The following is a 72,089-nucleotide window of genomic DNA, read 5'->3' as shown; positions in this document are numbered from 1 at the left end:
TGCCAGAATATCCATGCCGACGGACAGATCCATGCCAGTCCCCACATACACATAGCTGGCCCACATGAATAGATCCCACCGCATGCATATAAGCCAGCAGTCTTAAATATTAGTAAAAAGCTATCATAAACATGCTTGTCGCATGAAAGTAATGACACCACATGCCTTCCAGCCAAACTGCTCAAAAGGAATTGTTTCCTCTATCTTTCCACCTCGTGACAAAGTGTATATAATATGGTGGGCATAGGTCATGGTGAACATTGGCACCAATGACAAAGTTAGAGATGGCTGGAAGGTCCTTGAAAACAATTTCATGGGCCTAGGATGTCAGCTTAGGGCAAGGCCCTCCAAGATACTGCTCTCTGAAATACTACCTGTACCACATACCTCACCAGAAAGGCAGAGGGAGATTAGCGGGATAAACAAGTGGCTCAAGAGTTGGAAGGAAGGATTTGTGTTCTGGAGAACTGGTCCGACTTTGCTGCTGGCTATAGGTTCTACCGTAGGGACACCTGTATCTCAATGGGGAGGGTACAGCTATGCTGGGGGAGAAGATGGCTAGAAGGTTGGAGGAGTGTTTAAACTAGGGATGTGTCGGGAGGGCAACCAGAGAGATGAAGGGAAAGACCATGTAGACAGTGACCTGGGACTAAGTAATGAAAATGGGGGTGGAGCGTGGGAGGGGTTTGTACAGTTATAACTGACAACTGTTAACAAAGATACATAACAAAAAAAATCATAAAAACTGTATGGTGACCAATGCTAAGTGTCTGACCAATACGAACTGGAAGTATTGAGAAAAACTATGAGATAGTGGAAATAATGGACCTGATTAGATGAAAGCTGTGACTGAGTGGTTGACTTATAGAGTTATAGTTTGTTTAGAAGGGATCGTAAAGGGGGAGGGGTTTGTCTTTACTTAAAGTCTTGTTTAAAGCCCATGCTAAGTGAAGATATAGGTGAGGGAAATGAACATGTAGCGTCTCTATCGGTACAAATACATAGACAGAAAAACTAATAAATTCCTCTTAGGGGTTTTCTATAGGCCACCAAATGCAACAGAGGCCACTGAGAATCTATTATTAAGGCAAATAGATGAAATGGCAAATCACTATGAGGTAATTTTTATAGGGGATTTTAATTTGGATATAAACGGGGAAACTTAAAGTTTCTGTCAACAACTAAAGATAATTACCTTCCCCAACTTGTGCAGGACCCAACTAGAGAGGCAGCCATTTTGGACCTTATTTTAACCTATAGATCTGACAGAATAACGGGTGCAAGTCAGGCAATAGTGATCCTAATATCCACTTGTCTGTCAATAGGGTATTTTGTTGGAGGAGGGATATTAAACTTCAGAAACGCAAATTTAATCATCTTAGAGATGCCCTTAACCCTACTGACTGGGACAATGTCCTCAGAAATAAGAGTACAGACAATAAATGGGGCATTTTTAAAACCATCTTAAATACTCTGTGTGCAGTTCATACAGGAAAAAAAGGGTTAGGATAAGGAGAAAACCAATGTGGCTCAAAGGTGTAAATAGGGCAATAAACAACCAAAAGAAAGCATTTAAACTACTACAACAAGAAACCCGTAAGGAAGCACTAAAAAGCTATATAAAAAAATAAATTATGTAAAAAAAAACCAAAAGGCAGCAAAGGTGGAGGCAGAGTACTCATTGTCAGAGAGTAAAGCTAAGTCTAAACAGTACTTTAACTAAATAAATAGTAAAAAGATTAAAACAAAGTGTTAGCCTTATAAAATGTAACAAGGGAAGAATTGTACAGGATAATGAGAAAAAAGCAAATCTGTTAAATAGTTTATTTGTCAGTGTATTCACTCAGGAAAATGAGATGTCAGGTGAAATGCAAAGTGATAAAGTAAACTCTCAATTAAATGTCACCAGTCTGACCCAGGAAGAAGTGTAGAGCTGCCTTAAAAAGATTAAAATAAACAAATTACCTGGTTTCAATGGCATACACCCCCGGGTTCTTAGGGAATTAAGTAATGTAATAGACCATTGCTTTTTTATATTTAAGGACTCTGTAGTGGCAGGGTCTGGCACTTAGCAAATGTGCTGATATTAAAGGGGTCAGAAAGTGAATCTGGAAACTACAGGCCAGTGAGTTTACCTTCTATTATAGGTAAAATGTAGGATGAAGGATTTCTAAGAGATGTGATCCTGGGGTACCTCAAAGAAAATAGCTGTATAACTCCTTATCAGCAGGGCTTATGAGAGATCGCTCCTGTCAAATCAACCTGATCAGCTTCTACGAGGAGGTAAGTTCTAGACTGGACCAGGGAGTCACTGGATCTTGTGTATCTTGATTTTTCCAAAGGATTTGTGCCGTATAAAAGGTTTGTATGTAAAATGAGAATGCTTGGTCTGGGCAAGAATGTGTGTAAGTGAGTAAGTAACTGGCTTAGTGATAGAAAGCAAAGGGGGACTGTAACAAGGGGGCGCCCTCTACGTCTAGAGGAAAGAAGGTTTCTTCACCAACACAGAAGGGGGTTCTTTACTGTAAGAGCAGTGAGACTATGGAACTCTCTGCCTGAAGACCTGGTGATGGAGATTTTGGTAAGAGTTTAACCCTTTGCAATCCAATTTTGGATTCAGAGTTTCCTAGGGAGCTTTTTCTTTATACCATTTTACAATGGTGCCATCTGCTGACTAGAGCTAGTACTGCAGTATGTGACATGCCGGAGAGGCCTTTGACAACAGAGCGGCCAGTAATATACAGTAAGAATACCCTGCTGGACGTCTTCCGACATCGGAGTTACACAGGCTTCAATCAGAATGTTGGAAGACGGCAGACAGTGGATTGGAAAGGGTTAAGAGGGGCATGGACACCTTTCTTGAGCAGTACTGTGTCCAGTTCTGGGCACCCCAATTTAAAAAAGACGTAGACAAACCAAAGCAAGTTCAGAAAAGAGTTACCAAAATGGTGAGCGGTCTGCAAATCATGTCCTATGAGGAACAGTTAAAGGATCTGGGAATGTTTAGCTTGCAAAAAAGAAGGCTGAGAGGAGACTTAATAGCTGTCTACAAATATCTGAAGGGCTGTCACAGTGCAGAAGGATCAGCCCTATTCTCGTTTGCACAAGGAAAGACTAGAAGCAAGGGGAGGAAACTGAAAGGGAGGAACACAGATTAGATATTAGAAAAAACTTTCTGACAGTGAGGGTGATCAATGAGTGGAACAGGTTACCACGGGAGGTTATGAGTTCTCCTTCAATGGAAGTGTTCTAACAAAGGTTGGACAAATATGTGGGATGATTTGGTGAATCCTGCACTGAGCAGGGGGTTGGACCCTATGACGCTGGAGGTCCCTTTCAACTCTATGATTCACACGCCCAAGAAAATTGCGCGGGATTTGTGCGTTGTGAGACGCACAAATATGAAGCCTATTCATTTGAATGGGCTCACGCACATGAGTGTTTTCAAAGGGGGCAACGTCGGCCCCATTAAAAGCAATGAGAGAACTCCGCAATCCTCTGCTGCGGCTGTGACATCCATGGCGGGATTCCCTTCATTCCCTCAGTGATGCAAGGGCTTTCACATGGATGGCGAGGGCTACATTGGCCTCGCCCGTGTGAAATAGCCTAAGGGCTTGTTCACATCCACCTAGAAGATACCAGAAAAAACTATTCAGTATACAGCACTATTTTTTCTGGGACGAACGCTGGAGACTGAATCTGAAATCTGACAGACCCCATTAAAGTCAATAGGATTTGTCTAGTGTAGTTGATGTCTGGCATATGCTAGATCTGGCACCATCATTAATTTCCTTGTTCTGCTCCTATTACTAGAAGAACAACGGAAAGTTCTATTGGTTACAAGCACCAATGTGAATGAACCCTACAAAGTGATGGAGCAAATTTAAACATTATTCTTTAATCAGTTCTTGTTTTTTAAATGCTTTTATATCAGTTAATAACAAGGGTACAAATATACAGTGTATAATTCTAACAGCTAAAAGTGTACAAACCAGAAAAAACAGCAAACGCAAAGCAACATAGGTGATTATGAGTTTAGAGGTAAAATAACTTTGATTCCTACTCCAAGTACTACGAGGGTTTAGTTTTGGCAGGGTTTTTGTTAACTGGGTTTCAATGCTCTATAAATCACCCCGGGCATCTGTATCGGTAAATGGTTCCTGCTTCCCATACTTCCAGCTACATAGGGGAACGAGGCAGGGCTGTCCTCTATTCCCCATCCTTTTTGCTTTGGCTGTGAAACTCCGGCCATAATGCTTTGGAGGAGTCCATTGTTTAAGGGTGGGGTCATAGGAGAGCGTGAGGATCGAGTGGCATTATTCGCCGACAACCTCATGTTATTCATGTCGAACCCAGAAACCTCTCTTAACCCCTTCCCCCCATGATGTAAGAGTGCGTCATGTGAGCGGGGTACTTCCCGCAAAATGACGTACCCTTACGTCATAGGGACAGCGCGAGATCGTGACAGATCTCGCGCTATCCGGTAGCGGGAGCCGGCTGTCACTGATGGCCGGCCTCCCGCTGCAACAGCGGGGGTGCATCGGAGATGCACCCCCCCCCTCTGTTAACCCCTTCCCTGCCTCAATCTAAGTAGATCCCGGCAGGAAAAGGGTTCACAGAGGGAGCGCGCTCTGTGACTTCAGCCGGCTCTCGTGATGTTATCGCAGAGAGCCCGGCTGGTTGCCATGGCAACAGGACGCCAGATACCGGTGTCCTGTATTACCATTGCCTAAGATCGCTGGAATAAGCGATCAGGCATTGCAGGAAGAGAAGTCCTGCAATGCCTTATCGTAGTGATCATCAGTGGTATGGTGTAAGTTCCTCAGAGGGACACAGATGGTGTAAAAAAAATCTATAGGTGCAAAAATTAAAAATGTTAAAAAAAACACCCTTTTTATGCTTTTTCTCATATTAGCATAAAAAATAAAAAAACAACTAAGAAACGCATATTTACTATCGTCGTGTCCGTTAAGACCCATACAATAAATCGAACACGCTTTTTATCCTGCACTGCAAAAAAATGCTAAAAAAACTGAAGCCAAATGCTAATTTTTAGCGTTTTGCCTCCCAAGAAACGCAATAAAAGTGATTTTTTAAAAAGTATGGTACCATTAAAAACCACAGCTCGTCTCGCAAAAAATAAGCCCTTACAGAGATCCGTCCATTGAAAAATAAAAAAGTTATAGGACTTTGAATGAATGCAGCGATTTAGAAAACAAAAACGTACCGTACCGACCCGCAGAAAAAAATGTAGTGTGTCATTTAAGCTGCATAATTAACGCTTAAAAAAAAATAACCTATGGTAGAATTGATGCGTTTTCTTTCCCTACGATCATAAAAAAAAAATTATAAAAGTTTTACAATATAGTCTATGTACCCAAAAATGGCACCATTCAAAACTACAGTTCGCCACGCAAAAAACAAACCCTTATACGGCCGCGTCGACAGAAAAATAAAAAAGTTATGGCTTTTGAAAAATGGATATGAAAATCTGCCAAAAATTGTTTGGTCCTCAACGCCAAAATAGGCCATGTCCTTAAGGGGTTAAGCATGCCATAAAACTTATATATCAATTTGGAGGCATTTTAGGTCTCTATATCAACTGGGCAAAATCTGCCTTGATGCCTCTCTCTAGAACCAGCCTGTTGTGTTACACTGACTCGCTATGTGGTCTCCAGATTACTGATGCCTTTAAATATCTGGGAGTACAGATCTCGAATAACTCAGGATGGTCTTTAGATTTAAATGTGTACCCTCTTGTTAGACTTATTTAAAACTAAGGTCAAAACCTGAGGATCCTTGACGATTTTGGAGGCTGGGTGTATCAACTTGATAAAGATGATAGTTTTACCAAAATGCCTCTATGCCCTGCAACACACCTCAAGAGTAATATCTTACCGATTTTTACAGGTCAATGGACTCGCTCATGACATCTTTCATATGGGGAAGTTCCCTTCCGAAACTAAGAATTTCCACTCTTCAGAGACCAAGGCAGGAGGCTAGGGCTGCTCTACCAGGCTTGCTCTTATATTACATTGCTAGCCAATTGGTCCACTTAAGATGCTGGGTGAGAGAGGACCCGCTCCCTAATTCGGAGTCACATTTAGCCCATTTTTTAAAAATCTTTTAATTTGTAACCGATGCTGTAATTTGCCTCCTCATTCACTTGTAAACCACTCCCAATACATAAAGTGGCTTCTAATGTATGGAGACAATCTAAATCAATCAATAAATTTACCAATATTGTGACTTGGCTGACACTCCCTTATGGCGTAACCCTGGTGTGACAGATCATGCCTCTTCAGATCCAATCCATTTAAGCCGGAAGAAGTACCCTGCGTTGGTACGAAAGCTCGCTATTATTACATCATGTATTTTTGTTAGCCATTAAAAGGTATCATATCTACAAGATTACGTCGTTTCTCTTGCTGAGAACAATCACATCCTGGTCTGACAGAGCTGTTTCCCTTACAGGACGTCTCTGGGTGGGAAATCTATGGAATACGAACTCTGAGTAATTTGTACACATCTAACACTTTCTCGTCCTAAACATGAACTTCCTCATTCCCATTTCTACAGATTCCTACAAATCAGACACACACTACAGACACAATCCCCATCCCCTGGGCCCTCTATATCACACTACCCCCTGATAGATATACCACACTCCCAAGGCCCACAGGGCCTAAAATATACATTGCACTCCCATCTAATCGCATCAAAGACCTCTCACAATACTCCCCCGGCCCTGCTGAAATGGAAAACTCTGATACCATCTTTGACAGACGACTCCTTCCAAGAACTACTGGCATCCCCTCTATTTGTTTCTCCTGCAGCTAATAACAAAATGATACAGTTATACATTGTACACCAGTGCTGCAGAAAATGGGTAGATCTTCATCATCTATGTGCTTGAGATGCCCACACGACTCTGCTGATTTTTGGCACATGATTTGAGAGTGTCCTGTTATTCGAGGCTTCTGGGGAGAGGTCACAGACTTCCTGTCTGAGGTTTTGGAAATCGTTCTCCCTACTAGCCCTGAAAAATACCTCTTCTGGATTCTCGATGAGGAGACTTGGCAGCACCATCTTAGAATATTCTTGAAAGAAGCACTTTTCTTAGCTAGGAAAGTGATAGCATTACTTTGGATGGATCATAGGAACCCCTCAGTGTCATTGTGGCAAAAATTGGTCAATTCTATTATTCCATGCAATTATACAGTTTATAAAGGGCGCAGATGCCCAGGAAAATTTGATAACCAGTGGGGTCTATGGTGCAGTTTCCCACTAACGTCCTACCCTCCACCCTTACTTTCATCTTCCATTTCAATGATTCAGAGACGCCCCATTAGCAAGCACATTTTGGGGCTGGAACTTGCAGCCCACTGACAATAGGTCTAAACTTCTTCTCTTTCCTTCCATGTAAAGACTAACGCTATTGGGGTGAATTGCCCCCTTTGTCACATGTTCTCAGCTGTACGTTAATCTGTATAGATATAGTCCACCAACAGCAAAATTAAACCCTTTCTGGGGTCAGGCTAATTCATGCAAAGCCAAGTCAGAACCAAAGAGAACCAAAAGGTTCAAAATTGCAAGTCCATACAAGATAATGACTGGCAGCACAGGCGGATATGCAAAGGTACAAAAAGACTTCTTTATTCCCCCATCACTCAAGTAGCGACGTTTCGGCCTATGTGGCCTTCCTCATGCTAATACAAATAACCACTAACACATCATATATAAAGACAGCCTTATTCACAATCAACAAATCACAGTGCAACACATATTACATACATGTGTAAGTTATCCATCATTGATTGCCTCGTCATCCGGTCATTCCGTGATCCTCTCATGTCTGTGTATATTCCAGACGCCGTACTGCATAGCTCCTGCGCGTGCGCGGGATTACCGCGCTCGCGAGATGATGTCGTCATAGAAGATTCATTAAAATCACAGAAGAGCCGCTTCTCAGTATTGCGCATGCGCGAAAGTTTGGAATCTCGCATGATCGGCATTCAGTGCCGCACCGCCATCATTCTTCTGGTATTAGCAGATCGCTTACATTAAAGCCTTGCCGCTCGCGCTGTAACAGCGCACAGAAGCAAGATTTTCAACAGATTTCTCAATTATATATTCCTATGGGAGGTGCTTTCGGCCACTTTCCTTCTCCATATTAAAGACATAATGCATTGACTGTTGTTTTGCCTTAATTCTACCACGGGATATTGTTAGTTTTAGAAAGAGGCACATCATATATCATGGGTTACATATATATGCAGCAACCATGTCATGTGTATATTTCCCCATTAATAAATTCATAATATAGTATATAGATTATTTAAAGAAACCTCCTCCCCCTGAAAACCCGGCCGATATACGGATGTGTGAATAAGCCCTTAAGGTACAAAACAGCTTGGTCCTTAAGGGGTTAATAAAGTAATATTTGTACTTCCCTAGCAGTATTCCCATGATGAATGGAGCAGTGCAGTCTACAGCTCTCTTCCAGTCTGTGCAGTTGTCACTTCATCGCCTCTGGCCTGCTTTAGTGTACTGTCAAATTGTTGGCTATTGGCCAAGATAGATCTGCAGCTTACAAGACACCGAAGTGGAACCCTAGGACAACTCAGCATCATGAAGGAGCTGTGTCTAGTCCTTGCTCTTTAAAAGAGTATTAAATTGTATCTGTCCTGAGCACGGAGATACAGTAGACAGTGGTGCTTGCCTGGATCACTGGGCCAGAAATCTGGGGTTTGTGCCACAGATGCCTGGTGCTATTGACACCCCTTGCTCAGGCGCCTCTTAGAATACATTTGGATCAGAGATCCTGTTTTTCCTCAGTTGTGGGAAGGCCGGGAAATCCCTATACATATTTATTTTCACATCTATCAGATGTCTGTGGACAGAACACTGGACGCAATTCTTCACTTTACTAGTTAATTAAAGGTTTTCTGCAGAATATAAAAAGTGTTAGATCAGATTTCCTGTAACAAATGATATCATTAACTAAAGTTTATACACAGAGCAAAATCTGCCACTCCTTACATAGCAGAGTCTTCCTTTCTTACGCTTTCACTTTTATTTTCTCTTTACATGAAATGAATAAATCTGTTCTTATGAGCCATCACTTGGATTGCAACATTTCCCTCTAATAGTATTTTTAGCTTGTGAAGCCACATAGCTGTACACATTAGATATAGATCAGCCAAACCCCCTGATTTCAGTGGAACCAGTCAGTCATCTAATGTGTATGATGTCCTCCTGCTTTCCGGTGGCAAATTTCCAAGTAGGTAAGAATTGGGCAGTTGGATTTCAACTACCCGTTCCCTTTGTTCTTGGCAGATAAAATTCAGCCAGAAGAGGACAGAGGTGTGGACAGTAGCTTCCTCCTCTGTGTACATTCAAAACACATGAACGCTCGGCAGAGCATGTTGCATGCCTCCCAACCAGTCCAGAATTTGAGATACTGTCCCGCAGTCCTGGGCGGCAGGAAGCATATTCCACCTCCCCCAACATGTAAAAAATATATTATACTCAACTTCGCTGTGGTATTAGTGTAGTATGTCTCCACCGGAAGTATGGGTTGGCCAGGCTCATCTACATGTAACACCCCAAGCTGGCAAAAGCTCCTGATTAGCGGAGACATACTCCACTAGTACTGCTCAGTACTAGTAGGCAGCCAGGAAACTCCCTCCAGACACTCCTCCCGACTGACGCCGGAATGGAGGGCTGACACTAAGGAGGAGGAGGGCTGGGAGCTGCCTACTAGTACTGAGCGGTACTATTATAGTATGTCTCCGCCAATCAGGAGCTTTTGCCAGCTTTAGGGTGTGACCTGAGCGTTACCTGTAGGTGAGCCCGGCCACCCCATACTTACGGTGGAGGCATACTACACTAAAACCCTCCGCTGCTGCCTCTCCGCTTGCCATCCCTTCTGATCCCGCTGATCTCCCTGCAGTCAGTCACATGCAGCTGCAATCCCTGGCCTAGGCATTAGCATGACTAAGGCCAATGATTGACTGCAGCTGGCATGTGCTGTCAAGCATGTGACTGTCAGCCAGAGGAGGTAAGCAGGATCTCTAGGGATTGCAAGCAGAGAATGAGAGGTGACTGGGGCACCTAATGGAGATCACCTTTACTACTGGGGCCGCTAACGGGGACACTGTTACTGCCGGTGACACAATTACTACTAGGACAACTTACTGCTGGGGCTGCTAACGGGGACACTATTACTATTGGGGCTGCTAATGGGGGCACTATTGCTATTGGAAGCCCTAATGGGAACAATATTACTACTCAAACCACTATGAGAGTCACTCTTACTACTGGAGCCACTAACAGGGCAATTTCACTACTGAGACCACCATCAATGTCACTATTAATACTGAGGCTGCTAACTGGGACTACTAACAGGTGCACTATTATTATTGGGGCCACTAGGGCCGTATCTACATGCCCGATAAGGAGTTTGAGCTCTGGAACGCTGTCCTGGATAATATCCTGTTGCCGGGTGATTATGATGTTCTAACTAACCTACAGGCAAGGAGACACTTCAGCGAGGCGAGCGAAGTTCCTTGGTGTCCCCTCCGACAGGACCAGGCGCAAGGAGTTGCAAAAAACTGGCCAGGACTTTCAAGATGGCTTCGGCACGCCAGTCACAAAGACAGTCACAAAGACCCACAGATAGTTTGTGGACTTGGGCAAGAATTTGGCAGCTAAGCTGGCAAAATATGCCAGAGCTGTCCCTGTGCCAGAACGGCAGTCCCTTGCTGGAGAGCATGCAGCAGTGATGAGAAGCAGCACAGTCACACAGGACAGTGCTGAGGTTAAAGATGGCGTAGTTCCTCAGGTGCAGGAAGCCAGGCACGAGGTAGGACCTACTTGGGCCGATATGTCCCCTCATAATAGCCCTGTTGGCATCCAAGCAATGGAACCCACGCTGCAGAACATTTTTGTTGCAGTAACTAAATGCACTATTGCACTATCCACCTTACATTTACAAGTGGGGTCAGTAAAAGAAGATATAGGCCTTATTAGGCATGACCTGCAAAAAATCTTAGAACAAACCATGGCAGCGGAGGGCAGAAGAAGTGAGATGAAGTATCAGCTGATGCCTCCGCAGGGGTATGAATGCAGACAAGAACAGCTTACCATTGATCTGTTAGCCAAGACTGATGACCTAGAAAATTGATAGTCGGGCTTCTGGAAAAAGTGGAAGGCTCTAACCCATCTGAGTACTTGGAAACATGGCTGCAGAAGCTGTTTGGGAAAGACTCTTTCACATCCTTATATGCTATGGAGAGAACCCCTCATGTAGCACTGAAGCCCCACCATGCTCTGTTTTAGTCACTCTCCTCCATTTTAAGGTATCTTCTTATACAAGGCAAGAGAAATGTGAGAGATAGCTGTAGATGGAGCAGAGGTATCCATTTTTCTAGATTTTTCAATGGAAATACAGAAGAAATGAGCAGTATTTCAAGATGTCAAGCGACAGCTGAGGAATCTATCCATTTCCTAAGCGATGACATATTCTTCTAAACTTCAGGTTGTTGTTGAATATGGGAAAATTCACTTTTTGGAAAATCCAAAGGAAGCAGTGAAATGGGTGGATCAAAATGAGTATTGGGGCTCCTTCAGACAAGCTTATTTGTGATGAAGAACCCCACCCGCAAAATGCAGACAATAGAACCTATTGATTTCGACGGGTCCATTTGCACTTCTTTTTTTTGCCATTGCGGTTTTCGTGGGCACAAAAAAGTAGTACTTGCTTTATTTTGTATGTATTTGCGCACCAAAGTGCCGCATAATGGTCTATGGGAGGTGTGTAAACACACACATCTGCATGCGCTGGTATGCGCATACCTGCAATCACTGACACCTTGTTATGCTAATAAGCCATTTAAATCAGGCCGCGGTGATTCCCCCGCCTGTATGAACGACAGATGCCTGTGCAAATGCGCATGTGCAGACACGCACTATTCACGTACGCAAAAAGTACAGTAAAACATGCACATGATTTCCAGACACGCCTTTACTTATTATGAGGAACCTAAACTCCGTTGTAGACCTCTTTTGGGACTGGGTTAGTGTGCAAGGGTTTGTGTCAGAGTTCACTGACCCCTTTGGGACGCCTTTTACAGGAGATGCTCCTTTTAGATTTTTGGCGTGTCAAAAATATAGCTACCCAACAATACTCCTGCCTGTCGAGTACTTACCTGTCACTGTTGCAGATTTATTAGGTAGTTGCAAATGCTTTACTGTATGAGCAGTTCTCTAAATTCAAGTTTATATCCCCATTCCATCTCAGACCACTCACCCATACTAACGGAATTACAGTTTGTATCGTCAGTTAATTTCAGACTCACACCATGGAAACTGAATGCATTCTGGCTGAATGTGATTGATTGTTCTGATGTTACTGGTGCCCTAGAGAAGTCCTTTGTGCTGAACTGTGGCTGCACTGATATTTGTACCAAATGGGATGCAAAGAAGGCTTTCCTCCGGGGAACACTCATTCAAAGTGTGGAACACACTAAATAAAGGCGCAGGTAACTGGGTAGGCAGCTCCAGCAATGGTAAGAGAAGACTGAGTCTATATTCGTGCATACTAGTACAACAGAAGCCATTCATAACTGGTGGAAAGTTCAAGAGGCTTTAAATCAGTACACAATGGAAGCAGTGGCCAGTAAAAGGGGTTTCCTAACACAGGACATCGATTGGGGCATTTAAAGTGTTAACAGCTCTGATCAGCAGTGCTGCTCATCGGAGCTGTTGGCTACAAGAAAAATCGCAATTGATTTCCGCTCGTGTGCAGGAAAAAGCTTTTTTCCATAGCTTGCTATGGACGGTATGTGCTTCTCGTTCATTGTTCAGTTTCTGCATGCAGAAAAGTGAACAATGTAGCGTCCGTGTAAACAGGCAGTTCAATTATTAGCGACTGCCTGCTTACTGTAAATGGAGGCCGACGGGCTGGAATCATCCCGCTCCACTTCCATTCAGGCAGCGATTCTCGCCCCTGTGTAAAAGTACTGGAACAATTATTGCTGGGACAACCTGTCGGATATCTGCGCCTGACAGATTGTCCCATGTAAAAGCACCCTTATTCCGGTATGTTGTGTAAATGTTCAACTAGCATTTCCCATAAAACTTTCCATTCCTCACCAAGATCAATCAGCAGTGGTGTTTTATGTCAAAGGCTATAAAGATAAGTGCTGCTGCCCAGGTTTTCACACCGATATCACTGATTATAAAATGTATCATTAACTTTATATTATTATGCCCTAACTTGAACGGTTCCATCTGATGCACATTGAATCACTGAATGGTTTCTATTCAGAACAGGGAAAGAACAAGTGAAAGGATCCTTATAGAACTCGGATTCTGTAAGGATCCTTGCACAAGACCATATTGTGCCTGTGTTTGGTGCAGGCTCCCATAAAGGAGAATCTATTGTACCTTAGTATGGCCTCTGTGGAGGCCTACAGAGATTCGACATGACAAGCTCCATAGAATTTAATATATTGTGAGGTATTTTATAACTTCTGGGAAGAATACCTTTGTAGACACAAAGTCCAGTGAAGCCCGTATAACAGTGCATTAAGCTCTACACTAAAGGAGCCATGCAGTGTCTGAGCGTAAGGTTCTGCCATGTACACGAGTGCCAAAACTGTGTTATGCCTAGTATAGGTCTTGAGGGGGTAGTACATGACACAAGTCTTCTCTCTTTGAATGCCTGTGTCACACAGCAACTCCTCTGACCCTCTTCTAGGCATAACACAATGGGAGATTTAAGAAAATATGTAAAAGAAAAACTGCCTTTGTTGCCCATAGTAACCTATCACAGTGTAGCTTTCATTTTGTATACTGCTCTGGTAAAATAAAAACTTAGCTCTGATTGGTTGCTATGGGCAATTATATATCTCATATAATCACTATTGGAAAAATGACCAAATATGGGATCGACAAGGCAACTGTTAGGTGGATTCACAACCTGCTTAGTGATCGTATTCAAAAAGTGGTCATATATGGCTACACATCCAAGTAGAAGAATATCTAAAGTGGGGTACCACAAGGCACTGTCCTGGGCCCAGTGTTGTTCAATATTTTTAAAAATGATCGAGATGATTGAGCGGGAACTGATCAAATTTGCCGATGGCACAAAGCTAGGAAGGATAGCTAATACTAGAGAAGAGAGAGAGGATTCAAAAATATCTACACAATCTTGAACAGTGGGCTGTAATTAACAGAATGGTATATAACAGGAAGAAATGCAAAGTCCTACATCTGGACAAGAAAAATGAAAGAAGAACATACTGAATGAGAGGAACTGAGTTAAGCAACATCACATTTGAAGAAGACTTGCAAATACTAATAGAGCACAGACTGAACATGAGTCAACAGTATGATGCAGCAGCAAAATAGGCAAACAAAATTCTGGGAAGTATTAAGAGAAGCATAGAGTCTAGATAATGTGAGATAATTGTCACTCTCTACTCCTCCTTAGTCAGACCTCATCTAGAATACAAAGTCCAGACATCGATAAACTGGACCAACATCAGAAAAGAGCTACCAGGATGGTGAGCGGACTGCAAACCATGTCCTTTAACGGTTAAAAAATCTGGGAATGTTTAGTGTGCAAAAAACAAGGCTGGAAGGAGACTTAAGCCCAATTTACATGGGACGACTGTCGGGCAAATGATGCCCAACACTTGTCCCCGCATGTACTCGCTTCCTTGCTGTTGCACAGGAGCGAGTATCGTCAGCTTGTAATGGGGCGGCTGAAGGAGATTTCACTCTTCGGTCTCCCCGCCCCTCTCCATTCACTGAATGGCTGCTGTTTACACTGAACGATCATCATTCAGTATTTTATGCAGCCTAAAATTCCCAACTATGATCGTTCAGTGTAAACTTCAGCGGTTCAGTGCTGAATGGCCGCTGTTAAAGTGAATAGAGAGGGGCAGGGGAGAGCGAGGAGTGAAATCTCCTCCAGCCGCCCCGCTGCGAGCCAACGATACTCGCTCCTGTGCAACATCACGGGAATAAGTACATGCGGGGATGAGTGTCGGGCATTGTTTGCCCAACAGTCGTCCCGTGTAAAAGGGGCTTTAACAGCTGTCTACAAATATCTAAAGGGCTGTCACAGTCTAGAGGGATCAGCCCTATTCTCATTTGCACAAGAAAAGACTAGAAGCAATGGAATGAAACTGAAAGGTAGGTGACACAGATTAGATATTAGAAAAAACTTTCTGACAGTGATGGTGGTCAATGAGTAGCACAGGTTGCCAGGAGAGGTGGTGAATTCTTCAAAAGAAGTCTTCAAACAAAGGCTGGACAGACATGTCTTGGATGATTTAGTGTTCCTGCATTGAGCAAGGGGTTTTACCTGATGATCCTGGAGGTCCCTTCCAACTCTACCATTCTATGATTCAGTATTATTAGACAAACCCATAAGTAGATTAAAAAAGAATAGGGAAATATAAAGGTAGGACTTATATTTTTCCTTTCCACTGGGTCCACTTCTGGCTATGTTGTAAATAACTGCCTTAAAAAACGTGGATTTAAGAAAAAAAAAAAACCTTTGTGTAACATTATCCAGAGCAAGGACAAGGATATAGTCACTTTCGTCCTGATCGTTAGACCCACCACTTCCAGGGCGAACATAAATAGGCTGGTCATTTTGTTATGTCCGTGCAGATCATGGGAACAACGACCTACAACACACAACCCAAACAAAGGCTGGAGAGAGAAAAGGGGAGAAGGAATGTGACATGCATACATGCAGGACACTAACAACAATATAAACTGAACGTGTATGTAGACAACCATTAACAACAGAACTGTAATGCTAAGACAGATAAACGGATGTGCGAGGGGACCTCCAACAATGACTGACAAATGCCAAAACACCAAGAACACCAACACACATCTGCAGATGGTATAACGAATGAATATGAGATATTAGCTAGTGCTTTGGCCAAAGTTTGGAAGCTCACGAGCCCACGTCAAGAGTCCTCATTGACTTAAACCCCAGGAGTGTTGCCTACAAGCAGGCAATCGTTCCAATAGGGACGTCCCCATGCTGGAACCTAGAGGCCAGGACACAGTTCACATGCCCCAACAGACAAGGGCCATCCATCCTGAACAGGGAACTGTTAACATCTACAATCAGACGAGGACAGTATGTACACACTGAACAGGACTGTTCACAGCTAATGTCTGGTCACCTACACAGATACTGAACACATTGCTGTTCACGCAAACAAACAGAATATGCATAGCACCAAGGTTCTAAGGGGGTATGAGACAAAAGACCAGCATCCTGTAGTAAGCCGGGCTGGTATTTATATGCAGCAGACCGGTGGTGATTGACTGGCTGGGAACTCCACACCATCAGCCAGCTAAACCCACCACACCTGCAACGGTGTGCTCTTGGAAACCCATAGTACTACAGGTCCCAGGAGCACAATGTGGCAGATAGCAGCTTTCAATATATTCCAATATTAGTTAAAGGGCATATTCCAATAGAATAATGAAAATGTAAGTGATCGTGTTCTTCTGAGCAAGCTGCCAGGAAAAGTAGGAAGGAGAACAATTGTTTCTCCATGGGAACAAATCCGGAGTCAGGAGAGTGAATGGGGGAGTGGGGATATACTAAAACATGTGACTTCTTCCAGGCAATATGTGATTCGGGTAAAGTGAAACTACATGGAAAGACTCCTTTCACTGTTGCACAAGAGCTTTCCCTATGAATGGAGCAGTTAACTGCACATGCATCTTAGATATACACCTTCATTAACAGCATTTCACTAAAGAATTGGCACCTTAATTAGATTCCTATATGTGAAAAATCACTATCCTGCTCCATACTGGGAAATTTTTCAATATAAGGTACTTTTTTTTAGAATAATGCCCAGTTTTTATGTTAAATTTTGTTTTTCAATCAATTGTATGTATTCTGTAATACCTTGTATTTATTAGCACTGCCACAGATTCAGCAAACAAATATAAGCTTATGTGCAGATATATTGATCGATTGACTCTTAACACAATTTTTAATGAAAATATGAAAATTAATCAAGAAGACATCTGTGGAATGACTGAAATGGCAACAACATGCGGCACATGGGATTGCGTAAGTCTGAAATTATTCTTTCTTGATTGTGTCAGATTCTAAAAGTTTACAATATGTATAAAATGTCCAGACTATTGTTGCTATTTCAATCATTGTAATGTTCTTATTGTCAATTTCTTGATTTCCGTCCCTGCTATTGTATTTCTATCATATGCTACAGTCATATAATTTAAAGGGGTTGTCTTCCCTTGATAACCTTTTTTGTAAATAGCAGCCAGCCCAGTGATCAGCTGGTATCGCCAAGAGGAGTTGTGTCTGCCCATGCATTTCCCTACAGTAACTGCTGCATTGAACATGAAGTATTACATGGTGGTTATTCATATGAATGGCTGCTAGATGAACTAGAGCAAAAGAAAGCCTTTGTGAGTCTCCAGGCTTTTCTCATGACCACCTTCTATGGCATTATGGGATAAACCCCTTTACAGCAGATCTGTTGGATCTCCTATATAGCCCAATCGGAGTACCAGTGTAAAATCAGTCCATAATAGGAGATTACGGTAGATTTACAATATACAATTATGGCCAAATTTAAGGTCACCTAGATAAAGAAATATCGAAAATTGATGGCAGTAAAAAGCCACATGGTCCATCTATTTTGTCCTTACAGTATTTTTGTATTTCTCTGTTAGAATAGTTCTATGCTTATCCCAGACACGCTTGAATTAATTTATTGTTGATTTTCCAACCACATACGTTTGTGCATGACGTGTGATGCGTGTCTGTGCAGGTGGCCAAACGTGTGTGAACAGTGTTGTGTTCATTGGGTCTGTACAGGTGCCAGACAAGGTGTATGAACAGACCTGTTCCATCTTGTGTACAAGTCCCTAGTGTGTTGGTATGAACAGTGACATGTTCAGTGTCTGTGGAGGTTTCCAGACATCAGGTGTGAACAGTCCTGTTTTGTGAGTTGGTGTGAGTTGCGTCCTGTCCTACTATAGATAGTTTGCCATCCAAGGATAGGTTGGTCCCTAGGTTACAGCGCAGGGTCGTCCTTATCGGGACGATCAACCTGCTTGCAGGCAGGTTTTCACATGGTGGTTGTCCCATTAGAGTAGGGATATGCTATGTCTGCCCGTAAGTTCAGTACGCAGTCCTACTTTTGGTGTTCAGTTTGAATTCTGTGTGTGCTTCTGACATTTGTATGAGCACTGCCCAGCGTCGGTGCTGAGGCTTGGTGCCCTGGTGGTGCGCAGACGTAACATAAAGGTTTCCATCATGTACCCCCTTTCCCTTCTTTCCTCCTGTAACATATATATAAACTTCTTCCCATCCATAGTACCTCAGATAGTAGTAGTGCCACTTGAAGTGACCCACACAGTAATAGTATCACACTTCTTGTACTCTCTATAGGCACCACATAGTAAGTGCCACTTTTTGTATCCCACACAAAGGAAAAGTGCTCCCACTCAATAATAATGTTCCTTTTATGCTCTGATTAGTAATAATGTTCTATATAGGCCCATACTCAGTAATAATATCCCTCACAGCCCTCACCAAATAATAATGCCCCATATAGGCTTCCACTCAGTAGTAATGCTCTATATAGGCTCCCACTCAGTAATAATTCCCCATATGCCCCCACCTAGTAATTATGGCCCATTTAGCCCCTAACTCAGACGCAATGCTCCATATAGATTCCCACTCAGTAATATTGCCCCATATAGTTCCCACTCAGTAATAATGCCCCATATAGGTCCTACTCAGTAATAATGCAGTTCACAGGCCTCCACTCAGTAGTAATACTCCATATAAGCCCCTACTCAGTAATAATACCCTATATAGGCCTCACAGGCCCCCACTCAGTAATAATGCCATATATAGGCCCACTCAATAATAATGCCCCTCATAGGCCCCCATGCAGTAATAATGCCCCAGATAGGTGCCACTCAATAATAATGCCCCTCATAGGCCCCCCTTCAGCAGCAATACGCCTCATAGGCCCCAGCCCTGCACTCAGCAATGATGCCCTTTAAATCTATTTTTAAAAACAGTTATACTCACCTGTGCCGACGTGTTGCTTCTCCTGCTCTCGGCCTCTGCAGTCTGTGCCTGCTGTTTTACACAATCATTCTATCCAAAACTCACCGGGTGAGCTATAAAGGTGCGGCTTACAGATGTTGGGAATGGGAGGAACGTCATGCCGACGCAGGTGAGCATAATATTTTTGTTTTTCACATTACACCAAAAAAACATTCTCCACTCCATCGGCTGCAGGGCTTGACCACCCAACCAGGAATTTTCCCGGTGGGTTGAGCGGCCAGTCCGCCCCTCATTGTGGTCACCAGTTGTAACTCGCCCCTGCTCAGAATTCACTCCATTAATAAATATATATTGTGATATCTATCTTTTACTCAACTGTGAATCCACTGGACTATCAAAGGATTAAGGCCTCATTTACATCTGCTGGAGGTTCTGTTAGGAGCTTGCGTCATGGACACCCAACAGACCCCATTATAGTCCATGGAGTCTGTTGGGCGCCATTAGTATCGAGCATCACAGAGCAAAACAATGGAAGCGTGAGGAGGCCGATGTGAACGAGGCAAGAACAACATTCACTTATTGCAGCCACATCACAATATCCATAAGATGACGTACTTATAGCTAACACACTTAAAGAAAGCCCAGCCTTTTCCACAAAAATTGGCAAGAAACAAGGTAAAATAGCTTTCTAAGCTCTATATAGGCACTTGTGGGAGCATCTATGGCAGGCACTTCTTGCAGCCTCTGAAGCAGGCACTTAGGAGGGCACTTGACATATTTAAGAGGGCACATACTTTAAGTGAACCTCGGTGGCTTACTCTCAAGAATGTTGAGACCAATACAAATTTTACTGCAAACTACCAGTACAGTGAAGCTCATTACATACCCTGCGAATATGTGGATTGCATGCAGCAAGCACTGTGTCTGCTCGGGATGGCAATGTAAATTGCTGACTTTTGGCTGGCACAGTATTTATCAATGTATAAGGTGCTGTGGATGCCACTTGGCACCCTATGTCTGGCATTGTTCAGGGGCAATAAAAGCAGAACAGATACATCTGCCCCAACACGCTCTACAGCCCCTCAGTCTGCTGTTATATTGTTCTCTCTAGCTTTCCCGCATCACTTCTTCCTGTCTCACATGAAAAGAATGTAATTAGTCAGTGCTAGGTGTTTGTTGACCCACCAATAAGAGCCAGTAATACAGTATAGTATGTAGAGTAATGTACATAAGAAGAAGCCATAGAGATGCAGTACCCGCTGATCAGGCCTGTCATGTACCGGGGAGGCTTCACAAACTAATGCCAGACAGTTTATTACAATGATTAAATATACATTTTGTGACTATTAACGTTGGTCTGTTTCATGCAAGCAGGGGGAGAAAATCAGCTTCAAAATCAACGTATGTTACATCTGGATTTTGATGCGGATTTCACCCGCTCATTTAGGCCGCTGGGCATACAGGGGCGGATTTGCATTGTGGAATCCACAGTCGGCGTTTGCACCGCAGATCCACAGCAAATACCGTTCACTGCATCCTATTGAGAACCGCTGCTTCCTGCAGACGAGCGAAAATCAGTTGCGATTTCCACTTGCAGAGGACAAATCGCAGCATGTTCTATTTATGTGCGGATTCCATGCGTCTGGCTTTCACTGAAGTCAATGGAAGCCGTCCGACCCGCGGCCCTTCCACAGTTGACATTGCGGAAAGGTAGCAGGACCCGCATCATCGCCATCCGCAGTACAGATGAAGACTATAGAAGACAGGTACGCAGGGTCGCCGGCCAGGGTCAGAACTGGATTCCACTGCGGGTTCTTGCAAGAAGAACCCATCTCTGCCGTGTGCAGGCGGCCTTAAAGAGGTCAAAGCCACAGTGCAAATCTGCAGCATAAATTAAATTGTGGCAGATTTAGGCTGGCTTCACGCGGACATATTTAGCATATATTTGCGTGTGCAATACGCAGTGAATACAACCCATTGATTTCAATGGGTTTGTTCACATGTGCGTATTTTGCATTTGCATTTCGGCTGTGCAAAAATAGATAGAGCACGCTCTACTTTTCTACATATTAGTGCAGCAAAGGTCCCCGAAGAAATCAATGGTAGGTGCGCAAATGCGCTCGCAGTACAGAAGGAGAAATCTGCAGCGAATCCATCATCCAATCCCACATAGATTTGTTGCGGTCAAATCCACGACGGAAATAATTAGCCATATGTTAACCTGCCCTCAGTATTCGTCTTCACTACTAGCTTACTTAGCTCAGGTTGCTGCATACTATATACTAGAACCAATCACCTGCATGAGATGTCGCCATAAGCCATGACTAAACGGACAAAGCAATACTGAAGCCAACGGGTATTCCAGTTCTACTAGATGATATTCTCTGCATAATGAAAAGTTATAAAAATGTCCCAAGATAGTTTCTGCATTACTTCCTTGGTTTTAACCCTTTCCAATCCACTGCCTGACATCTTCAGACATTCTGATTGAAGGCTGTACAGCTCCGATGTCAGAAGACGTCCCGCAGGGTATTCTTACTGTATATTATTGGCCAATTTGCTGTCAGGGGCCTCTCCAGCATGTCCTATACCGCAGTACTGGCTGTAGCCAGCAGATGGCACCATCATGTAATGGCAGAAAGAGAAAGCCCCTTAGGAAACCCTGAATCCAAAATTGGATTGCAAAGGGTTAAGATCTCTGTTAGCTGACACTGAGAAGGGATCTTCATTACTTACTTCTAGTGGATAGTAATATGTCCTGGCTGTGGGATATGACACACAGTTAGGGTATAGACTAAAATAATAGCATATTTTTCACTTTATAAGATGCACTTTTCTTCCCCCCAAAGTGGGAGGGGGGAAAGTCAGTGCATCTTATAAAGCCAACATGCCGAAATTCGTCGCAATCAGCATTTGTTCGCATAATTGTGAGTTTAATGCACGATTGCCCTAATTAAACCGCAGTCGCGCAAACAAACTTGCGATCATGCGAACAAGTGTGCAATCAGTTAGCAGTTCCTTCTCCTCCCCACTACTGCCCATACGTACCGCTGATTGGTGGTGAGCGCCGGAGGGAACTGCTACTGCTTCCCCGCCTCCACCAATCAGCTCTTTCTCTTCCTCCTGCTGTGACGCGGAGCTCCGGTATTTCAGACCTCTGCTGCGCCTTCTGCTCCATCGCCCAGCACTACCCCCTGCACTGTCCCTGGGCGAGTTCAAAATATTTTTTCCCTATTTTCCTCCTCTAAATTGGGCGTGCTTCTTATCATTTGGTGCGTCTTATAAAGCGAAAAATAAGCTAATTAAAATAGTGTATTTTTGTGAAAGGTATCCAAGGTGGCGGTGAGGATGTGGGGGCGGATGCTTGTAATATCTGGTACACATCTGATACACTTTTGGTAAAATTCTATTTAGATATATACTATTAAAAGTATAATAACAGACAAACCTTGTGAATGTGGCGGAATTATATATTTATTCATCTGTTTTCCAGCAAGATGGGAAAGCAGAACTTGGAAAACTGAAAAAAAGGGAGAAGAATCGAGCAGCAGCCAACAAGAGTCGGCAAAAGCATACAGAGCGGGCCGACTCACTCCACCAGGTAACCCTGAATGCTTCCTGAGAACATTATCCTGAATGGCGCTCTGTAACGGATAATGTGCACCATACACTCATTGTCAAAAAAACATTAAGCACCTAAAAAGAGTTGGCTTCGTTCTATTGTGTTTCTGTTTATTCTTTCACAGGAACAAATAGCGCAGTCTGCAGTGTTATTCGTTCCTGGTAAGGCGTCGGTCAGACAAGCGTGTTTTTTGCAACGCTCGCATATGCTGAAAACGCGAGAATGGGCAATGTTTCATATGCGCATCGCATGAAACATTGCCCTTCACTGGAGCTGCTGTGCTTGGAGAAGCGCAGCTGCTCCAGGAGGAAAGAGAATAAGACGCTCAGGGCTTTGGGATTTCCCTAAAGCAGGGAGAGTGAGCAGAGCTATGGGGGGTTTCCCCATAGCACAGAGAGACGGAGCCCGGCGAAGGGTTAATCCCCCTCTGCTCCGCTCTCTGTTCTTTGCTATGGGGAAATCCCCCATAGTTCCGCTCACTCTCCCTGCTCCTGGAGAGATCTCCCATAGCTCTGCTAAATCTCCCTGCTATGGAGAAATCCCGAGGGATATCCCTATAGTGAGAGTGAATGGACGGGGCTTAAAATAGTGGGCAACCCATAGGGGCGGGGCTAGAAGGTGCTCATTCTAGTACCGCCCTCTTCTCCCACGCTATCAGGGGAAGCCCTGTAACCCTGCCCCCCTCTCTCTTTCCACACAATAGGGAAATCCCTTCCAGAGAGAGGTGGGGGAGTCCCCTACTGCACCCTCCCGCTCGCTACTAAGGAATTGCCCAGCAGGGAAGCAGGAGGAATACTGTGCTGCTTACAGCAGAACATTTAAAAGGTGCTTCTGGCCAGAACCTTTCAAATGTCCTGCTGTAAGCAGTGGGGAAGCTATTCCGTGCACGGGATTTTCCATTAACTCCTGCTCCCATAGGAGTCAATGGGAACTCCTGCTGGCATGCACCGAAAATAGTGCATGTTCTAACTTTCTTAGGTGCGCGGCATTTTGCGCCTCTAATTCTCTGCATATGATCGCTTCTATAGGAATCCATTGGTTCTTTTAGAAGCGTTCATTTTGCGTGCAAATTGCACACTAATCTGACCGAGGCCGAAAGACGGAAACCTAATAGAAGTAAAGCAAACTGAAATCTTTTTGAAAACTCATTGAAATCAATGGAAAATAAAACGGAAACATTTATTTCCGGTTTTATTTTTTTTTTGCTCCAAAAATAGAAAAGAGAAACATAATTTTTGCTAAAGCCCTAAATGCAGGTGTGAATAAGCCCTCGGAGAGCATTCATACACGCTGTGATTTCATTCAGGGGTTCCATGACAGCGATGTGTCGGTACCCCCAAATAGAAACAATCAGAGACATTCACTTGTATTGTTACAGGACACCCCTTTGGTGTCTGTTTCACAAGGTTTCCGCCCACTTCAGTTTTATTTGGAGGATACAGTAACCTTGTCGACTACGTTGTTCTGTACTACAAATAATAAGGAACAAGTAGAAACCTTGTTAAATGGACACCAAAGGGGTGTCAGTGTAACGATACGAGAGAATGTCTCTGATTCCATCTGGGGGCTCTGTCACAGAGCTGATTTCGGCAGCTGTCATGGAACCCCCGAATGGAATCATACAGCATGTTAAAAAATGCCATGTATAAACACTCTCTCAGGCCACACAGCCGAGAAAATTGCACAAGATTTGTCTGCTGCAAGACACACAAATCTTGCACCCCATTCATGTATATGAATGGAGTCATATACGAGTGTTTCCTGCACCGCGTCGTGATGCGGTAAAAGATCATGGCATATTCTAACTTTTCGCGTTCCTCAGAACGCATCGCCCATTTATTTCAATGGGAACTTTAATTCTCTTATGCAGCACAGTGAATAACGATGCTGCATGGGACTGGGGGCGGGGCTTAAGGGATCAGCGAGCTAGATGGGGGGGAGGAGCTAAGTAAGGAAGAGGAAAGAGAAGACAGGAAGAAGAACAGAAGGAGAAGAAGCGTGGAGGAAGAGGACGGAGCCGAGCAAGACGTGGATTACAATTGCCTGGAGTAAAAGAAAGCTATAAAGAAAAAGACTGAAGGCAAAGAAAGTTGAAGAAGAAGAGGAGAAAACCGAAGCGGCTAACGAATAGCGGAGGTCGGGAGTCGTTAGGAGAAGATAAGAAGAGGAGAGTCGGCGGGAGAACGAAAGAAGAAGAAGATGGAGAACCTGAAGGCTTTGATCCAAGCGGCGGTCGCACAGGATGGCACCGGCTGGCTGCAGGAGATACTGTCAAGCTGCGAGACGGCGGGGCCAGAGGAAGCAGGAAGACAGCAGAGCAGAGTCGGCGAAGCGCCGCCGGAGGCAGAAGAGCAGTTGCGGGGAAGACCGCAACGAAGAAAACAGCCGCCAGCGAGGCTCAGCCCGAGCCCAGCGAACAAACGCCGCGGTCAGCGAAGCAGCCGAGTAGAGGAGAGAGCGGCGGGAGCCGCGAGCGCCGGAAAAAAGATGGCGCCAAATTCAAATCCAGTGGCGGGAAAACGGCCCGCCACGAGGCAGCGCTCACCGCCGGTGAGCGGGAGGAGAAGAGGAGACACGTGCCAGGAGGCAGCAGCAACAGCAACTATTGCAGCAGATGAACAGCGCGCGTCTGGGCGCAGGACATCGCAGAGAGGGAGAGGTGAGCCACGGAGTGCGGCAGAAGTAGGAAGGGACACGCGGGGAGGGCGCGTACCCCACCAAGAGGTCAGAACGCCACAAGCAGGAGGCAGCACAGCACAGGCGAGGAGTCAGAGGGGGGGGGGCAAGTACAGGGGGGAATAGATTGCAGGCAGTATCCCCAGTTAGCTCTTCCAACAGCAGCGCAGCGAGTAACCCTGCCCCCGCATTGTTACCCCCGCGGAGGAGACAACGGAGGGGGAGTACCCCTTCTTCGGGGTCATGTAGCATCACCCCTGAGCCCCATGCATCTAGCCACACGGCCTATAGACATAGCCGACCCCCCAACCATCATAGGGATAGAGCCGAGGCAGCCCCGTACCGGGGGCAGCCGGAGGTGGTATACCCCACCCAAACACAAAGCAGACACGTTTACCATGTTCCGCCACCCGCTTCGGCCACACAGCGCCGTTGCTATGTTAATCCCCGTTACTTGGACCCAGTGTTACAAGAAACGCTGGGTTACTCTTCTCAAACGTCCGACAACCGCGCTAGCAGTAGCCGCCAAGGGCAGGGCGCCAGGCGGAGGCAAAGAGATAGAACCAGAGCGCTAAGACAGGAGGCAAGGCGTTCCAGGCAGCTAGAGCAGGCGAGTAGAGCTTCCAGTAGCAGCAGCGGTAGGGCGCAAGGAGTAAATAGGGTAGAGAGGGGCAGTTTAGAAGATGTGACAAGACTCTCAGAAGACCAGCGCGCAGAAGACCAGCGTCATACGCTTCACTCGCAGTCGAGGCGACATGGAATGGAATACAGGAATTACAAAAGCCACGGCCACACGCAAGGACGGTCAAGCAGACACCAGCCTGGTGTGGCGCCACAGCAAAGGGCGCAGGAGGCTACGCGCACGGTCAGTCGGGAGCCCACGCCCGATCAAAGGATTCGCAGGAGGGATACAGCTGGGACATCACCCTTGGCATCGCCGGAGGTCGGTCGAGCTGGTGAGTTATCATTGCATAATGCTTGGTGTAATGTGATGGATCCCGCAAAGGGTGCGGATAAACAAGATTTGGTCACGGTATTAAAATCTTTGTTGAGCAAGGTTGATACGCAAGAAGGGCTTTTAGTGTCCTGTGGTTCACCAGGGGGCAGAGGCCCGCCTGTGAGTGGTGTTGCTGGAAGCTCAACCCGGTGTACGGAAAGTGACCCAACGGAAGGTTTAAAATATTATGATTCAATGTTTTGTGGTGTTGCCCCGCTAGGGGTAGGTTTGGCTGATGATCTGGTTGAAAAAATTAAAAAAGGTTTATATGTGGATATTTGGTCCTTATTATCAGCGGACCATGTGATGGTAGATAAGGAACGGTTGTCGGAACGTGGTGAGAAGAAGCCAAAAATTGCAAAGACGTTTGGGAACTGGCTTCAAGCGTATTTGGTGTTGGCCCATGTGGTGTGTCAACATCAGCCTGCTAAAGGACCGGAGTTGATGGTCTATCTCAATACCATTTACAGCGCCTACAAGCTGCACGGTGGGTCAGCTTGGTGGCGTTATGATGAGGACTACAGGCGTCGGGTGTCGGGTATGAGCCACATAAGCTGGGCCACAAAAGCAACTGATGTGTGGATTCAGCTTATTCTGGCGCAAAGGCCCGCTAGAGCGTCCTTTCCTACGGGAGCCGCGGGAGGCGGGCAACAGCCCTCCGCGGCTGCTCAGAGACCCAATGGCTCATGTTGGCTCTACAACGAGGGCCATTGCAGGTTTTATGCCACCTGCAAATTCCGGCACGAGTGCTCGGTTTGCGGGGGGCAGCACGCAGCAGTTCGCTGCTTCAAGAAACAGAGAACGACTGCCGCAGTGGGTGGTGCCGGTGGAGCTCCGAACACCGGTGAAAAGCCGGGTCCTGGATCTGTGGTTAGACAGATACCACATGAAACAGGCGGCAAAAATTCTTAAGGACGGTTTTTCAATCGGTTTCGTGATCCCGTTTGCGTTTTCACCCGCGTCAATGTTCGCCCCTAACCTGAAATCGGCGTTGGACAATATCCATTTAGTCAAAGAAAAATTGAGTAAGGAAGTCGAGCTCGGCCGCATGGCCGGCCCTTTCGAAGCGCCGCCGTTTACGAATTTGCGGGTGTCCCCCTTGGGTTTGGTACCCAAGAAGGAAACCGGGAAATTCCGCTTAATACATCACCTATCCTTTCCAGCGGGGGATTCCGTCAACGACGGAATATCAAAAGAACAGGCAACTGTTTCTTATACGTCATTTGATGCCGCGGTTCGCTTGGTAAGAGCGGCGGGAAAAAGAGCCCAGTTAGCAAAGACGGACATTGAGTCCGCCTTCCGATTGTTACCAGTCCACCCCGATTGTTTCCACCTCCTAGGATGTCGGGTGGACAGCCAATTTTTTATCGATATGTGTTTGCCGATGGGATGCTCCATTTCATGCTATTATTTTGAATTGTTTAGTTCCTTTTTAGAGTGGGTACTCAAGTATGAGACGGGCATCTCATCGGTGATACATTATTTAGATGATTTTTTGTTCGTCGGGCCCGAGAACTCGGGCAATTGCGTATTTTTGCTTAAAACATTCCAGGCCCTCATGCGGAGGGTAGGGGTTCCGTTATCAGAAGAAAAAACGGTGGGCCCCGTGACCCGGATCACATTCTTAGGAATCGAGATCGACTCTGAGGATATGGTGTTCAGGTTACCAGTGGAAAAGGTAGCCAGGTTACACCAGACAGTCAATGAAGTTGCCAGCTGCAAAAAAGTCACGCTGAGGCAGATTCAGAGGCTGGCAGGTTTGCTTAATTTCGCGTGTAAAGTCATCCCTATGGGACGGGTCTTCTCAAGAAGACTGACGTTAGCTATGGCAGGGGTACGGGAACCCCATCATTTCGTGCGGGTTACACAGGGGATGAGAGCGGACCTACATATATGGAAGGTGTTTTTGCAATCCTTCAATGGGCAAGTGATGTGCCCAAAGGAGGAGGTTACGGGTAGCGACATATGCCTATTTGCGGACGCGGCCGGGTCGGGAGGTTTCGGTGTAATTCTTCATAACCATTGGTGCAGGGAACCCTGGCCAGTGAGTTGGGTGAATAGAAAATGGACCAAGAATGTGACACTATTGGAGTTTTTTCCGCTAGTGGTAGCATTGGAACTGTGGAACTCAGAGCTTCAAGACCGCAAGGTCTGTTTTTGGTCGGATAATACGGCGGTGGTGCAGGTGATCAATAGGCAGACCGCGGGGTCTCCGCCCGTGTTGGCATTGTTAAGACATGTGGTTTTGAGATGCCTGCAGAATAATATTTATTTGCGAGCCAGGCATGTTCCGGGTCATGACAATGGAGCGGCTGACGCACTCTCTCGTTCACAGATGGAGGCGTTCAGGGAACGGCACCCACAGGCGGAGGCCGAGGGGGTCCGATGCCCTCCTCACTTATGGGATCTGGTCGAGCAGAGTTGTTGAAGCTGGTGGAGGCATCGGTCACGTGTGCGACGTGGAAGAGTTACAATTCTATATGGTTAGAATGGCTTTCATTGGCAGGCGGTTCTGTGGTCGACGGTGAAAGGGCGCGGGCGGCCACGCTTGATTTGTTGTTAGATTTACGGAACAAACATCGGTCGGTTGGAGCAGCTAAAAAATATTTAGCGGGAGTAGCCTTTTTGCTCAAACTACATGGTAAGACGGACGTTACTAAAGAATTTATTTTTCGCCAAATAATCCGCGGTTGGAAAAAAGATAAGACGCATATTGACAGACGACGGCCCATTACGTTTTCCATGTTGATTAAGCTATTAGAATTGCTGGAAAGCGTGTGCGTTAATAGTTCAGAAGCGTTGCTATTTAGAGCGGCTTTTTCGGTGGCGTTTTTTGCTGCATTACGAATTGGAGAGCTGGTCCCGGCGAGTAAAAATAAGCCTGGCGGTTTGCGGCATAATGATGTTATTTGCTCGGGTGCATCACTACGTATATGTATCAGAAAGTCCAAGACGGACATTTATGGAAGAGGCGAGTGGATAGCAATTAATAGCCTTGGAGGCAGGTGGTGCCCGGTGAGCACGGTCAGAGAGTACATGAGCTCGCGCAATATTTGCGACCAATTTTTCGTTCACGCGGCAGGCGACGCCCTCACCCGTTTTCAGTTTACGGCGGTTTTCCGTTCAGCATTACGCACAGCTGGTTTGGATGTGTCCGAGTTTGGTACGCATTCGTTTAGGATAGGTGCGGCAACCATGGCAGAAGCACATGGTATGCGGGAAGAAGATCTGAAACGGCTAGGTAGATGGAAGTCGCAGGCCTATAAATCATACATTAGACCGGACTTAATATTATAAGAAAGCGAAGTGGTATGATTTTGGCCTGGTAAGATGGCGTTTTTGCGTTGTTTGGTACGGGTTTTGGTTTTTTGTTTTTGTGTGTTACAGCTGCAGAGCCGTGGAGAGTCTGGATTATCGGACATTCATTCGTGTACTGGGCCGAAAAGAGAGCAGCAACTCGGCCATTAGGAAGGACTCTAGGAATGACGGACACTGTGGTAAATTGGTATGGGATTCGAGGACTACAATGGCCAAGGTTGCTGCAGATCGTGACGGAGATTAGCAGGTGGACCCCCCGGCGAGTCATCCTGGTCGTGCACGCCGGGGGGAACGACCTAGGAAAAATAAAACTAGGCGATTTACTCGCTCTAATGAAACAGGACTTACTCCGTTTTCGTGAGTGCTTCCAAGAATCCGTGATCGTATGGTCGGATATTATCGCCAGGAGATGTTGGAGGGGGGCAAAGAACCCCGAGGCGATTGAAAACGTCAGGAAAGTGATCAACCAGAGGATTTCGAAATTCGTGCAATCCTTGGGAGGAATTGCTGTACGCCATTGGGAGTTGGAGGATAGAGAGAAAGGTGCGCTGCGAGATGACGGAATACACCTAAATGAGGTGGGATTGGACACATTCCTGTCCGGACTGCAGGATGGCGTGGAAGCTGCCTTAGTTCGGGTCCGTGGGGTGGGGCGGAACGCGCCGTAGGGATACGGCGCGTCCCGTATGGCCTTGAACTTTCCATGCTGGAGAAGAGGAGGGTTTACAAGCCCAAGGAAAGCGGGCTTACAAACGTCCTATGGAATAGTTAAAGCTAAAATCAGTTTAAATTAAGCGGGTTGTAGCATGGGAAGGGTTTATAGAGTTAAAAAAGTTAAATTAAATAGTAGAGGTTAATATTTAATAAAAGCTGTGGCCTACCCCACATTTTACACACAAGAAGTCTCCGGGTAAGTTTTTGTTACTAGTTAAGGGAGCGTCAGTCAGGTTGATGCCCCCAGTCTCTTATGCAGCACAGTGAATAACGATGCTGCATGGGACTGGGGGCGGGGCTTAAGGGATCAGCGAGCTAGATGGGGGGGAGGAGCTAAGTAAGGAAGAGGAAAGAGAAGACAGGAAGAAGAACAGAAGGAGAAGAAGCGTGGAGGAAGAGGACGGAGCCGAGCAAGACGCCCACCCACCCGCCCGTGAGATGGGTGAGGAAAGACTTTATAGGACTTTGTATGTTCGGAAGTTGTCACAGCTGTGGTTGGCCTTGAACTTTCCATGCTGGAGAAGAGGAGGGTTTACAAGCCCAAGGAAAGCGGGCTTACAAACGTCCTATGGAATAGTTAAAGCTAAAATCAGTTTAAATTAAGCGGGTTGTAGCATGGGAAGGGTTTATAGAGTTAAAAAAGTTAAATTAAATAGTAGAGGTTAATATTTAATAAAAGCTGTGGCCTACCCCACATTTTACACACAAGAAGTCTCCGGGTAAGTTTTTGTTACTAGTTAAGGGAGCGTCAGTCAGGTTGATGCCCCCAGTCCTCGCATGCCGTGCAATGCGAATTCGATGCAAAGTTTCCTATTGAAATCAATAGGAAACCCCTCCAATCCTCTATTACACGTGGAACTTCAGTTTCATCGCCCGATATCTTACCCATTTGTAGGTAGCCTCACTGTGAAAAGTCAAGGTGTTGGCACAATTAGAGTAGCTCCACTTGTGTTCTGCAGTGGAGAGACACTGCCTGTAATAGCAGCCTGACTGGCAGAAGAAAAAAATTGCTGCAGAATCTGCCAAATTGGTGACTTTTTGCCTTTGTTTTGATATAGATTTTGCATTGCAGAAAGTCTGCACCATTTCCACTCGGTGTGAACGCGCCCTTACTATGGTGCAGCAGTGCCTCATTTGGGCTCTGCTATATCAGAGGGCTTAAATAGATAGGTGTGATTTTGTTCTGTTATGCGGCCTATTATCCTGCTTTTTTAAATAAAAATTTGGGAGCAATAGTACAGAGTTTGAATTGTCAAAAAAAAAAAACAGTTCATGCGATAATACGTTCCATAGCGGTGAGCCTATTAGCGCATGTGCCTAGAGATGGAGTAGGTGAAAGATTGTGTGACTGCATGTGACAGTAGTGCCTCGTTCTGCCCCTGTTATGTCACAGAAAGGGGCATATATGTGTAGGTACATATACATAATTATGCACAGGTAAAAACACACACGTACATATACATGTTTCTGGAAATCTGTACATAAATGTGTATACAGCACACATGTAATTTATTTTTATAAATAACTACATACACTCATTGTGTATCCTCTAGAAGAAGTTGTTGGAATGGAATGAAACTTTCCCCGTGTGATTGTAACGTTAATATAAGTAAGTGATTACACTATCAGAGCAAAAGGATCATTTATTGTGGAAAACTGACCCCTGTCGTACCTCCCCTAGCTTGGATACAAGATGTGATACGGGTGGGCATGGAGGCTCTGGTACCCTGTTGTACCGCCTCTAGCTTGAATACAAGATGTGATATGAGCAGGCATGGAGGCTCTAGTACCCTGTTGTACCATCTCTAGCTTGGATACAAGATGTGATACAGACAGACATGGAGGCATACAGGTTCTGTATGGTATCCTGCGGCATATTGGTCCATATTTGCTGTAACTGAGCCTCTAAATCGTGTAAACCCGTAGGCTGTCGAAGTTGACGTCCCAGATGGTCCCATACATGTTCTATTGGTGATAAATCTGAAGTGTGACAATGTTGTGGAGGCTTCCTGTGACCCCCTTGTGTGTGCGGCCGGGCGCTATCCTGCTGGAAGATGCCTCTTGGAAGCCGCCATGAGAGGAACACTTGTGGCTGCAGAAGGTCCTGAACATATCGCTGGGCTGTCATTGTCCCTCTTACCACTACTAGTGGGGACCGACTGTTGTATGTGATAACACCCCCCCCCCAGAAAATCACACCAGCAGGGGGCAGTGTGCCGCTCCACAGCAGAGGCAGGATTGAGGCGCTTACCCTGAGGTCTCCAGATATGAACACTGCCATCGTCTGTGCCCAAACCAAATGTGCATTCGATTCCTCTACGTAGCAGTCAAGGTTGGTCGTTCATGACACTACTGTAAACAGAGGCGACGGTGGGTGGGTGTCAAAGGCAGTAATATTCTTCAGCCAATCACCTGGAAATGGCTCCGGCAGACACAGGGGCCTGTAAGAATGGCGCCACCTGTCTCTAGATGGTGGATAATAAAAAAGTTGGATCTGCTTTTGCTTGTCAGACAATCCTTTGTACTGGTAGTCTGTCTAGGGCCTCCTGCGCCTGGTCGCTTTGTGTGCTCTCATGTATCCACTGGTCTCAACACCTCTTAACAGTCTAGTCACAACGGCCCAGGTGGCAGCAATACGGCGATACGACCATTCAGCTTTTCGTGTACCAATAATGCCCCTCTCAGACTCTGGTAACTGGGTGAAATCTCTTCTCTGCATCGTAGAGGCGTCTAGTAGTCAACCAGCTCTACACAAACAGAAGAAGAGGCCACTACACACAAGGAGCCTCCGAGAGCCTGTTATAGGCCAAGGGGGGGGGGGGGGGGCGGACCACTTTTAGGGTCTCAGGTGACAAGACCGTTCATCTAATCATCACAACTCTCATCATTTGTATATCTGCCCGAGATGTAACTGCATGCCGAGTTTTACAGCAAAACGACAACTTCTTCTAATCTAGGGGCTTGAATTTTTTATTTATTTTTTTTTACAAAGGGTGTATATTGTTAGGCAGGTTTACATACATACATATAGAAAGCTTGGGCACCCTTTATTAAAACTGTCTAAGGGTGTACTAACACAAATAATTTTTACATGTGACTTCCATCCGATTGTTATATGGATGAAGCTCGCATGTGAAAAGAACCCATTATTTTAAGTGGGTTAATTCACAAGTGATTTTTCGCTCAAATCGAGATAGAAAAATTGGAGCACGTCCTACTTTTGGGCGACATCACCCATTATTTTCTATGGGAACAAGTAATTGATTTGATTTTTTTATGCGAATGCAATGCAATTTTTAATTTTTCCTATTGAAAAAACATGATCTTTGCTTGCATGAAAATCTCAGGCACTGCGATGCAATGTGTTATTCAAGCAAAACACGTCTCATTCGCACAAGAATTTCCAAAATGAAAACCGAATGCTGATTGGTTGCTATGGGCAACATGGACAGTCTTCCTGTTAGACAGTGGTAATGTGTCTGTATGTACTGTATATAGATCTTATATATATATACAGTACATATATAAATAAGATTTGAAGGGATTAGGCACAGGAGGTTAGTGAATGAACAATGTTATGACATCTCTCCAGACCCACCTACCTACCGTACCTACAGGAGCCTTAAGGCCATTCACACCCAGGACTTTGCTGAGTCCCTACAGTCCTCTCTGTCCCCTATCTCTCTCCTCTCCTGCCCCAACCTGGGTGACGCTCACTACAACACTGCTCTCAAACATGCCCTGGATGAAGCAGCGCCCCCCCCCCATGACCCAAGCCATCCGATGCAGACCGTGGCAACCCTGTCTCACGCCTCAAACGCGCTTCATCTGGCGGTGCTCTAGAAGTGCTGAACGGCTGTGGAGGAAGTCGCAAACGTCCGTGGACTTTATCCACTACAAATTCATGCTCAGAACCTACAACCTAGCCCTCCACCATGCCAAACAAGTCTACTTCACCTCTCTTGTCTCCTCACTATCGCACAACCCTAAACGTCTCTTTGATACTTTTCACTCCCTTCTCAGCCCTAAACCGCAGCCCCCTGTGACGGATCTCAGCACTGAAGAGCTGGCTGCTTACTTCAAAAAGAAAATTGATGACATCTGTCAGGAAATAACTTCCCAATCCCAGACTAACCCTGACCCTAGTCTTGTCAGCACTGCATCTAGCTCCTGCTCACTGTCTGTACTCAGACCAACGACAGAGGAAGAAGTCTCCAAATTGCTCTTCTCTGCTCGCCCCACCACCTCCGCTAGCGACCCTCTCCCCTCACACCTCCTCCGATCCCTCTTCCCGGTGGTTATCTCGCACCTCACCACTATATTCAACCTCTCTCTGATGTCTGGCATCTTTCCCTCTTCTTTCAAACACGCCATCATATCACTACTGCTAAAGAAGGCCGACTCTTGACGCGACTGATGCTGCCAACTCCCAACCCATCTCTAACCTCCTCTTCATCTCCAAACCACTAGAACGCCTAGTTTACTCCCGCCTTGTAAGCTACCTATCAGAGCACTCTCTCCTCGACCCCCTACAGTCTGACTTCCAACCCCAACACTTGACAGAAACTGCCCTTACAAGGGTATCCAACGACTTACTGACAGCCAAATCGAGGATCGATTACTCCCTACTGATCCTCCTCGACCTCTCTGCAGTATTTGACACTGTTGACCACAAACTCCATCCTCAGCATGCTTCACTCCATCAGCCTAAAGGAAACTGCTCTCTCCTGGTTCTCCTCCTACCTATCTGACCGTTCTTTCAGCGTCTCCTTTGCTGGCTCTAACTCTCCTCCTCTTCCCCTTGCTGTTGGAGTACTCCAGGGCTCGGTCCTCGGCCCCCTTCTTTTCTCTATCTACACAGCCCCTATTGAACAGACCATCAGGAGATTTGGCCTCCAATACCACCTGTATGCTGACGACACCAGCTATACACCTCTTCCCGTGACATCTCTGCACCTTTCCTCCAAAACATCACCGACTGTCTGTCTGCTGTCTCTAACACTATGTCCTCTCTCTACCTAAAACTAAACCTCTCTAAAACTGACCTGCTGGTGTTTCCACCCTTTACTAACCGACCTCATCCTGACATCTCCATCTCAGTGTGTAGCGCCACCATAACTCCCAGACAGCACGCCCGCTGCCTTGGGGTCATATTTGACACCGATCTCTCATTTAGCCCCTACAAACAATCTCGCCATACCGTGCATACCGCCAGCCCCTTTACCTTCTGTATCACCCCATTACTTGTAGTATGTAAGCTGTAGTTGGAGCAGGACCCTCACCCCTATTGTTTCCATCAATTGATTACTATGTAACCGTGGTTGTGTCATTTTTGTCTTTCTGTATCCCCTGTCTATGTAAGCGCTGCGGAATATGTTGCCGCTATATAAATAAAGATTATTATTATGATGATTTCAGGAACTTTACTGCCAAATGAAAACTTGGCACAACCCCTTTAAAGGAGTATTTTCATCTCAAACATTTATAGCATATCTACAGGATATGGGCAGGGGAGAGCAATCAGAGGAAGAGTCAGAGGTAGACAGGAGCACACAGAACAGTCAGTCAGACAGTGTAGCGCTAGCATTTGCCCACTATGAGGAATAATACCTTTTGAGCAATGACAATAATACCTTATGAACAATATCCACAACACTTGACTAATATCAATAACATTCACAGCGTTTCCTTAGGGTCTGCCCAATACCGCAGGCAACATTTGATTTAGCTTGTGACAGGTGCTCGGGCACCAGAAATCTGTCAATAGCTCAGTGACTCTCTGGTAACTTCAATCTCCCAGAACAAGCCTGCTGACTAACTGTTCATACCCCTTTTGGAGTGCACATCTAGTGTCCCTTTCTGAGGCTGGCCTCACTTACGATTTGTAGTGCAGGGGTCGCAACTTCTCCTGACCCTAGCATCTTATCCCATTGCCTGAGAGTTGGGAGTGCTTCTCTCTGCTCCTCCCGGTTAGCATTGGGCCGTCTTGCTTCTCTCTGAATCTGGGCACCACTGTACCCAGCTTTTTCAAGCTCAGACATGTGCCTCTTAAAAGGCTTGTTTGAGGCCAGGGGCCAAATTATACAAGAATTGAATGTATCATCAGGAAATTACCCCTTTAGTACAATTTTCTTTTGTAAGCTATTTATTTGAATATCAATTGCAGAATTATTTTTACATTAACCACTAGATGTCACTAAAAACGCACACCTTTGTACAACAGAAGGACGACAGTACTTATTTAGCTTTATTGATTACTGACTGATAGCAGAAAGAATAGGAACATATATAGGCCAAACAATAGTGCAATGTCATACCTTATACTAGGGATGCATATCATGCGGCCCAGCATGCAATTCTGTGTGGCCCCAATCATCTGGACACAGGAATATCTATGTGTGGCTGCTCACAGGTAGTTCCCATGTCAGGGTGAAGAGGAGTCACACATAGCAGGGCAACCAGAACAGACAAATACTAAGGGTGCACTGTGTAGCCATGTCTGGGTCCTCTACATATTAGGACAAGTGCTAAGGGTGCACTGTGTAGCCATGTCTGGATCCCCTATATATTAGAACAAGTACTAAGGGTGCACTGTGTAGCCATGTCTGGTCCCCTATATATTAGGACAAGTACTAAGGGTGTACTGTGTAGCCACGTCTGGTCCCCTATATATTAGGACAAGTACTAAGGGTGCACTGTGTAGCCATGTCTGGGTCCCCTATATATTAGGACAACTACTAAGGGTGTACTGTGTAGCCACGTCTGGTCCCCTATATATTAGGACAAGTACTAAGGGTGCACTGTGTAGCCATGTCTGGATCCCTATATATTAGGACAAGTACTAAGGGTGCACTGTGTAGCCATGTCTGGATCCCCTATATATTAGGGCAAGTACTAAGTGTGCACTGTGTAGCCATGTCTGGGTCCCCTATATATTAGGACATGTACTAAGGGTGTACTGTGTAGCCACGTCTGGTCCCCTATATATTAGGACAAGTACTAAGGGTGCACTGTGTAGCCATGTCTGGGTCCCCTATATATTAGGACAGGTACTAAGGATGCACTGTGTAGCCACGCCTAGCCCCCTATATATTAGGACAAGTACTAAGGGTGCACTGTGTAGCCATGTCTGGGTTCTCTACATATTAGGACAACTACTAAGGGTGCACTGTGTAGCCATGTCTGGGTCCCCTATATATTAGGACAAGTACTAAGGGTGCACTGTGTAGCCATGTCTGGATCCCCTATATATTGGGACAAGTACTAAGGGTGCACTGTGTAGCCACGCCTAGCCCCCTATATATTAGGACAAGTACTAAGGGTGCACTGTGTAGCCATGTCTGGGTCCCCTATATATTAGGACAGGTACTAAGGATGCACTGTGTAGCCATGTCTGGATCCCCTATATATTAAGACAAGTACTAAGGGTGCACTGTGTAGCCATGTCTGGATCCCCTATATATTAGGAAAAGTACTAAGGGTGCACTGTGTAGCCATGTCTGGTCTCCTATATATTAGGACAAGCACGAAGGATGCACTGTGTAGCCACGTCTGTGTCCCCTGTATATTAGGATAAGTACTAAGGGTGCACTGTGTAGCCATGCCTGGTCTCCTATATATTAGGACTAGTACTAAGGGTGCACTGTATAGCCATGTCTGGATCCGCCTAAATATTATGACAAGTACTAAGGGTGCACAGTGTAGCCATGTCTGGGTCCCCTATATATTAAGTACTAAGGGTGCACTGTGTAGCCATGCCTGGTCTATATATTAGGACAAGTACTAAGGGTGCACTGTGTAGCCATGTCTGGATCCCCTATATATTAGGACAAGTACTAAGGGTACACTGTGCAGCCATGTCTGGTCCCCTATATATCAGGATAAGTACTAAGGGTGCACTGTGTAGTCATGTCTGGGTCCCCTATATATTAGGACAAGTACTAAGGGTACACTGTGCAGCCATGTCTGGTCCCCTATATATCGGGACAAGTACTGAGGGTGCACTGTGTATTGTCACTATGACTACTGGTATAGTATACTGGTATGTAACTAGACATCGTGGGCATAGCGCTGAAGGGAGCAGACCCATAACATGCAGCCTGGAGGGGGTATAGTATATGCGGTGCAAGAACTTGACCTCGGGCCACTATGGAAACCATTCTTATTATTGGATCCACTCTGAGTACTGTGGTCACTTAGTACTGGGGTCACTATTATTACTGGGGTAACTATGTGGGTCACTGTTACCACTGGGGCCACTATGGGGATCATTGTTATTACTGGGGCCCATATGGGGGTCACTCTTACTACTGGAGTCACTACTGGAGCCACTATTATGACTGGGGTCACTATGGGGTTACTATCACTACTGGAGTCACTATGAGGGTCACTTACTACTGGGGCCACTATGGGGACCCTATTACTACTAGGATCACTATTACTACTGCGGCCACTATTACTATACTGTCTTACAATTACAATTGGCCCTTTGAAGATACCCATAAGGGCGCCCACCCACTGGCGTTTGCGATTTTCGTGGCGTTTTCGCGGCTTTTCCATTAATTTCCATTGACTTTCATGGGTGCATTAGGAGAAAAATAAGGACACATATGCAACTGACAGTTCCTATGTTAAAAAACGCAACGCAACGCAAAAAAAAACGCCAGTGGACAGGAGTACATTCAATTCTAATTGCTCTTGAGAAAAAACGCAAAACGCAAAGAAAAAAAAATCGCCACTGGGTGGGCGCCCTAAGGCTGATGTGACCCTCGGCGAAAATGAGTTTAACGCCCCACACAACCTGCGGATAGTTTGAAGTCGTAATAAGCATGTGTATAAGCCCTAGTTTTAGCCACCTGTGAGATGTACTAGTTCTGCAATATTTTTAAATTTTTTTTTAAAGAAACTTTTTATTTAGCCAAGACAAGTAACAAATAGGCAGAGGCAGCTAGCACTGCGAGTGCCCATCACAGTGATACAGAACATTGCATCAATACAAAAACAGGAAAACCATCATTATCCATATATATGCATACATTCCTCCTGAACATAATGCTTGGCTAGAAAATTATATTTTAACTTCATCAGAGAACAAAGAAAAAGATAAACAACCAAAAAAATTCTCCCCTAACCCCCAAGCACGACTCCCAAAAGAATAGATGCAGTTTAAGAGACTGGTCTAGCTGGTGCCCTTCAACCCTTTTCCCCACCAATACCTAGCACAACTTACCCAGCCATCCCAGATCTAATCAAATTACTCCGGGCATCCCCTGGCCATCGATGTCAGCTTGTACATTGGGATTGCAGAATTTACCACCTGGACCCATGCATTCCTGGTCGGCCTCCCAGGGCGTTTCCAGTTTAGCAAAATTACCTTTTTGGCATAAAAGAGCAGCAATTTATATAACGTGTGAGCTGCTGCAGCCACCCTTAGGCCTCCAGCAAGCCCAAAGAGGCACACTCCAGGGTGCATGATCCTTGGGGCCCCCAAGTGCGCTTCCATGAATGTGAGGAGGTCCCTTCAATAGTCCTGCAGGATGGCACACTCCCAAAACACATGCATGACAGTCCCATCCGCAACTAGACATCGTGGGCATATCGCTGAAGGGAGCAGAGCCATCACATGCAGCCTGGCGGGGGTATAGTATATGTTGTGCAAGAACTTGACCTGGATAAGCCTGTCTTTAACGCTAATCAAAGGAGGACCAGATCCTTTTAGTATATCTCCATTTTCCCCTGATAACAGATCAGGGATATCAGCAACTCATTTCTGTGTGGCCTTCTCACACAGCGGAGCGAGATGTTGCGTTAAATGGGCATAGAAACTAGACAGTGGTCTAACTAGGTTGCACATCTGCGCCAAGCCCTCCAGCCGTGACAGTAACAGTGGTATGGATAGGCCCCCAAATTGGGCCCTGACTACATCCCGCAGCTGGTAATATCTAAAATAGGAATGCTCAGGCAGGCCATGGGTTATCTGCAGATGCAAAAAGGTGCAGAACATACCCTCACTGGCTATGTTAGAGAGGACATTAACACCCCGACGTCTCTAAAAAGCAGACTCCAGGAAACATCGCAAGTGTGACAGATTGGGATTATTTCACAGGGAGTATGTGGGGACTAGGTGGTTCTCTGCTCAGTGATCCGCTGTAAGGCCCGGCACCAGATATCGAGTGTTACCAGCATGGGGATAGGCAAGGGGACAATAGAAGATGAGAGGCCAGTCAGCAGCAGCCCCCTCAGGGTGCATTCACACGAACGTATATCGGCTCGGGTTTTACGCCGAGCCGATATACGTTGTCCTCGGGTGCAGGGGGGGGAGGATGGAAGAGCCAGGGCCAGGAACTGTGCTCCCGCCCCCTCTCTGCCTCCTCTCCGCCCCTCTGCACTATTTGCAATGGGGAGAGGCGGGACGGGGGCGGGGCTAATTCCCGGACGTTAGCCCCGCCCCTGTCCCGCCTCCTCTCTTTGCAAATAGTGCAGAGGGGCGGAGAGGAGGCAGAGAGGGGGCGGGAGCACAGTTCCTGGCCCTGGCTCTTCCATCCTCCCCCCCCCTGCACCCGAGGACAACGTATATCGGCTCGGCGTAAAACCCGAGCCGATATACGTTCGTGTGAATGCACCCTGAGGCTGTGAGCAGGGCCCACCATTCTGCACTCCAGGCCCACCACTGGATTATAATCTTACGAGGACAGCCACCATCCAGCATACACCAATTGGCTAGCCAAATAGTAGTAATAGAAGTGTGGTAGGGCAAATCCTCCCCCGCTCACCGGAAGGCACAGAGTCTCCAATCTAATCCTGGGCGGGGTGCCCCTCCACAAAATACGCAGAACAATCCCGCAAAGTCTAGTAAAAAACTTTTTGGGAATAAACACAGGGAAGTTATGCAAGACATACCAAAATTTCAGTAATAACTTTATCTTTAGCAAGCTTATTCTGTCCACTAGAATAAGCGGGAGAGAGACCCAGCGCACCGCGAACTCCTCAGCCCAGCTCAGGAGAGTGAATAAATTAAGATTGTAAAAAGTAGAGACTGTCCCCGACACCTCAATGCCCACATAAGCTGTCTGAGCTGTCCAACTAACCGGGCGGGCAGAGAAAGCCCAGCCGCTGCAATATCCACTCCCAGCAAGTGGGTTTTGTCACAATTAACCCTAATGCCAGAGTGCAGGCCAAATGCATCAAATATGGCCAGTGCAGAGTCGAGAGAAGATTCCGGGTCCTGGAGAAAAAGAAGGGTGTCATCCACGTAAAGCGCTATGCACTCTTCAGAATTGCACAATTTAAACCCCTTTACTGTCGGTGATGTTCGGACCTGGATCACAAGAGGCTCTATACCAAGGGTGAACAGGGTTGGGGACAGAGCACAGACCTGCCTTGTACCCCTACACAAAGGAAACTAGGCAGAAACATGAACATTGATTTCAATATTGGCCACCTTGGAGTCGTACAGGATCCCAACCCACTTAACAAAAGCCAGCCCATACCCAAACCGCTGCATCACTGCCCACAAGTACCTCCACTCTACTGAGTCAAAGGCCTTTGCCTGGTCTATAAACACCAAGGTGCGCTTCCCACCATTAGTGCGCCCATACGTCAGATAGCTGAAAAGTTGTCTTAGGTTTATGTCTGTGCTTTTGCTAGGCCTGAAGCCAGACTGGTCAGCATGTATAATCTCCCCAAGAACTGAATTTTTACTCGTCGACAGTATTTTCGCTTGGATTTTAACGTCGTTATTAAGGAGTAAAATGGGGCTGTAAGAGCTGCAGTCCGTGGGGTCCTTTCCAGTTTTAGGGATCATGACTATTAGGGCCTTGATCATGATATCCGACAGAGCCCCCTCCCGCAGGATAGAGTTGTACAGTCTTAGGAGTCGAGGGGACGAGAGTTCTACATTCTTTTTATACCATTTCCCAGGGAGCCTGTCTACCCCCGGTGATTTCCTGTTGGGAGTGATTTAATGACCTTAGTTATCTCCTTTATATTCAGGGCACCATCCAGGTAGGCTGTACTATCCCGGCTCAGCGTAGGGAAGGGGATGTCATCGAGATAAGCTGTCAGCTGCTCATCTGAGCAGCTTAGCTTGGAGATGTATAGGTCTTTATAGAATTGGGCAAACGCTTGGTTAACGAGCTTGGAGTCATGTATTAGGCTGCCCGAGTCCTCCCTGGTCAAGTAGGCCCACAGTTGACGTTTTTATATCCCTGGTCAAAAAGTTCTGCAATACTTTTAGTGGGCAGGTATATCAATATATTTAGGCCTATGGTGAGCTACGTTCACTAGAATCACAGACACAATGGAGTTTAGAGACTTGCGCTGGATCTTCTACTAAAGGCCCATTTACATGCAAAGATAATCTTTTAAACGATTGAAAATTTTAAAGTTTTATCGATCATTAGTACTGATGCCCATTAGTACTTTATCAGCCTCATTTGCGTGCAAATGAGCCTCCAGGAGCTGCTTGCAGAACTCTGCAGGTGGTCTGAGCTCTGCAATTAGCTCCATTGTTCAGGCAGGGCTGCTAAGAGCAAACAATGTAATTCCTAGCTTCCTTGGAGAACACAGGGTGCGATCTGAACAATGGATTTTAAGCTCACCTAAAAATCATAATTCAGATGAAAATGCACGATGGTAGCATTTACACACACTGATTATCACTTATATGCCATCGTTTTAACGAATTTAGGGCGATAATTGTTGCATGCAAATGGGCCTTTAGCCACAAGGTCAGTCAATCCACACATTTGTTGTGCTACCTATGACAAATCTCTCCTCACCCATAGGGCTTATAGTAGACTATTGTTCTATAGATATTGCCCTTCGCACACAATGCAATTTATTTGGCATTCAATGGAATTCCTATGGTTTGAGACCAGATTAAGCCACAACAAGGCTTGCAAACATTGACCTGTGCTTTATAAGAAGCACGGATTAGTGGTGCTCTATAGAAATACACTGTCGCTTAGCAACATGCAGAAACATTTGGGGTGGATATTGCTTGAGCAAAGTTAGCTGTCTCATCTTGTTCTGATACTTTATGATTATCCAGCCATCCACCCCATGGAAAAACTAGAAATACTGATGTCATGGAAATGTGATTATCTGACGGCTCCTACCATCATAGTGCTATCCACGGATAAAGTCATGTTATGTCAAGTCATGGTTATGTCTGTAAGGAGCATTCATCCTTTAAGCATTTCAGAACTTATCTTGCAGATCATTGTAGGATATGAAATGGGAAGGAAAATATATGAAGTCCATATAGATTCTTTATTTACAGAAAATTAGTGTTTACCTCTGATTATAAGCAATTAATCGATTCTACAATCGAAGGTAAGAAACTTGTAATATATCTTATTACAGAAAAACGCTTTATCCACTTCTCAGACTTCCTCCACCTAAAATCACTGCTGTCGGTACAACTATACATTACATATATGTACAAATCAATGGGAATACAATACAGTCCACCAAGGAACACACAGGAGAGTCAGTGTACAGAAAAGGAAAAGCTCAGCGCTGTAAAACATGAACAGAAGAGGTACTTTAGAGCAGCTAGCTATGATCCCAGGCTGCACATACACCAATTGGACCATGTCTAACAAGCGAAGAGTTAACGGCGAGGCGCACCAGGCACTCTATATGTGAATCAATATATCAGGCCATTTACAATTTTTGTAAACATTTTTCTCATAAGAGACTGCCTGATAAATCAGTGACTTCCATAACTGCAATTGCAGTGGTCGTAGATTAATCCAATGCAGAGCAATAGCAAAAAATTATGTTTCTCCGATAATGTTGCCATCGCTCTGCATCACGGACCCCAAACAGGCATATTAACCCTTTGCAATCCACTTTTGGATTCAGCGTTTCCTAGGGGGCTTTCTCTTTCTGCCCTTATACAATGTCGCCATCTGCTGGCTAGAGCCAGTACTGCGGTATGTGACAATAGAGCGGCCAGTAATCTACAGTAAGAATTCCCTGCCGGACGTCTTCCGACATCGGAGCTGTACAGCCTTCAATCAGAATGTCTTTAGATGTCAGACAGTGGATTGGAAAGGGTTAAAGTATCTAAAGGGACAGGCAATCCCAGAATATCTGAAACAAGGGTTAACACTTGTCCCCAAAAATCATTCAAGGATAGACAGTCCCATATCATGTGCGAAAAAACGGCCGAGTTATAATTACACCGTGAACATAATGGGGGAGGATTCTGCCCATTTTATATAAGCACACTGGTGTTATAGAAGCCTGGGTGTACAAGTGTGCGCGACAACAGGATCTCCACTGAGCCCTCTTTGGTATTAGAACGAAGCCTCGGCCCAATGTCTACGGGCAAATTTGATTTGCGGACTCCGCGCGGAGCACCCACACGGGAGATCCGCAAATCAAGACACCCATAGAGAAGCATGGGCGTCCGCAAATGGATTAAAGCATGTGGATTTGTTTTGCAGATCTTTTGGTTCAGAAAACAAATCGCAGCATGCTCCATTTTTGTGCGGTTTCCGCATGGGCGGCTTCCGATGAGGTCAGTGGAAGTCGTCCAATCAGCGGCACTCCCATGGCTGACACTGCGGACGTGCTGCGGATCCCACGGGAAAGCAGGAGATTTTTTAAAAACTGTACTGTGCATATCTGACAGCGAGCCGTGAAGACCATGCACAGTACAGCAAACGCAGAAGTGGACAGGTCTGCGTGGATGCCGCCCCCGGAATAATACAGGTACGCAGGGCTTACCGGCCGCAGGCAGGGCTGGATTCCGTATGGGATTTCCCGCACAGAATCTGACCCGCCTGTGAACATCAGGCCTTACTCTACTAGTGAGATGCAACTGAGCAGTCAAGCTTGCATTAAGAAGGTAAGCAAAAATAGCAGGAACTAAATCCAGAGACCCCGAGAAACAAGAGCACATATCAATGGGTATCAAGAGATAAGTCAACAGGGTGCAAGAAATTAGCTGTTTAGGGCATGGCACAGTTGACGGAATATAAAAAAATCTTGATTTAGGGATCTGAAATTCTGCTTCAAGGTCAGTAAAGGAGGACACAGTCCCATCTGGAGACACATCACTCAGCTTACATACACCATGGGAATCCTAGAAATATGTACAGTTGAGGGCAGCTAGTTGTAGGCAAGGGCTATTGTCACAAAGGCATATCTGCTTCAAAATCTTAAAATCATTTTTTTCACAGATGGCCAAATCCATAGGCGTAGAAGAAAAGGGTGTGTAGGTAGGGTAGAGCATTCCAATATAGGCCATAAAGACTGCAATCCAACATATGAGGCCAAATGGCACTCCGGTTTGGCAGAGGGTCAGCGGTAATCTTAAAGGGGTTGTCCCGCGCCGAAACGTTTTTTTTTTTTTTTCAATAGCCCCCCCCCGTTCGGCGCGAGACAAACCCGATGCAGGGGTTAAAAAAGAAAACCAGGCAGTGCTTACCTGAATCCCCGCGCTCCGGTGACTTCTTACTTACCTGGTGAAGATGGCCGCCGGGATCTTCACCCTCGGTGGACCGCAGGGCTTCTGTGCGGTCCATTGCCGATTCCAGCCTCCTGATTGGCTGGAATCGGCACGTGACGGGGCGGAGCTACAAGGAGACAGATCCGGCGATTAGACGCTGAAAATTAGACGGCACCATGGAGACGAGGACGCTAGCAACGGAACAGGTAAGTGAATAACTTCTGATAACTTCTGTATGGCTCATAATTAATGCACAATGTACATTACAAAGTGCATTAATATGGCCATACAGAAGTGTATAACCCCACTTTGTTTCGCGGGACAACCCCTTTAATTGTCCAGCTAAATAATACTGATATACCTCTGAGAGCACCTCTGTGTCTCTCTGCCTCTGTCATTCTGCAGGTGCTCCATCTTCTTGCTCTGCCTTACCTCTCCATAGACTTCTAAGGCCAGCTGTAACCTGATCTCTCAGTGATGCTGAAAATCTGTCTCCTCTCTGCTGATTATATCAATGATTTGAGAGTGAGTGAACAATGTAGAGTATAGGAGCCTGATAAGGGGAGAAAGAAGAATTTTTCTGCAATAAGATCTATGACAAAGTTTCTTGTCTTTGCTCGTACTATTGATTTCTGTAAAGTTGTTTATAGTCAGAAGTACACTTTAAAGGGAACCTGTCCGTAAGTTTACACTCCCTAAACCACCACATTATTGTGCTCTTTAATGCCTGTATGAGCATACTTTTAGATAAAATTAAAAATGTACTAAAAAACAAAGTTTTAATAATTTTTTAATGAATTGTTAATTTTTTTTTACATCTCGGTGCTGTATGCAAATTACCTGCTGCAAGTCACCTGGGCGATGCTTTTTTGGGTAATAGCCACACAATCTGGGCTGAAGCCATGTATCCTCGGCATGTGCAGTGAAGCAATATGCATTTGCCTTGGTTTCATCTGTGCACTGTGCCATTTACCACGAGACTGAGTGAAGGAGATTTGGCACATGTGAAGATGAAGCCATGCAAGTATACTTTGCCGCACTGCGCATGCCTGGGAGACATGGCTGAGTATTCCTTGGAACAGCACTGCTCAGATAACTAGTAGCAAGTAATGCGCACAAAGCACAGATTATAACTTAATTTTTTACATAGAGACAGAATCTCTAAAGGCATGATATAAGGTGGTCAAAGAGCAAAATAACGTGGTGCTAGAGGTGGAGGTTTAAAGGGGTGAGTGTGAAAATTTACTTACAAGTTTCACTGGACTTTTAGATGTTTCAAGCAAATTAGCCCAAGTTCACATTTGCGTTTATGGTTTCCAATTTCTTGTTCCGTAATCGGAATCCCAGCTAAGAACGGGTCCATCCTTGACAGGGATGAATGGTGTCCGATGGACTCCATTAACTAGGCTATAATAAGGTCCATCAGGCTTCTGTAATGCCGGCTAGCATTTCCCGGATGAAATAACTTGCACTATTTTGTCTAGGATTGCGCACCAGATATGTGTTGAAGACTCTGAAATGCGCTCCAATGCAGATGTGAATAAAGCGTTATCTGATTTCTGTGTTCTGTATGCACTGACTTATCTTGTTGTTATTTCTTTGAAGGAATTTGAAAACTTGGAGAAGGACAATGCTGCCCTCCGCAAAGAGATTCAGAAGCTGCAACAAGAACAAAACTACTGGACCAAAGTCTTACAGCAACATGAAGACACCTGTATTCTTCTGTTACCGGATGACATTCTGGAGTTACTCCAGCTAGAACCCTTGTCTTCCTCAAACAATATAGAACATTTTATCGATTTTTAAATATCATGGAGGATCATCGGTTATTTAAACACCAAACTTAAAAGCCCCTCTACATTATTTCTATTACCTTATCACCTGTTAACTTGTATCCCGACAGTTTTTATACATAATTCCCATGTCTTTTCCTCTAAAAATTCTATAGATAAGTGTAAAACTGACAGATCTATAATAATTTCTGAAAAATGATTTTCTTAACCCCTTAGTGACCAAGTTTTTTTTTTCGTTTTTCCATTTTCGTTTTCTCCTCCCCCCTTTAAAAAATTGTAACTTCTTTATTTATCCATCGACGTCGCTGTATGAAGGCTTGTTTTTTGCAGGACCAGTTGTTTTTTTTAATGGTACTATTTAATGTACCATATAATGTACTGAAAAACTTCTAAAAAATCCTAAGTGGAGAGAAATGCAAAAAAATGACATTCCGCCACCTTTCAGTGTGTCTTGTTTTTACGGCGCACAAACAGCAACAAATATGACATGTTAGCTTTATTCTATGGGACAGTACGATTACTACGATACCAAAGTTGTATCGTTTTTTTTGCTTTTTTTTTTTTCAAAGATATTCAATTTTTTAAAATTATTTCTCTGCCGCCATCTTCTGCGCACAATAGCTTTTTAATTTGTTCGTCGACATAGTTGTGCAGGGCTAATTTTTTGTGGGACATCCTGTAGTTTGCGTTGGTACCATGTTGGAATACATATGACTTTTTGATTGCCTTTTATTGCATCCATGGCATGATAGGCATTCTGCCATGACACCCGCACGGCTCCCTGAGATCTCATTGCAGGGGGCCGTACAGGACTCCCAAACATCATTTGGGGGATTGAAATGCCGCTGTCAGAACTGACAACGGCATTTAAAGGGTTAACAGCTCCAATGAGCCGCGCGGCTTATCGAAGCTGTTGCCGCCGGGTGACGGCTGTAAAAAACATCCGGCAGCCGTGATGTATGGAGTGAGATGTCTGCTTGATGCTCCAAATCCCCTACTTCCCTTCACTCAGCCATAAAGCTAAATTATACAATTCTGACGGCCTGTAACCGCTACTAGCAGCTTACAGATATATTCACATGACGAACAGTCAGGGTTAAAAAAAAAAAACTTAGTATGTCCTGTTCTGGTCAGTATCATGGACTGGAATTGGATGGGTCCCGCAGAGAAAACAGACGTGTGTCTATGTACTGTGCAATGCGAGTTGTGGCCGAGAATTTTGAAAGCAACTCGCATCAAAAGATTCGGGTGCCGGCGGGGGAGAGCGGGGAGGAATGAGGGGGAGATCTCTCTCTCACTCTCTCCCCCACGCTCCCCCCTGCTCACTCCTGCAACTTACCGCTCTCCCCCCCCCCCCCCCCAGAATCTTTTGAGACGAGCAGGCAGGTACTCGCATAAGGCACTACTCACTCGAGTAGTTTGCCTTAGCGAGTACGCTCGCTCATCTCTATCTATCACGTAAAGTATTAAAAAGTTTTTTTTAAATATTTTTCGCCAGATAAAAAGGAAAAACCCAGTAGAGCAACAATTTCATAAGTTTTCGGGGTTGTTCTTTGGTTATTACTTTTACGGTGTCGCTGTGCATCAGGGCTCTTTCACACAGGTGGAATTAATCCGCTGTAAAAGACACAGCTTAATCTGCCACTGCAGAAGTCCGCTACAACACCCTGCAGATTTTGATGTGGAATTGACAACAGAATTAAGCCACTTTCCATTCTGCATCAAAATCTGCCTGGAATTCACCGTATCTTGCGGTGCGCAATGCGGGCTACTTTCACCTGTGTAAAAGCATCCTTAAGACTAACGTTAACTTTTTTCTTGGGGCAGTATAATTACAGAAATACAACATTTCCATGTTTTTATGTTTTATTTAGTAGTTTTCCAAATTAAAAATCTCTGATATATTCTTAAACTCATAACTTTTTTATTTTTTGAGCAACGGAGCTGTGTTAGGGCTTCTTTTTTCCGGGGCGAGCTATAGATTTTATCAGCACTACTTTGCTTTTACCATGTAAGATAAATAACCTGATATTTTAATAGTCTGAATCTTTATGGATGCGGAGGTACCAGCTATATATATTCTTTTTTATATATATACTGTATATATTTTTTAATATAAATTTTTTATTTATAAATTTTGGGGTAGATACAGGAAGAAAAAAAGATTTTTTTGAGCTTTAAATTCTTGTTAGTTTTTTCTTTATATTTTTTGATATAAAGAAAATATTATTTAAAGTTTTTTTTAGACCCACTAGAGGACTTGAAGATGTGATTGCTTAATTGCACATATAATACTTTCAATTCAGTCAGCGTTATCATTTTAAGTCCTGCCCAATATAACTACTGATATGGCAGTCTCCTGCTGCCATGAGAACCCATCAATACTCTGTCATTCTAGGATGGAGTGATAGAGGGCGCCTCCTCCTTCTGACCAACCCCTTAAATGTCATGATCACTTTTGACCACGGCATGTGAGGGATTAACCAGCTGGGATAGAATTTATATCCAATTCCGACATCCTCTGTATATGGAGCATACACTGCCTGTGGCATCTAAATATACACAAGATAGCGCCACGTCTTTAGGAAAGATATATTGTGAGAAAAATCTGAAAATTTTGGACCTACTTAGATGAAACCAAATACATAACAATCAAACTTTTTTGTTGTAAATTGTTTTTATCCAAAATGTTTTTAGGATGCCATCACACACAGCAAAATTTTATTCCATGGTCAAATCTGCTGCAAAATCCACATTTTGCATGCAGATTTCATCTTATATAAATCAGCAAATCTGCATTAAAATTCACATATATGTAAGACATGCAGATTTTGGTGCAGATTTTTCCATTGCGTAAAATAAGACCACATGTAAAGGCACCCTTAAAAGGCACGCTTAAAAGGTGTTAAGCAAACACGTCATGATGTACAAATTCTGCACTTGACCTTCAGAAAGCATTCTGAATTTATAACACTAAATTATGAATATTTATATTAAAAGAGAAACCTAAGCAGAAATACTGTGAATTACAAAGCAAGCTCTCTTTTGCTTTGCAGATGTTAACTGTATTATTTTACATATTCCTGTGGAGCGTGACATTAACACTTCAACACCCTAAGGATATTTCAGGACTGAAGAATTACTAGGTGTTATTTTTCTTGATTGAACTGGAATTCAGGGATTTACATTTTGCTGTGAATTAGGACTTAGAAGTGTTAGAAGGCATTATCCTCTCTTCTCCTGGATCTGCTATTCTTTTATATGCTATTACATTATAATACCTTTATTGATGCAAAGGATTTAGTCTTTCCAAGATGTAGCTGTCCTAAAAACACCTAGTTACAAATAAACAATGCACAGGATCATGTAAAAGATTTTATCACTGATTTGGTGTATTTTTTTGTATAGATCATCTATTTTGTGCTGTTATATCCTATAATAAAAAAATACTCAATAATACCACGCCGTGGTCTAGTGACTTGATAATAGGGGACAATTTAAAGACCTTAAAGGGTTTTTCCCATTACTTAAAATTGCTTCACAGTCACTCTGTACTTCCTGGTTGCTGCTGACCAGGACATGTGACTGCTGCAGCCAATCACTGGTTATAGAAGGTCACTGCTGTGGTCAGTGATTGGCTGCAGCAGTCACATGTCCTGGACAGCAGCAACCAGGAAGTACAGAGTGACTGTAAAGCAATTTTAACTGGTGGGAAAAACTCTTTAATTACATTTTCCTTTCAAAGTGTTGTTCGAAGAGATTGCTTCATAGAATGTATGTAGTTTATATTTAACTTTTAGTCTAATTTATTCAACCTCTTCTAGAATAGTTCTCAATACTTTAGGATTTTAGCTTTCTATCCAACATTTCCACAATAGTGGTTCTGATGCTATTAATAACCTCTTTCCATTCACACTTTTCTTTTTCATTATATATTTTTGGAACATTCTTAATCTTTTTTGGAAGTTCCATAATCTTAATGATCCTCTCTCTGTTTTCCATTAGTGCATACTTTCCAAGGACTAAGACACAAAGCCTCCTCTAAAAACAAACGTCATCCACCTGCCACTTACACGCCCTGCACCATGATCAAGTATTTCCAAGTCCTTAGTCCATTAATAAATATTGTCAGACTAGGAAAATAAGTTTTACAGTTTTATTTTTGCTTGTAGTTTAGGGTAAATATTTCATCTTATTGTATAAATTGCTAGCGTGACCATATCCACATACAGACACACAATCCTGGTATCATGATCTAAGGTATGATCTCCAACATTTTTCGATATTAAAGTGTACCTGAGTTCTCAAAAAATTATCAAAAACAGCTCAGGTCTTCATTGGCCACTGCTTTTTTGCTGTTTACTACCACTTTCAGCAATATCAATTCAGTTTTCAATGCAGATTTTCCTATTTTTCTGCTGCCCTGCTGTTTACAGGTGAAGAGGATATTGTTATGCCTTACCGACCCTGGATTGGAGCTGCATGTGTAGTAGCCGTGCCAGTCACTGGAGAATAGTCGAGACAGCCGGCTGTCATTATCGGGAAGTCACGGTATGCAGTACAATGGGAAGAGACGGAAGCATAGTCAAATGGAAGCCAGAGTTCAGCAGCAACAGGTATCGGTATGCAGTACAATGTGATGAGACAGAAGCGTGGTCAAATGGAAGCCAGAGGTCAGCAGTAGGAGGTATCAGTACAATCGCAGAGGAGCTTGATCAAGGTGGTGGAGCACAATAATCACACACTGTATCTGAGTCCTGGAATAAGGAAGTCCTAATTAGTAGCAGGATGGAGCCAGAACAGGGAGACAGGAAGTGGATTTAGCAGGGGCAAGGAAACATAGAACAAGGCTGGGTTTCAGCAAGGAGCCGACCCAACTCTGGATAGCCCAGGGGAGAGAGCTGCTGACTGGAGCACAAGGGGTCCTGGGTTTGAGTCCTGACAAATATCCTAAGCTGACTTACCATGGTATACCATAGTTAAGAGCGCCACATATGCTTGAAACGCATTGGTATGTCAGATGGATGTCCCTGTGAACATTTATTATGGATAATCAATAAGGAGTTTTATTGTTTTTACATCTCTCCTCAGAGATGGATTCCATTTTGCATCTAGAGTCGTTCCAGAGACTGTCCATGCTAAGGCTCAGGGTAAGAGGTTTTAGGTCAATGGGTGGAATGTCTTTTGGGACCAGGCTTTAGCTTGGAGACAGGGGCCTGCCTTTTCTGTCCAGCTGCGTTGAGTCTTCCTCAGGCTGCAGTACTCCACGCACTGGATCACTCTATGGTAATCTCACAACCTCAATCCCCGAAGCCTTCTGTGGAACACATCGGGAAGCCTCATGGTCACCATTACAGTTCACTGTAGCATCCATGGAATGATCACAGCCTCCATTTCATTGCTCAGAAACCAGTAACGTGATTGCCAGCCAGAATCAGCACTTTTTGGTTCTTTATTCTCATTGCAAGTGGAGTGTGTCCCCACGTCCTCTTAGAAGCAACTTTTTCCTTGCTTGATCCCGGCAAAGCCTTCTACTTTCAGTGCTCGTTTACTGCATCACTTCCCCAGTAAGAGCAATGGCTGCTGGGGCAATGTGAGATCATGCGCAGAGCACAGGGTGTAGATACCTACCTCTCAATACATGGAGGGCACACAAACTTCAAATGTTACCAAACAGATGGAACAAAGTAAAAACATATATATTTTTAGCATAAACCCTTTTTTGCAAAGGCCTATCCCTGTACCCGTCTATTGTTTTTTTCCTTTATGATGTTCACTATGTGGTATAAATGACATAATGACTCTGAGATCAGAGTCAGGATCCACATCACCTCTAGATGGAAATCCCCAAACGTAACTTTTCTTGAGGTGATCAGGGATCCACGCAATTAGGACAGATACCTTAACAAATTAGGCACGTGGCAACCCTGGATTGACTACCTCGAAGTCCCAGGACTGCGTCACTCTATCTCAACTATCTAAAAATCCCCATTGGAAACCATCTCCAGTTCTTTACTATGCTACACCAGGGAGCGGATGTGGATCCTTGACGACCCCCTGTTTTATACCCTTTGTTACCCCTTCCCAATGTAAGAATGTTATGTACCTGTACCACATTTGAAGATATCTTAATAAAATCTGTTTAAACTAAAAAGTCTCAATATAGTGTGATTAAGTGTAATATATTAGACAAAACCTACATGTGGATCCGAAGTCTATCAGATACGATATGGAGTGGTTCTAACTCTAATCCCCCCTCCTTCTGTGTCCTACCCTCCTCCCTTATACCCGTCATGTCCTTCCACTCAACCTGTACTTAATGATTAATCTCTATCTTTTCATTTTATTTGCATAATTAATTTTTTCTACAAGTGAAATATAAATGCTTTTTTCTTTCTCTTTCCTACATTACCTTCCCCCTTGGTTGTTGCTCAGAGATAACCAAGGAACTTGGATGTCTTTTAGTATACAGTTTTAATTTTTTTTGGTGATGAAGTTGAGACCAACACATTTTGCCTCTCTGTAGAGATAAACATGCGAGGACACGGTCACCTATCTGTGCCCTGCTGAAGTGTGCTCAGGACAGATCACATGTTGAGACAAGAGGATAATTACTGGGATACGAGGTCATGCTCCACCAGTTAGATGGCACTTTAGGCCATTCACCATTTGTGATACTTATTATATGAGGTCCTGTGAGACCTGATTTGTTGGTTTGTATGTTTGTTATATTGAAAAATCCCCAATAAAAGAGAGCTTGAACAATATTAGACAAAACCAGTCTGAGGGCTCTTTCCCACGAGCGTATATCGGACGGCCATTTTCACAGCCGGCTGATATACGCTGTGATCTGATGCATTGGATTCCAATGCATCAGATCACATGGCTGTATTCCTGAGAAGTAAAAGCGCCCAGCCAAGCCAATATAGCGCTAGGCGTTTTTAGGTCAGGCCCAAAAGATAGTCCTGGAACTATCTTTTGGGCCGGAATACGTCAACCGCTGCATGGACTCCTATGGGAGCCCATGGCAGCGGCCTCTGCTTTCCTCCCCTCGTGCAGGCTCACCTCTGCTCTCCTCGTCGCTCGTTCTTTGCAATGGGAGGGGACGGGGCGAAGCTAAGTGCCGTCCCATCCCACCTCCTCATTGCTGGCTGTGGACAAGGGGCAGGCCATGGGTGGAGCTAAGCTCTAGTCCTCTCCCTGCCCCTTCTTCATAGCCATCAATGGGAGGAGGTGGGACGGGACGGCGCTTACCCCCACCTCTCCCATTGCAAAGAACGAGCGGGGAGGAGAGCAGAGAGGAGCCTGCAATGGTGAGGGAGGGGAAAGAGGCGACGCATGGTGACCTCAGCGCATCTGCGCCGGGGCCCATGCCGTGTAAACGGGTGCACAAACGTTAGATTTGTGCACTCGTTCACAAACTTCTACGCTCCAGATGATAGCATATATCGGCCAGCCATGAAAACGCTGATATATGCTCGTGGGAAAGAGCCCTAAAGAAAACAATATCCTGCTTTGCTAATTATGCACAAGTACCAGGGTCACAACTAACACTTGCTGCAACTGGTTCGCACTACCATGCAGCAGTACACTTCTATATGCTAAAGATTTAGCAAGTGATTTGATCCCTGCATAAACTGCCAGGATGTGTGATAAATGCTGCCAAATAAACGGAGTCTGACATAAACATAGCAGGATGGACTACATGAGGCTCTGTGCTAAAGGATCAGCTCTCCCAACATGTTTCACCAGTACTCTGGCGTCATCAGGGGTATAGGAGCTACAATTACGATAACACCAAAATTCTATATTTTTTTAGGTTTTTCCACTTTTTTACAATAAAAATCTTTTTTGGAAAATATATAAAAAATTCATGTATATACTTTTTTTTTTAATTGCATCGCTACATTTAAAGACCCATAACTATGTGGTATAAATGACATGATAAGCGGGTCAGTACGATTATGATGATCCCAAAATTATAATTTTTTTGTGTTTTTTTCCACTTTTCTTTTGAAAATATATTTTTGCATTGCTGCATTCAAAGACGCTTAACTTTTTATTTTTCCGTGTACAGAGCTGTGTGAGGGCCTGTTTTTGCATCATGAGCTGAAGTTGTTATTGGTACCATTTTGGGGTACATATGACATTTTTGATCACTTTTAGGGATGTTTCACAAAGGTGGAATTAACCTGGAAGACGCAGCCCAATATGTGGTTACCTTCACTGCAAAATCTGCTGGACTGCCTACAGATTTTGACGCGGAATTAAAATTGTGTTAATTCTTCCTGCAATTCTAAAATCGACAGATTTTGGTGTGGAATTCCGCATCTTAACCTGTGTCTTGTGGTGCATCCTAGTGGGATAATTCCACCTGTGTGACAGGTTTGTATTTGTGTTTTTTTGGGAGCTAAATTAAATTAAAAAAAGCATTTTGTTTCATTTTTTTTTTGCTTTTTTTAAAACAGTTTGTGCAGTGTCTGAGGAGTGGGTCCACAGCTGAGGAGATAGCGGGGTAGAGAAGGCCTTGTCACGGGGTTCCACCATCTCCTCCTCTGGGAGGGAAAACCTAATCTGCGGTTAACCTTAAAGTCCTTTTTGTCACTTGTGACGCCATCGTTCCGTCCTCTGTGGTGAAACCAACAGTTGGAAATAAATAGTCCATACACAGGGATATCTCTCTGAGCAAAACCGTGAACGGTCAGTAGGGCTCATTTACTTGCATAAAACTATTTACAGTCCTCAAACTTTACATCAGCTAGCAGGACACCGATGTAGACAGAATAGTGGTGTGACAGGGAGGATACACAGGATGGCAGACGAGTCCACAGTCCCAGTTATCTGTGGGGTTCTGCTCCTGGCAACTCTCTTGTACTCTAGGTCCAGCTCTCTACCGGTAAACTCACGCTCAGAAGTGACACTCACCGCTGCCTGGCGGTTCCTGTCACTCTCTCTCAGCTTTCCATTTTAGCACCAAGGAGGCCTGGGAGATTTGCCCCCTAGGGCAGGCATTAGGCTTTCGCTCAGCTTCTTCCATTTTGAGGGATCCTCGTAGGATGAGGAACGGTTTCTCCTACTCAACAAAAGTTCCATTCCCTCAAGACAGGCTCCACTGCTTGCACTCTTGCAGACTGACTCCTACTAACTTTTTGCAAAAAGACCCTTGCACTACACCTTCCATACACATATATAAAACATGATCACGTGACATACAAAAGATATATTTCTCAGAGTTTAACCCATTCAGTGCTGCAGAGGTGCAATACTCATCAAATTCACACACATTAAAGACACTGACAATACAATTGCACAGAACAAACACATGCATACATATGGAGGGGCCCTGTTAATTCTGGACTACTACATTCGTATTTAATTGTATGGGTCGCTATTGATGCAGCATACTAAACATATGTCATTTTTTGTTATTTTTTTTAAACAAAAAAGGGAAAAAAGTGTATGAAAATGTTTAAATAATTTTTTTTGTGTGAATTGTTTCTTTTAACTTTTATTTTTTCACCATTTTGTATCACCCATTTATGGGACTTGACTCTGCAATCGTATGATCAGGTTCAAGCCCAATAATAAAGTACTGCAGTATTCTTTTACATTAGAACGCAATACAATGGAAAAGAAGCAAACTTAAACTCATTCCATTTTTTGAAAAGCCATTGAAATCAATAGGGAAAAAAACAAATATTTAATTCCATATAAATTCTGTTTTTGTGTGCCAAAAAATAGAGGAGAGTGACTGAAAGTCCCAGCACAAGTGTGAATGCGTCCATTTGTTTGTTATGGTAATTTATCTTAACCCAATAAGGCCAATTTACAAGGGACGAATGTTGGGTAGACGATGCCCGACACTCGTTTCCACACATACTCACTTCTGTGCTGCTGCACAGGAGCAAGTATCGCTGGCTCGCTCAGAAGGGAGGCGGGGTGGCTGGAGGAGATTTCACTCCTCGCTTTCCCCCGCCCCTCTCCATTCACTTAACACAGCGGCTGTTCAGTACCGAACAGCTGCTTTTCACACTAAACGATTATCGTTCAAGAATTTAAGTTGCATAAACGATGGACGATGAGATGAACGAGATTGTTCAGTGTAAACGGCAGCTGTTCGGTACTGAACGGCCGCTGTGTTAAAGGAGATGTCCCGCGCCGAAACGGGTTTTTTTTTTTTTAAACCCCCCCCCCGTTCGGCGCGAGACAACCCCGATGCAGGGGTTAAAAAAACCACCCGCACAGCGCTTACCTGAATCCCGGCGGTCCGGTGACTTCAATACTTACCGCTGAAGATGGCCGCCGGGATCTTCTACCTTCGTGGACCGCAGCTCTTCTGTGCGGTCCACTGCCGATTCCAGCCTCCTGATTGGCTGGAATCGGCACGTGACGGGGCGGAGCTACACGGAGCCGCTCTCTGGCACGAGCGGCTCCATAGAAGAAAGCTGAAGACCCGGACTGCGCAAGCGCGGCTAATTTGGCCATCGGAGGCCAAAAATTAGTCGGCTCCATGGAGACGAGGACGCCAGCAACGGAGCAGGTAAGTATAAAACTTTTTATAACTTCTGTATGGCTCATAATTAATGCACAATGTACATTACAAAGTGCATTAATATGGCCATGCAGAAGTGTATAGACCCACTTGCTGCCTCGGGACATCTCCTTTAAGTGAATGGAGAGGGGCTGGGGAGAGCGAGGAGTGAAATCTCCTCCAGCCACCACGGCCCCCTTACTAGACGCTCTGTTAGCAAGCCAGCGATACTCGCTCGTGTGCAGCAGCACGGAAGCAAGTACACACAGGGATGAGTGTCGGGCATCGTTTGCTTGACATTCGTCCCGTGTAAATGGGCCTTTAGTAACAAGCCTATTTTTTAAGGACCAAGTGATTTTCATTGTTGCAAACGAGCCATAACTCATTGATCTAGCCATATGAGGGTGCTTTTTTGGGGGCAAATTGTATATATTAATGGCCCCATGCCGGAGTACATATGATATTTTGTATAACTCTTACAATTTTTTTTTTTGCAGAGAGATGGAAGAGCCCCCCAGAAATTCTGCCATTATTTTTGTGGTGCATTTTTATGGCATTCATCATTTTGTAAAAATAAGATGATAACTTTCTTATCCGAATGAGCACGATTACTACCAAATTTATAGACTTTTTATTAATTTACATCTTTTGCACAATAAAAACAGGTTTTTAAGGGAAAGTAATTGAATCTGCATCACTGCATTCTAAGGGCTCATGTCCACGGGGAAAATAGGATTTAGGATCCGCAGCGGATTTCCTGCATGCGGATCCGCATCCCATAGGGATGCATTGACCACCCGCGGGTACATAAATACCCGCGGATCGTCAATAAAAGTGATTTAAAAAAAAATGGAGCATGAAAAAATCTGGACCATGCTCCATTTTCATGCGGGTCTCCCGCGGGGACGGCTCCCGCGGGCTTCTATTGAAGCCTATGGAAGCCGTCCGGATCCGCGGGAGACCTAAAATAGGAATTTAAAGCATTTACTCACCCGCAGCGGACCGCGAAGCTCTTCTCTTCCTCACGGCCGCATCTCCCTTGCTCGGCTCGGCGGATGTGCCCGGCGCATGCGCGCTGCACGTCGACGACGTGCCGGCGACGTGCCGCCGGCGTCAGGAATTCATCCGCCGGCCGAAAATGAAGATCCGGCCGTGAGGAACAGCTGATCTTCGTCGCCCGCGCCGGAAAGGTAAATGCTTTAAATTGCTATTTTCGGCGCTCATGTCCGCGGGGCAGGAGGGACCCGCTGCAGATTCTCCATGGAGAATCTGCAGCGGATCTGATTTTCCCCGTGGACATGAGGCCTAAGGCCGGCTGCACACAAACAAGTCGAATTCCGCATACGGGAGCCCTCAGCGGAATCCAGCTCTGACCCCAGCCGGCGACCCGGCGTACCTGTCATTTCTGTAATGCAGATGACCACGGACGCTCAGTGTCAGTTATGTGCAGTACAGATTTCTTGTAAAAACATTTATTTTTCCTACACCATTGTTAGGCAATGACACTGGCATCTGCAGGATGGGCTGCGGGTTGGACGGCTTCCATTGAGTTCAATGGAGGCCGTCTGTGCGGATTTTGCACAAAAATAGAACATACTGCGAACTTAAATACCTTTGTGGAAATCACAACTACCCTCTGCTCACCTGAGCGGACATGCAAAAATTCTATATTTTCAATAGACACGGATTACCGCATATTGTTTACGCGGGTGATGACCGCGGATTCTGCAATTGAAATCCAGACGTGTGAAGCCGGCCTTAGGCCCATAACATTTTTCCTGGCGACAGAGCTCTGTGAGAGCTTGTTTGTTGCGGGAACAGTTGTAGTTTTTAGTGGTACCATCTTGAGGTACATGTGGCTTTTTAATTGTTTTTTTTTGCGTTTTTTTGGAGGTGAACAAAAGAAAAATAGCAATTCTGGCGTTATTTTTTAAATTTTATTTTTACGCTGTTCATCACGCAAGATAAATAACAAAATATTTCCATTATCTGGGTCATGCATTAATATCTATTATGTGTTGGAGGCCTTTGTCGGGCTTCCAGCTGCCATGGAAACCCGTTGCTACCTTTCCATGGAACTGTGGGGTGCCAGTGGGTGACAGAAGGAACCCCTTTCCTGGCATCTGATTACATGCTGGGGTCGCTATTGAGTGTGGCATGTAAGGGGCTAAACTGCCAGGATCTGAAGTTCCTCCACATCTGGCAGTTAGAGCAGGAGCCTGGCTGTCAGCAGCCTAAAAAAGATGTGCAGGTTTAAAGCCCATTAGTGAGGCCAGTAAAAAGGTGTATTAGTGGTCACTAAGGGGTTAAATTGATGCCCCTTGGTCATTGTAGCGCTGGAACAAGCATGCTCCACACAAATACCCTCAGGCTGGTTTCACACGAGCGAGAAAATTGCACGATTTTCGCCTCCTGCGATAGTAAAAAAGCAGAATATGAAACCAATGCTTTACAATGGTTCCCTACCCATCTGCGATGTTTTTACTGATGCGATGTTGAGAGGATAAAAAAATGGTGGCAAGCTCTACCTTTCTGCGATATGCGATATTTTATCTCCCATGTATTCCTAAGGAGGCTTCTTTTTATCGCATCGCAGCGCTACAAACTTGCAATGTGTTTTAAACATTACAAAGTCCCATTGACATTTGCGCTATTTTCACGCGGCAGCGATGCGAGATTATTCTAAAAAAAAAGCATCGCCGACGCTCACAAATAGCAGTTAATAAATATGCGGCAAAATCGTGATCGCCTGTGTGGAATTAGCCTCAGGCAATGCTGGAGAGATCTCTGCTGTCCCTGGATAGAGATTTCTGTGGACACCACGTATAACACCATTGACAGCAAATTCCCCATATACCCCAATCAGTCTGGGTATGCAGTGCCCCCTGGGTCATGTGGCTGGCAGCACGCGTCTACATATTTAATTGGCAAGATTTGATGTACTGTGGGTCATTGTATCCTGACTGCTCCCAAGTATATATGACCCATATTACTACACTGATAATAGTGATAGGACTATAGAGGGAATTTTTGACTAATGACATAATGTATTTCACGTTCTGTCCTATTCCAGGAGCTGCTTGGTTGCCATGGGCAACATATTCATGTCTGTACTAATTCTCCTAGATGAGGCCTACATCACAACAGTGTGGTCACATGACTGAGTATAGCCAATAGGAATGAACGTCTCCTCAGTGAGCCCCTCCATCCTTCCTTACTGCCTTCCATGTTTATGCGAGCAGCACCAGTGATTAGACCACCATCATCTTTTCAGTAAACCCCACAAGCAGCACCCCTGTGTACAATCCGGGAGGTGGTTCCCCCCCACCCTTAACAGCCCTTTCTCACACACTACAGACTCCCTCCTCACAAACACCCTGAGGTAAAATGGAGTAAAAATGGAGCTTCTAAAAATCACATTCAAGGCCCGATTCACACGAGCGTTTGCGTATTTACGCTCGCACTTAGAATAGGCGCTGAGTATTTGCTTGCACATTGCGTTTTTTATTGTACTTTATGAATGCGCAAAAAAACAAGCAGCGATGCTGCCAGCCATTGGAACGGCCACTGAGTGTAATGAGTTCAATATGTGCTCTTTCCCTGCGCAGAAAAGCGTGCTACGTACTTTTTTGCGGAACCAAAATGTGCACGTGAAATACGCACATGTGAACAAACCCATTGAAATCAGTGGGTACTATTTTCTGCGTATTCTGCACACAAAATTTGCATGCACAAATACGTTAGTTGGAATCTGATCTAACGACCCCTTCACACACGTGTAGGCGCGTTTGCGCACTGAATGTTTTTTTGCGCACGCATCATCTAATTTTACAGTACTTTTTTACACCCACAATGCATGATCATTAGTGCGCGACAAACAAAGATGCACCAATTGAAATGGCTGATTAGTCTAACGAGTTCTAGATGTTTCTTTTTTCAGCGGAATTGAGCAGCGTACGGCCGAGGAAAGACCCGCCCATCTTCTCCACGTGTAGCGAGTACTACGTGCGGCACGTATCTCCCCGCGGTTAGTTTCAAACTCCTGCGCTCTGGTGTGGAGTTTGAAAAGTCAGCGAAGAGGAACGGATTTCCTCATTCAGGCACAACTGTGCTCCGTGCTGCCAAGCGTAGTTGCGACAAGCTCATTCGAATAAGCCCTAGAAGTGATTTTCAGGAGCTGTTTTTTTGTTGTTTGGTGATTTACTTAGGGTAGTTTCACACGGGCGATCGCGATATCACCGCAAGAAAATCACGTCTTTTTTCCCGCGATTTTTAAGCGTCAATGCTGCTTTTTCTACTGCTTGCCATTTTCTCGCGAGATTTTTCCTTGACTTTTTAGCGCAAAAGTCAATAGGACTTTCTAATGTTAAAACGCATCGCATGAAAATCGCAAGTTTGTGATAAAAAGCAGGCTCAATAGAGAAACGTGGAAGATTTAAAACACCGCAGAAAGGACATGCCGCGATTTTTTCCCCCGTAACATCGCATGAGTGAAAACATCGCAAGTGTGAAGGAAACCATTGAAAATCATTGGTTTCATAATTCTGCGTTTTTACTCACTCTTGTAATGCGTGAAATCATGCGATTTTATTGCCCGTGTGAAAGAGGCCTACGGCTAATAGTGCGATATCGGGCCGTGATTTCCCTGCTGATGCGAGACGTTTTTATCTCCAATCCGCTTTGGATCACTTTGGGGAAACAGCGCTGAGTTTCTCCCATTGTTTTCCATGGGAAAAGTTCACCTCGCATCGCACCGCCTGCACCTACCACGGGGTGCGATGCTGCCGCTGCCCCATTGAAAACAGTGGGCGATGCAATCTTCTCAGCCGTGTGAAGACGTCTTTAGGCCTCTTTCACACGAGCGTCATTTTGATGCAGAGTAGCAGCAAGCAGCGATCGCTATAAAATCATCGGAATGTCAAATAATGCCTAATTAGGGCCAGCTGTCTTCTTTTCCCAGCGTTGTATGCAGAGTAACTCCCTCCCCCTCCCTTTTTTCTTAGTTTCCATATAAGTCTATGGGAGTTTGCTGCATATCACATCAAAAGATAGGGCAAGACCCATCTTTTGACGCAGTGTATAAAATAATGGTCGCATATGTCCTATTTTTCCAGGCACTTTTTTTTTACACTGCGAAAAATCATTCATCTGAATGAACCCATTGGAATCCAATGCTTTGCGCAGATATGGTTGTGTGAATAAGCCCTTATTCTGGTCCAACTTTTTGGACGATAGTTACCCCTTCAAGTGAATTGGTGTGCAAAAAAATGGTGCAGACAAGGGGGACGTCCATGGGCCCTCCGATTTTCACTGATCAATGTAAAGCTATTCTAGAAAACAAATTAGGCCATCTTCAGGTTTTTTTGCGCATGGAAAGAAATGGGTGGCACACAAGTCACACAGACAAAACAATGGACACACACAATGCATACGGTTGTTGCATAAAACAACACATTATAATCTGTCAGTTTTTCACGTACAGAAATTGGACATTTTTTATGTATTTTGAACAAATCATCATGGCTTAGAGGGAAAAGGGATGTGAAATAGAGGCTTAAAATATGACATATGTCAAAATTTGCTGGTGAAAATGATGCCAATCAATAGTTTGTATAAAGATGTACAAACTATAGATGAGCAAGTATACTCGCTAAAGGCAATTGCTCGAGCGAGCATTGCCTTTAGCGAGTATCTCCCCCGCTCGAGATGGAAAGTTCGGGTGCCGGCAGCGGGCAGGGAGCTGCAGGGGAGAGCGGGGTGGAACGGAGGGGAGATCTCTCTCTCCCTCCCCCCCCCCCCCCCCCCCCCCCGCTCCCTCCTGCTGACAGCCGCTACTCACCGCTCCCCCGCGCCGGCACCCGAACCTTCTGTCTCGAGCGGGGGAGATACTCGCTAAAGGCAATGCTCGCTTGAGCAATTGCCTTTAGCGAGTATACTCGCTCATCTCTAGACTACAAACTGATCACAAAGCATAAGCCGCGGTGATAATTGTTATAAATATTACATAGTATTAATAAATCTGGTCCTTTGTTCTTATGTGTCCCGAAGGCTCAAGAGTCCGGACAGAACGGCAAGAAGGTTTGTCTCCGTGTGCATTTCTGACACAGGATGGTTTTCAATAGAGCATTATTTAAATACAGAAGTATGTTCATTTCCAATCTTCTCTTATGTCCAGGATGCCCATAAAGCCGTTCTCCTTTCCTTTCCCGGAAACACGATTTTTCCATACCACAAAATATGTGTATAAGTTCAAAATCCGATATGGTGTCAACTTTTGGTAAGTGTTAGTTTACAAGTGAAGCTGCGGTTGTAACAATCTTCTGACACATCATTGAGACATGTCAGCTGAAAGCACTGATGTGAGTCTGGGAGTAAGGGCCACCGTAGGTTGCCCCGAATAGGGTTTAGGCTCTATTCACATCTGCACCAAGGATATGGTTTTCCTGTTCCTTTATGGGAGTAGGAAAATGGAATCCCCTGAATGGATGGATCCATCTCATAACTAGACCAATCTGTGCTGAGCAGTCCCCATTGACTATAATGGGGTCCGTTCGGTTACCAGACAAATAAATGGAGCTTCTGATGCAGATGTGAATAGAGCCTTAGGGCTCCTGCACACTGGCGAGGGAGATATCGGGCTGTGATTCACGGTCCGATATAGCCCTCACAGTCCTTCTGAAAGCCCCTGGATGCGAGGTATTTTCACACGGGAACAGCCTCACATCCCTGCGGGGCTGAAGGAATTCCCCGTAGCGAGGAGAGAGAGGAGGCGAAGCTACAGGGGATCTCTTAGCGATTTCCCCATATTTGGAGATACTGGGTGGAGCTAGAGGGCTTCCCTGAAAGCAGTTGTGAGAGTCGTGGGGCTAAAGAGGGGGCATGGCTAGAGGAATCCACCCTCTAGCTCTGCCCCCCCCCCCTCTTGGCTAGAGGGGAATCACTATGAGAACCCTCTCTAGTCCTGCCTCCTCTCTCAGGGAAGCCCGCTAGCCCCACCCCTGTCTCTGCAAATACGGGGAGATCTCTAGGAGATACCCTGTAGCTCCGCCCCCTCTCTCTCCTCACTATGGGGGATTCTTTCAGCCTTGCAGGTTGTATTGCGATCTTCTCCCATTAATTTCAATGGGGCCGGGGCTGCTCCTGCCGGCCCCATTGAAAGCAATGGGCGATATCGCAGAAAGAAAGGAAATGCTGCAATTCTTTTTCACGCAGCATCGCAGACATGAAAACATCGCAAATGAGAATGAAACCATTGAAAATTATTGGTTTTATAATCTTGCGTTTTCACTCCCTCTCGCAATGCAAGAAAATCGCCCGATTTCCTCGCCAGTGTTCAGGAGCCCTTAGTGCTGCTTAATCAAACATTCTCTTTCAGCTTTAAGTTCAGAGAAGGTTACCCAACCTTCTCTGCACTCAAACCTGAAAGAGAATGTTTGATTAATCTTTCTGGTAATGTTAGTCCCCGTTCATGAAACCTCAAAGATGGGAAACAGCTTCTGGCTTGGATGTGGGTTACTGATGTGTGACCATCCATCTAGTTGGAGGACAGTTGCCACAATGCCTATAGAGAGTTGTCAGAGGTTTTGATGGTTGCGGGTCTACATGAGAAACACATAACCATACAAACATATTTCCCTCACCAAATATTGGGCTTGGTGGTTCCTGCCTGAAATCAGGGAGATCGTCCTGATAAGGACAGCTCCATGTCTTGTACCTACGGGATCTTGTCAATGGGAACAACAGAAAAAACAAATATAAGACAGACAGGAGACCCCTGCCACACTGAACACAAGAAACAGGACATGAGTCAGGCGTCTGCACAATGAACAGAAGAGATTTGGACATAATTCAGATGGCCTGTTTACTGTGAATGGAGGTGGGCGGCTGGAACGATCTACAGCCCGCTCTGCCTCCATTCACTAAGCGATCCTCATTCTTGTGTGAGAATCGTCCGTCGTTCAGTTTTAAGCAGCTTAAAATTCCGAACGATGGCCGTTCAGTGTAAGCAGCAGCCTTTCAGTACTAAGCATCCGCTGCTCATAGTGAATGGAGAGGGGCAGGGGGAGCGGGGAGAGAACTCTCCTCCAGCCGTCCCGCCTCCCTGCAGGCCTCACTGTGAGGGATTCAGTGATGCTCGCTCCTGTGTCACAGCATGGGAACAAGTATACACGGGGTTGAATGTCGGGCATCGTTTCCCAATGTTTGTCCGGTGTAAAAGGGCCTTAACAATATATAGGACACTAAAAAAGAAAAATAGGACTTTCCTCATACAGACATTTTTTTAGGGTTTAGCACTGCACTTTCAGCTGTCAGAGGCTCCCATTGTTTTCAATGGAGCCCCTCAGACAACCGCTCGATCGCGGCGCTTTTTAGCACCACGATTTTTGAGCGGAGTCTGTTCTATTTTGGGCGTTTAACGCTCCTCATCAATGATCAATGAAAAGTAAAATGCAGCAAAGCGCCGCAATTTAAATCGCGGCGCTTTGCTTTATTCATGTGTGAGGGAGGCCTAAAGGTTCTTATACAGGATTCAAAAACTAACCCCCATTCACCTCCTTAAATGAACTTCCCCGAACCAACACCAGAGCCCTAGTCTCAAACCCAGAAGAAGCTGGGTCATTGTGCCTGTGACTGCTCAGCCCGTTGCAGGCTTTAGTGGTGATATTTCCATGAACAGCCTGTAACTGAGCAGTCATGTATACAATGAACGACATGTGACCTCCACCAGCTTCTTCTGATTTTGGCTTCTGTGCTGAAGCTTAGGCCACCTGAAGAGGCGAGGAAGGCTTATTTCTCTATTCTACAACATTCCATGGCCATAGACCTTTGTTTGAGCCCCGGAAAACCCCTGTAACAGGACTCTTATGGGTCCAGTAAAAAATGTACATGTGGAAAATTTGTTGCAGAACTTTTTTAGATATTTTTGAATGTTTTTGGGCAAGTAATAACTACCGTACATTTGCTTCTGTAGCTCAGAAAATACAGAGAACAAGCAGCAAGTTATGAGTGAATTACTGGTAAGTAAAAAAAAAGAAATATTACTAAAGTATAAAAACATTTATTGATTTGTCTATGCTTATCGAATTAAATAGTCTTCCCTTTCTGTTATTTAGGCCTCTTTCACACAAGTGCCGAGAGTTTCGGCCATCTGCATTGCTGCCGAAAATTGCATAAACGAGAGTCAGGCGCAACCAAGTCACCGCTGCATCTCCCGTTTTCTTGCCCATTCAGACGGCTGGGTACATACGCTGCAGCCCGTAATACCATCAGTCGGGAGGAGAGAGTTCAGCTCTGCTAAACTCCCCCACCCCACTTCCCACCCCCTCTCTGCTCTTTGCCGGATGCCAGCAAAGGGAGGGGGCAGGAGCTTAGCAGAGCCAGTCGTGCTAAACTCCCTCCCCAGCCTATGGGAGCTGCTGGCAAGGAAAGGGGAGGGACTTTAACAATGCGAACTGCTGCTAAACTCCCTCCCCTTTCCCTTTTCTGACGGCTTTCATAGGCTCCGGTAGGAGTCTATGGGAATGGCTGGCGTATTCCCGCAAAAGATAGGACACCGCGTGCGCTATCTTTTTCAGACAGCCAATTTTACGCACCTGAAAATCGCCCATCTAAACTAATGCATTGGAATTCAATGCTTCAGATGGTCGCAATTTTCGGCCTACGTTTTATCGTGGCAAAATAGCCGCAATAAAACACTCATGTGAAAGAGGCCTCAGGCTGTATTTACACAGGCGATTGTGATTTTTGCTTGAATTTTTTTTTTCTCAAAACACATTACATCGCAGCACATGCGATTTTTACACATGTTTTTCATGGGTGTGAAAATTGCTAGTTTTTTTTTCAACAGTAAAAATAGAAAAATCGCACTCGCATGAAACTTGCATTTTGTAATTTTTTTTTGCCTTTCATGTATGTATGTATGTATGTATGTATGTAATGCAGTAGTAGATATCTGCATCAACAAAGCTGCTACATGTGGATGTACAGATATAGCAAATTTTAACCTGACTGTGATAACTTTCTGTCAAGTTGTCTTAAACCATTGAAAATCTATTGTTATCTTATCACAGCAAAGCCATTGAAAAGCTTTTTAAATGGCATAAGAAAGTTATCTTAACATGATGAGAGTCGTGTTAAAGCAGCCCTCTGGTTTTCAAACGAAATTCTGTCCGAGGATAGGAGGTGGAGAAGGGTGTATTACCTGCAGTTGTTCTCTGCTGTCTGGCTCGTTGGTTCTGGGCCCCGTTTTTGGCTGTCCAAGATGGCCTAACTACCTAGTGGACTGTGCACTGCTCTGATTGGCCAATGCTGATCACATGAACAACTCTGGCCAATCAGAGAGTAGACAAAGTGCATTGGTAGTCTAACACTACCATGCACTGTGGGGGATTAAGTAGTTTGAAGATTGCTTGTGACAATTGCAGGCAATGTATACCCTTAACCTCCGGTCCCGGGACAGAATTTTGTTCTGATAGGGTTGTTTTGAATTTTGCTACATCTGTACCCTTACAGCTGAATTAGTTGAACAATATCAAGCATTATCTATATTGACATGATTTCTTGTGTTCCTTTTCTTCATAGGATTCTGTCAGGGCCATACTTGCCAACCATGATGATTTGCAACCTTTTTCTACAAAGCATTTCATAATTTTTCCATGTATCCTTTGACTAATAATGTAAATGTGATGCAAAAGGAATATCTCTCATGAATATCTCTCATGAGCCTGATAGAAAACATATTGCGAATAACCTCATGCTCAAGTAACTTTGGGTTGTCACTGGTATTGATATGAAATGATTCTAATGTGTGCTCATAGAAACTACCATTACTTGTAGTGGGTGCCAGGGAGGGGCAGGGCAGCCCAGACCATTCGATTTGGTCTTGACTGGATTGAATTGTTTACTTTTTAATACCACTTCCAGTGCTGTGGAGGGGCTATTGGTAAGGGTGATTTTTATCCCTGATGAAGGTTTTTCTTTCACTGGTATCCTCCAGATAAGACTAAATGGGACAGTGCTTCTCGCTTGAAATTTAAACATGGACCAAAATTCTTCCAGCCATTTCCATATGTATTTACAATGTATGTGGAGCCTAATGTTTTAGCTTATGGTAATTGTCTTTAATCTACACCACATATAAGGTAAGGTAAAGTCCCCTGGTGCAAGCACCGAGTCGTGACCGACTCCTAGGGTGGCGTCAAATCGTGATGTTTTCTTGGCAGGCTGTTTTTTGCATGGTGGTTTGCCATTGCCTTCCCCAATCATTCTTTACCCCTAGCAAGCTGGGTACTCATTTTACCGACCTAGGAAGAATGGAAGGCTTAGTCAATTACCTGACCCAAGCAGGGATTGAACATGCAACCTTCAGGTCATCAGCAAGAGCTTAGGACTTCACCACACAAGGCTCTTATAGAAGCTAATTACCCAGTATACACAACTAAAGAACTCCTCATCTGCAAGACTGTGCATGATGGAAATGTTATTCCAATAGTGTCTAACTGACATTATGGAAATGAATATGTGCACTTTATGTAACCTGAATAGAATATAAAATGTTACTCCAGGCAAAAACTAAAGTGACCCTCTTGTGAAAAACTGCAGGAATTATACCTCCCTCACCCTCCGGCCCCAGGACAGAATTTTGTCCTGAAACCAGAGGGTCATTTTAAAGATTCAAAGTTTCAAAACCCAAAGTTGGAATGGTTCACGGCATTATTGATGATCCAGGACCGGTGAGATGAGCAATGTTTATTTTTCATATTTGACAAAGGCAACAAAGTAGAAAAAAAGATATGGATGCGTATCCACTTATTATACTTGGATCTAGTGTTGCTCAGCAATATTTATAAACGAGGTTCTTTGTTACATTTTGATCAAATTTTATAAGGCCATTAACCACTTTACAACGACCTCTTTGATATTTGACAACGCTTTTCAACGCCGGACCAGTGTCTTCATAAAACTATTTAGTCAATTACTAGCAGATAGAGATGAGCGAATATACTCGTTTCGAGTAATTACTCGATCGAGCACCGCGATTTTCCAGTACTTCCGTACTCGGGTGAAAAGATTCGGGCGGCGGGGGGAGGCGTGGCGGAGCGGGGGTAGCAGCGGGGAACAGGGGGGAGCCCTCTCTCTCTCCCTCTCCCCCCCACTCCCCGCTGCAACCCCCCACTTACCCACGGCGCCCCCTGAATCTTTTCGCCCAAGTACGGAAATACTCGAAAATCGCGGCGCTCGGGTGAAAAAGGGGCGTGGCCGAGTAGGTTTGCTCATCTCTACTAGCAGACTATTGTCCTCTGTACTTGTTTCCAAAAATCACTAGAATCTCTCCATAGTCCTGTGCTGCCCATATGTGTCCCATGCTCTGCCTATTTTATCTGCATCACTTCCTTATTTTTTTAAAGGAAACTTGTCATGTACTATGAGCTCCATAAACTAAGGTTATGGTCTTATAGGACAAGTGCCCGGAGTCCGGAGGAGTGCTTTTTATACTCACCCGCCTCCCCGTTCCTTTGCTGTCTGCTCGGGAAGCTGCTGCTTGGTGGATTGAGCATGCTCATCTCTACATTTGACATGCATGCACACATAGACTCAAAATAACCTAAAGCCAACACCAACCAAAACCGTCGCCGTATGCGCCCTGTTATCTAAAACCCTACATATTATATATGAAAACGTCCAAAACAAAATGAAGAACCGGTTCCCATACATTATTTTAGCATAAATATACAAATTTTTTTAAAAAAACTATAAATGTTAAAGAAAAAAATTTCAGCTTTTTACCCCCAATAAAACTAAAAAACAGTAAAAAAAAGTCAGTGAAAAAGATATTTAAAAACAGCCCTTTATGTCACGGGAAAACAACCACACCAAAAATAATTTTGGTAGCTGAAGGGAAAAAATAGGGCAGTTAAACCTCTACATGGGTAAAAAACAGCCTGGTCCTTAAAGGGTTAATACATCCCAGAATTGTGTTTTCCTTTTTTGCTGCTGCATCACACTGTTGACTCATGTTCAGTCTATGATCTATTAGTATACCCAAGTCTTTTTCACATGTGCTGCTGCTTCGCCCAATTCTTCCCATGTGCTTTTTTCATTTTTTTTGCCCAGATGTAGGACTTTGCTTTTCTTCTTGTTAAATACCATTCTGTTAGTCGCTGCCCACTGTGCAAGCTTTTCTAGATCTTTTTGAATCCTCTCTCTCTTCTCTAGTGTTAGCTATCCCTTCTAGCTGTGTGCCCACAGTAAACTCCACAGGTTACGCCATAAACATCCGATATATCTGGTTCCCATCTCTGGGATCTGCACTTACGTCCACAACAGGGGTCTGCTGAGTCCGGTCCCACCTGGTGAGGCAGCCTCTGACTGCTGCATCTATGTGGAGAATGAATAGACATCTGCCCACATGGCTCTTAATGTCTTTCTATTACTTTAAGGAAACAACTGAGCAGAAATGGGATCCGCATGTGGATATGCGATTAAAAAAATCACTGGAAAAGAGAATATATCAAAAAATCACAGAAAGTGGTCATATACTTACCAATGTACTGATACAAAAGGTCAGATAGAAACAACCCATCCCTCAACATGCAGACAGCCAAACTACTAAATGATGAGCATTGCACAGGTGCAAGGTACTGCTGAACAACCACTCAAACACCTTCCTTAGGGCTTATTCAGACGGGCGTATATCAGTCAGGTTTTCACACCCGGACGATATATGCTGCCCTTCTCTGCAAGGGGAGGAGGCGGGACGAGATGAGAGGTAGTACACTGAGCTTCCGTCCCCTCTCTGCCCCTCCCATTGCAAACAGTGGCGAGGGGCAGAGAGGGAGCAGGAGCTCAGTGCACTAGCTCCCGGCCC

General features: G+C 44.8%; 2 protein-coding genes across 2 annotated transcripts; both read left to right on the top strand.

Annotated features, from left to right (window-relative positions):
* Nucleotides 1–16,835: 16,835 nt before the first annotated feature.
* On the top strand, nucleotides 16,836–47,742 carry BATF2 (basic leucine zipper ATF-like transcription factor 2). The gene is made up of 3 exons (XM_066582944.1): nucleotides 16,836–17,128; nucleotides 22,602–22,709; nucleotides 47,504–47,742. Exons 1-3 carry the CDS (start codon nucleotides 17,009–17,011, stop codon nucleotides 47,702–47,704), a joined length of 429 nt encoding a protein of 142 aa, XP_066439041.1. The 5' UTR covers nucleotides 16,836–17,008; the 3' UTR covers nucleotides 47,705–47,742.
* Nucleotides 47,743–59,321: 11,579 nt separating this feature from the next.
* Nucleotides 59,322–71,559, top strand: MAJIN (membrane anchored junction protein). The gene is made up of 7 exons (XM_066582364.1): nucleotides 59,322–59,412; nucleotides 64,271–64,300; nucleotides 64,398–64,499; nucleotides 67,194–67,239; nucleotides 68,804–68,879; nucleotides 69,219–69,332; nucleotides 71,438–71,559. Exons 3-7 carry the CDS (start codon nucleotides 64,399–64,401, stop codon nucleotides 71,557–71,559), a joined length of 459 nt encoding a protein of 152 aa, XP_066438461.1. The 5' UTR covers nucleotides 59,322–59,412; nucleotides 64,271–64,300; nucleotide 64,398.
* The last annotated feature ends 530 nt before the right edge of the window (nucleotides 71,560–72,089 follow it).

This window comes from Eleutherodactylus coqui, chromosome 11 (assembly GCF_035609145.1).
Source record: "Eleutherodactylus coqui strain aEleCoq1 chromosome 11, aEleCoq1.hap1, whole genome shotgun sequence".
Taxonomy (NCBI): Eukaryota; Metazoa; Chordata; class Amphibia; order Anura; family Eleutherodactylidae; genus Eleutherodactylus; species Eleutherodactylus coqui.
Note: the sequence above shows the minus strand (reverse complement) of the source record. Positions and strands in the feature narration are given on the sequence as shown.

Excerpts from the sequence above, each read along its gene's own strand:
- MAJIN (XM_066582364.1), top strand. The coding sequence starts at position 64,399 with ATGCCCATAAAGCCGTTCTCCTTTCCTTTCCCGGAAACACGATTTTTC. Across the intron at positions 68,880-69,218 it reads GCATTTCATAATTTTTCCAT|ATAAGACTAAATGGGACAGT; the intron begins GTATCCTTTGAC and ends GGTATCCTCCAG. Across the intron at positions 69,333-71,437 it reads GCCTAATGTTTTAGCTTATG|TGTTAGCTATCCCTTCTAGC; the intron begins GTAATTGTCTTT and ends TCTCTTCTCTAG.
- BATF2 (XM_066582944.1), top strand. The coding sequence starts at position 17,009 with ATGTGCAGATATATTGATCGATTGACTCTTAACACAATTTTTAATGAA. Across the intron at positions 17,129-22,601 it reads CATGCGGCACATGGGATTGC|CAAGATGGGAAAGCAGAACT; the intron begins GTAAGTCTGAAA and ends TCTGTTTTCCAG. Across the intron at positions 22,710-47,503 it reads GGGCCGACTCACTCCACCAG|GAATTTGAAAACTTGGAGAA; the intron begins GTAACCCTGAAT and ends ATTTCTTTGAAG.